Source organism: Pollachius pollachius, assembly GCF_949987615.1.
Source record: "Pollachius pollachius genome assembly, chromosome: 9".
NCBI classification, from domain to species: domain Eukaryota; kingdom Metazoa; phylum Chordata; class Actinopteri; order Gadiformes; family Gadidae; genus Pollachius; species Pollachius pollachius.
This window is the reverse complement of record NC_136942.1, coordinates 14,701,494-14,773,582: the sequence shown is the minus strand read 5'-3', so window position 1 is coordinate 14,773,582 and position 72,089 is coordinate 14,701,494. Positions and strand designations below refer to the sequence as shown.

At 45.6% G+C, this 72,089-nt stretch overlaps 2 protein-coding genes across 4 annotated transcripts; one reads left to right on the top strand and one right to left on the bottom strand.

Annotated features, from left to right (window-relative positions):
* The first annotated feature begins 27,801 nt into the window (after positions 1–27,801).
* Positions 27,802–58,671, top strand: ckap5 (cytoskeleton associated protein 5). Of its 3 annotated transcripts, XM_079743546.1 has the most exons (45): positions 27,802–27,878; positions 29,414–29,510; positions 30,106–30,299; positions 32,322–32,528; positions 32,705–32,876; positions 32,972–33,104; positions 33,391–33,491; positions 33,705–33,818; positions 34,229–34,333; positions 34,687–34,776; positions 35,491–35,655; positions 35,745–35,873; positions 36,082–36,237; positions 36,397–36,498; positions 36,610–36,720; positions 37,124–37,216; positions 37,518–37,703; positions 38,167–38,261; positions 38,579–38,762; positions 39,215–39,357; positions 39,540–39,714; positions 40,557–40,670; positions 40,888–41,016; positions 41,344–41,538; positions 41,614–41,740; positions 41,953–42,041; positions 42,375–42,470; positions 43,382–43,504; positions 43,635–43,784; positions 44,061–44,264; positions 44,453–44,588; positions 45,090–45,283; positions 45,747–45,913; positions 49,258–49,431; positions 49,869–49,989; positions 50,311–50,490; positions 50,851–51,038; positions 51,273–51,348; positions 51,708–51,896; positions 52,294–52,431; positions 52,668–52,751; positions 53,208–53,367; positions 53,733–53,860; positions 55,929–56,238; positions 57,801–58,671. In XM_079743546.1, the coding sequence occupies exons 2-44, from the start codon at positions 29,454–29,456 to the stop codon at positions 56,217–56,219; spliced, it is 6,165 nt and encodes a 2,054-aa protein (XP_079599672.1). In that variant the 5' UTR covers positions 27,802–27,878; positions 29,414–29,453; the 3' UTR covers positions 56,220–56,238; positions 57,801–58,671. The 3 variants fall into 3 exon arrangements, with proteins under 3 accessions (XP_079599672.1, XP_079599673.1, XP_079599671.1); XM_079743547.1 differs by lacking the exon at positions 57,801–58,671 and having other exon boundaries at positions 41,614–41,710; positions 55,929–57,006; XM_079743545.1 differs by lacking the exon at positions 57,801–58,671 and having other exon boundaries at positions 55,929–57,006.
* A 2,766-nt stretch (positions 58,672–61,437) lies between these two features.
* On the bottom strand, positions 61,438–65,328 carry LOC307080944 (homeobox protein DBX1-B-like; the record flags this gene model as incomplete). The annotated part of the gene is made up of 4 exons (XM_079743920.1): positions 61,438–61,800; positions 62,101–62,303; positions 64,403–64,507; positions 64,953–65,328. The coding sequence occupies 4 exons, from the start codon at positions 65,326–65,328 to the stop codon at positions 61,438–61,440; spliced, it is 1,047 nt and encodes a 348-aa protein (XP_079600046.1).
* Positions 65,329–72,089: the final 6,761 nt, after the last annotated feature.

Here is a 72,089-nt window from a genome sequence, read left to right as displayed (position 1 = left end):
ACCCACATGCACACACACACGCACACACACACACAGAGCACAAACAGAATTAAACCAACCATTACAACTTATCTCGCAAATGAATAACAACAGTAGCTGCAGCGGCAAATGTTAATGGAGGAGCCCCCCACCCCCCCGTTCCCATCGCATGCCTGTTTTAAAACCCACTGTTCAGTTCCAACTGTTCACTAATGTTCCACCCTACCCCACCCCCACCCCCAATTTACTAATGCTCTTTGGCCACAAAACCCCTGAGTCAGTAAACGCCTGACACACCAACCATCCACCCTCCCACACACACACGGACACACACACACACACACACACACACATCCACCTACCCCAACACACCCACACACACACACACACACACACTCACAAACGCACTCACGCACCACATGCCGCTGTGGCACATTAAGTGGCATTAAAGGCTTTTTGTGGCGGTGCAGCTCGGAGTTTTAAGGGGCCAAAGCAGCGCTGCTTGGACAGTCTGTAAGGCTCTCCGTCTCGCCAAGCCTTCTGCGTCCTCACCGCCGCTAATGCACTGGGCCCGCTATGACGACATGCTGGGAAGCCACACACACACACACACACACACACACACACACACAAACACACACACGCACACACACACACACACACACACACACAAGCTCTCCTCACGGAGAGCGGTCTCTCCTTCTTTGCCACTCACACTCGCTTTCTATCTGTCTTTTTCTCTCTCTATGTCATTCTGTCTCTCTGTTTTCCTGTCTCTGACTCTCTATTTCTCGCTCCCCCTCTCTATCAGTCTCTCTCTCTCTGTCTATCTCTCTGTCTCTCTCTCTCTCGCCCCTTCGTTCTGAATAAAGAAGCAGCATCAACACCTCTGTATCAGCCCCTCAGCTAACAATGTAACTTAAAGCCTGCTGCACGCTGGCCCAACCGTTGGCCATCTGAAACGTTTGGGGAGACTCGGACGAGTTCTGGAACAAATCTGTTCAGCCGTGTTGGAAGCTTTTGGAACCGATTAGATGGTGTCTGGTCCAATTCAACATGCAAAGTCTGAGAGCGTTGGCGGTCTGAGAATTTGAGCCATCAGATACACAACCAGCAAATCAGCACGGTGTGTGTGTGTGTGGGGGGGGGGGGGGGGGGGGGGGGCGGACAAGCTCCACCAAACTAGCGCCACCCGATGTTAAGGAGACTTATTGCATCTCGCGCAAGCGCAGAACGTACACGCTACTGTGTAGTTGGCATGGCAGTAGTTTTCGAGTGTGTTTCAGTGCAAACTTTTCTGGGTCAGACGAGAGGCAACGGAGTGGTTGGATAAAAACAGGTGGCCGTTGGTTTGAGTCTGGGCAGTGTGTTGGCCCATTTAAAGCCAACAATCGCAGTGCAAAGACCGCGGGAGCCTGGCTCACACTGCAGTGTTGTTTCTGAGCGGTCAGAGACTCTTCGGTCCGCATGCAGTCATGGCTGGCACCAGAAAACACTGTTCCCATTTGCATCAGCTAAGGAGGGAAAAAAAACCGACCCCCCTCGAACTGAATACTTTTCTCAGTATGCTCTCCCCTGTGCAGGCACACACGCGCACGCACACACACACACAGACATAGAAATGCAAAACAGGTGTGCTTCAAATAGCATTCTTTGACACAGTATTTAGCATGAGTCACGCCCCCTCACAAACCTCACATACGCCCACGTGTACCAGCGCGCCACACCAACATATGCTTGTCACAGTCAAGGCCAAAGGGACCGCTAATGCACATGCTTGCATAGTCATCAACCCAAAGTACAATCCCATTCAGGGGGTAATAACAGACGGCTGTGGCAGAGGTTTTATAAATGACTCCTATAGGAGAACTGTGAATGTGAATGTGCATGTTAACAATTGGTATTGCTCAGGAAGTATATGCACACGGGCAGGAGAATGAGTAATGTCCGCCGGGGCTGGTATACCGTGGACAGCAAACTCTGTCTCTGCAGCGACATTAAACAGGTCCGTTGCCTAGCAACTAATCGCTGTGTCAACGTCCGAGGGGTGAGCCAAGGCATAATTTCATTAGAAAGACTGGGACCTCGGAAGTCACATTGCGAGCCCCGATATAGGCTCTTGTGTGTAGCATTGAGTGTGGGTGTTCAGTGTAACTATGTGTATGTATATTTACAAACACACACACACACACACACACATGGACACAGTGGTAGATACATATTGTACACAAATACACATACATATTGATGCGGTTGATTATAATTGTCTATAATCAACCACTTTTCAGTTTGTGATTGACAATTGATTATAAAGCGTACAGTGTTCATGCATTATTCAGACTCAACTAAATTGAGCTGAGTCAAAGCAACCAAGCCAATGGGAATGAGCTGTCAACATTGTCAAGAGTTCCAGATGCTTTCCAAATGTGACATCTTTGAAGCAAGCGGTTGCTTTAGTATTGGAAAAAAGTATTAATAAAACATGAATTCGAAACAGAGTTTGACACCCCCTGGTGTTTGGAAGGTCATATTCGCGTGTCCCTGTGCTTTGGTTACAGTCACACCTCCTTATTTACCTACCGTAGTACATACCTATGGTATGTAAATAGGGAGGTAAATAGGGAGGTATGTGCAGAGAGTCACTCCTCCTAAATGGCATACCCGAGAGAGCTACGGCCTCCTTATTGACATACAATATCCTTTATTTGATTTTTCCTTCTAGTAATATAATCAACATTTTCTATTTAGAATTACATTAACATTTTTGTTGTCCATTTTTACTTTGCTTGGGGTTTGTCCATATTAACTTTTTGTATTTGAACATTCACTTTTCTATGTTTGATATCATGATATCAATTTAGCTGTGAAATTATTTAATTTTTTCTGTTTTCATTTCATTTTTGCTATGGTTAGTCTGAAAAGTTACCATATATATTTGGTATACCTCATATGAGGTTATTTGATAAATTAGTAAAAAAAAATAAACTAAAATGATTATGATGTGTAATTTAGGATAAAAATATCACCCTGACTTAAATTGAGAAATTGTGTTTATTCTCATCGTATTTGGTTCCTAGAAATGTTACGTGACTGCAGTAATCGTTGACTGCAGAAAAACACTAATTCAAGAATTCATTTTTTGTAATGCGTTTGGATTGTCAAACATCATCACATAATACTTTTTTTCATTTCAAATAATTTATTTAATTACTTATTTATGAAATAATGTATTAAGTTATTCATTCATTTAATGAAATGGATTAATGCATTTCTTTTTACAGGGTTAGGGTTACAGTTTGTGGAAACTATGGTAACGGTCGAATGCGTATATAACCAACATGCCCGGGAGTAATGGTGAGGAATCAATAAAAGGGGGGTGGCAGGTTGAATAAGCAGTCAGAGATACATAGCATGTAGGGGTGAGAGAAAACACAGGGAAGAAACAAGCAGAAGACAGAGTAGAGAGTGAGAGAGAGGGGGAGGGGGAGTCAATGGAGGGCACTGAGAAACAGACGATATGAGGAGGGAAAGAGGCACAGACCAAATCAAAGGGAATAGAAGCTCTGGCGAGGACAGGGGGAGACTGAAGGGCACGGGGGGGGGGGGGGGTACGGAGGAGAGCAGGAATAAGGAAGAAAGAGATTGGGCAGGTGAAATTGAGAGGGAGAAGGTGAAAGAGAGAGGGGGTAGGCCAAAAGAGGGATTTATTGTACTGTAAAATGCCACACACTCACGCTGTGCACACACGCGTGTTCCTCAGAGTGTTTGGAGCCTCTGTTTGTATGTTTGTGTGTGTGTGTGTGTGTGTGTGTGTGTGTGTGTGTGTGTGTGTGTGTGTGTGTTCATTCGTTTGTGTGTTGTGTGATAGTCCACGTAACTGCCTTCCTGGGAATTAGCTCTGTCTCACAAATCTGTCTCAAATGAATAACCGTTGATTACAGATTACGAAAATCAGCTCCAAAAATATTGTCATATGTCATCAACTGGTGCAAAATGTGCCATCTTACAGGAGCACACCAGTTCAATGCCCTGGTTCAATAGGATGATTAGATTCGCCAATTTCTTAATAAACACAACACACGGGACAATCAACCTCCATTATGAATTGCTTGTGCGTTCAAAGTGTTTGTGCATGGACTAGGGAGGGATGACACAAGTAAAACACAGCTTTCTCCTTGGCCCCCTTGAGCGAAGATGCCCTGGTTGGTGGCACCCAGCCAGTTTGACTTGGACGTCCCTGGGTCCATTGCCTTATTAAGGCCATTACCGGGACCGCTCCCGTGCTCCTCTCTCTCTCAAACACACACACACACACAAACACACACACACACACACACACACACACACACACATAAAACACACACACACACACACACACATTCACAAACACACACACACACACACACACACACACACACACACACACACACACACACATTCACAAACACACATATACACACACACACACATAAACACACACACACACACACACATAAACACATTCACAAACACACATACACACACACACACACACACACACACATTCACACATACATACAGTCACACACACGCACACACATACAGTTTCACACACGTGTGCACACACGTGTGTGAAACAGCCCATTCACCTCTCTGTTGGAATCCAAGCAGATGAATTGACACCAAACTGCAAAAAATAACACATAGCAATTTCTTTGAGAAAAATATCTCCAGCTGCATGTAGAGTTATTCAAACTATTTTGTTGGAGGAAACATTCATTCGTTGACGATTGGAAATTCCTAGGCAGCTTATATTAAGCAGTAGAGATTAAATTTGGTGGAAACACAACATGCTAGTATTTACTGCCAGTCAACTGGCTGAGGTACAGATATTTTTGCAGACACTTGAACTTTCCTTGAATCTTAAACAGTGTCCCTCCCCGTAAGGTCAATGTGCGAGCGCACAGCAGAGTAATTAGATTGTACTTGTTAATAAGTAAAAGGTTCAGTCTAAGCAGATGGGATTTTTGCTCACACTTTTACACACATTTAATTAACGTTGATATAACACTCTTACAAAGTCAGGCTTTATCTTTCATGCACTAGCCTGCAGTGATTGCTTTTGGCCTGCTTAGCAAACGTTTTTTTTATTTCAATCCAACCCCTAATTCAACCTCCATAATGTTTGCAGATTTGGCATACAATACATAACAATTGCAAACAAGCCACAGTGACAATATGACAATGGACTAGGAGCATTAGGAAATAAGAGGATTGTTTGGTTTTTCCTATTTACCAATGATTTACATTACTGTCTAGCCAGAGCGACCTGATTAGGTCCATTCTGTAAGACATTGTTGTTAACACGTTTGCTGGGGAATTGAATCATAATCAAATAGCTGAATAATGTAATGTTGGATGCAGCCAAGTCACATGATATACACATAATAGTTTCAATTATCAAAACCCCATTGAGATGTTTGGATGAGAGAGAGACAGAGAGAGAGAGATAGAGAGAGAGAGAGAGAGAGAGAGAGAGAGAGAGAGAGAGAGAGAGAGAGAGAGAGAGAGAGAGAGAGAGAGAGAATGAGGAGACATATCTGCCTATTTTATTGAGGAAAAAATAGAGGTTGATAAACTAGCAAATGTATAGGGTTTTACAGTTTCTAAACTTTTTCACTTCTTAATCTTTTACTAAAAGATGACATCCAATATCAGCATGAAATAAGATTAAAGTGTTGCAGATATATTATCATAATAGTGTGTGAATGTACCAGCCTCAAATTATAACACCTTAACAAATAGTTATCAAGGAAACACAAAACTGGAATCACATGCCTTCACAGAAAGCTCTCAAAATGTTGTTAATGTTGTCCTAGCAGATTTATTATATTATTATTATTATTATTATTATTATTATTATTATTATTATTATTATTATTATTATTATTATTATTATTATTATTATTGTTATTATATCACTACAATGTTATATTATTATCAGAAATTTGTTCTTAGACTCTCAACTCTTATATTCTAAGACTTTTTTCCTTCCGCAACTCCATCATCAACATTCTTAAATACCAACATTTATAGACACTATGCAGGCTTAGAACCATTTTCTGCGGCCATTTTTCCATCATTAATAATTAGGGATGTCCCGATGCCACTTTTTCATTTCCGATACGGATACCGATACTGCAGCTTTGGCTAGCTTCCAATACCGATATCAGTCCGATACTTTATTTTACTCTTGAACAAATAATAATAATAAAAATATATATGTGGAAGCACTTTGCTCATGATTGCCAATAAGCCAAAAAACATTAAAACATCTCACTAAAGAAAAGTTGAAAGGAAAAGATTTGAACAGAGTTCAAAAGTAAGCAAACAATGTAAACATGCACACATTTAAAAAAAATTTAATGGTTGGAAACAGAAGAGTTAAATAAATAGCTAAATGGTTAAAATTTGAATACATTTGAGATAATATATAGAATAGCTGAGCAGTTACAGCTGATTGCTTGAAATGGTTGAATCAGGAGTGTGCGCTTGTGCATGCGTGTGTGTCACTTGTAGTAACCAAGAACTGTTATTGACGTTATTCTTTCACATCTAGTTAATCGAGATAAGCTCATAAAATGATACGTACTGTACTTGTACGGTTGGACTCCTTGGAGTCTCTTTCATATGGCATATTGTTTGTGTAGATATCATGACGTGAAAAAGGTTGTTTGCGTTAGGCTTTAGCTTCTACCGTAAGTATACGTAAGAAGCAGCAAACCTCTAGCCATTTAAACGGGGGTCCCCACACCTAAACGCCCGATATAATCTTTAGTGCTGTAAAAAATGCTCCTTTTCTGGAGCATTTTTTTTTTTGGAGGCAAATGCAGGTGTCCGCACACACACACATACACATACACATACACAAACACACACACACACACACACACACATGCCCCCACACACAAACACACGCACACACATTCAGGTCGAGTTAGTCAAACACAGAGTTCTGCGTATTCACCTAAAAACGATTGTCGGCCATTCAGTTGAATTGGACAGGCTTCCCCAGATAAGCAACATTCACTCGTCAACAGCGAGATGGGAAAGGAGAACTCCAGCCGTATTGATGCAGGAGGCCCCAAAGTCAGGACTCAATCGTATTTGCACACAATGACTTGAATTGAAATGTAGTGCAATTGAAGGGCAAAGTGAGGTATGTGTTGTGATTTTTCCGGGAAGCTGCTTCATGCCAGATTGCTCTGTAAGATCTCTCCTTGTCATGCAGGCTAGGGGCCTTGAATAATTTCCCCTCAATCTGACACCAGCTGGCTGTATCCATACACAAACAGCTTGTGTTTTTGATCTGAAGACGCTCCTTCGCATCCGTTGGGTACCAATGTAAAGAATGCAGCGCTTGTTACCTGTTTCTTCATTCTAATCAGCTTGTATTGTTTTGAAATATGCACACTAGAATGCAAGCTCAATATCGCTTGTTATCATGTGTCCGTTTTAAAGGTGGGGTAGTCTATTTAAGTTTGAAGCATTTGTTGTCATATTTGTTGAAATTCTGTTTACATCCTGACAAATCGATAAATGACATTCCCTGACAAAAAAAGCACTAAAACATCTGGTGTCTATGGCTGTCATAGGCCTGTCATCAGACTTCTAATCAGTTAAGTCCGGCCAGATGAAATTACTGGATGGCTTACAAGACTCTCAACCTACTGACCAATGCACTCATTACACAGGACCGGGGACTTTCGCAAGGCTATTGCTAATGCTAGCGGGCTAGAAATGTGTTTAGCGGGAGTGACTTTGTATGGAGGCCTAAAAAGGAATCTAGCTTAAACTCGGTTCCAAAAATGTCCTACCCTTTCACCTTTAAAGTTGAAGCTGAAATGGCTAAATGACATTCTTTCTACACCTTGGACCTTTCCTTATACACTCTTAACCAAACCTGTTGCAATCACACAGAATCGATAGCAACATTTACAGAGCTGTTAAAAACTGCATCGACTTGTTATAATAACTCCCTATTAGTGGAAGCACACAAGGAGTTTATGTTTCACCACGTGGTCCATGCTCCTCCACTCAGGAGTGTGAAGGCGCCGCGACACTGATACATTTGGGCCATTACTTCAAGATGTTCGTCAAAGTTTCTCCTCATCTCGTTCTATGAAACAGATGTACCCCCTTCCACCCCCAGCTCCTCACGAGGGTCCTGGGAGGCAGCCTCCTCTCATGTTTTCAGATGGATCCGATGTCACCATCTGGACTGACAAACAATTTGGGCCATCTGCTACTAAAGGTTTGGGAGGGGGGGGTTGGAAGGAGATGAAGAAAGTGAGGAAAGAAAACAGATCCGCTCCTTATCCAGGTACACTGAGCGCTCACTCTCGGCCTGCCTTCTGACTTCTTTGGTTGGGGAGGGTAGGGGGAGGGCTGAGGACGGGGTTGTACTCACGCTCACACACCTATGGGTTGACCTGTATCCAAAAGGAACCTGACCTCACCATGGATGATTGTCTCACGTCATCCCACATAGAACATTAAACACGCCAAGGAACAGCTCTCAAGCATGACAAATCCCAAATGTCTGCAGTCTACCACGGGCAAGATGCCTAACCACTATGCCAATGACATGAATGACAAATATGAATGACTTATCACTCAATCCTCTGTGAATGGCTTTGTATGAAAGTGTCACAAAATATGAAAGAGAAAGAGAGAAAGAGGGAGAACGAGAAAGAGAGAGGCGAGAGAGAAAGTAAGGGATAAAAAGGGATAGAGGGAAAGATGCAATGCCCCATTAGCCAACAAAGCACTTATGATGGTAAAATAATCCTTGAGCAGATAGCTATCTGCTCGTCAGATATGAGGTTCAACAGCAGCTGGGGAGGGAAGGGCTCTGTGGTGGAGGTGGGCGGGGGGCTTTCGCCAAAGCAGATAACGGTGAAGTGGAGAGACCTCAAGACAGACCTCTGCCCTCGACATCTGTCAGCGGAACTGCTACTGCCTGTGCTAGAGAGAGAAGGGGGGATGGAGAGCGAGAGAGAGCCAAAGAGGGAGAGAGAGAGAGAGAGAGAGAGCGAGCTAGAGAATGAGAGCAAGAGAGAGTGACAAGGGTCTTTAATCCAGATTCCACTTGGGAACCTCTGGGCCTTGACCTTCCCCTCATCTGTCCAAGGCTGGTGGGACAGCAGGGGCGGTGGCAGTGATGTTGGGGTCGCGTTTCAACAAGTGCATCGCCTGCCTGCTGTCCTGCTGACAGCCGTCAACATCATGAGGCGAGTGGCCGGGTGAAGTCAGTGTCGGTAAAACATGTTTTTTTCATTCACTTATCATAAATCTATGGGTGAGGGAGGGCAGGAGAAGCTCCCTGGTTCCCGGTGCAAGCCGATCACTACACCGCTGACTCAGTCACCGGTGTCTCGTGTTTGATTCCCCATGGATTAATTGACGAGGTTGTGAGGATGGCTGCCAAAGATTTTAATTAATGTATTCATGTGTTTGTGTATTCATGTATTTCTTTTTAAATGTGTGTGCATGTTTTTGACACACATCCATTTATTTGGTATTAAAATGAATCCCTATAAAAAAAAAGGAATTGATGGGTTATCCACCATGTAATCTTCCACTCTATGCATCTCTCCCATTTCTCTATATATCCAATCCGTATATGGTGGAAGGGTGCAGTTTGTAACCGCCACAGTATAAATGGTTAAACTAGCTGTGAAATTAATGTTAAAGTTAGACAGTATTCGTGGTGTTCCATTTCAGAATGACGACCTGTGTCTGCTCGATCAGGGGAGGCTCTATCGATTCAATTCTAGTCCCATTTGTAAGCCAGGGAGCCCACTTAGTTATCTAGAAACTGCCATTTTATACTGTGGGTCGCAACCCCATGACTGCATGATATCTGACCGTCAAGAAATTAAACCTGAGCAAACGCGCGCACGTGTGTGTGTGTGTTCTGCATGTGTGTGTGTGTGTTCTGCATGTGTGTTCTGCATGTGTGTGTGTGTGTGTTCTGCAGGTGTGTGCGTGCGTGCGCGTGTGCGTGTGCGTGTGCGTGTGTGTGTGTGTGTGTGTGTGTTACTGTGCTCTTGTGGCCCTCTGTGTCTCCAGATGTGCTCTCTGAACCCCAACATGTATCAAGACCAAAAAAATGAACACACACCCCCAAACACACACCGGCAAAGAAACCCACACACCCATCCAGGCCATGGTGCTTCATCAGCAGATGTATTATTTTAACTTCATTATTGATTAGGTTAAGGTCACAGTCATTAGAGACAGACACTCTCTCTCTCTACCTCCCTCTACCTCTCTCTCCCTCTCGCCTGTCCTCAAAAGCAGACTGGAGCGGGGCTGCTGGCGGCTGTCTGTACGACTCATATGTCTTTTGTATGAATATTTCAGGAACAAGTGAAGAAGAAGAACCATCACTCCTCCGCCCCCTTAACCCCTGCACGAATGCATGTTCATGTGCAGACGCTCATGCGAGGTGGAGAGGTGGGGGGGGGGGGGGGGGGGGGGGGGGGGATCAGACTTGAGTGCACCCACTCGACTTCCCATCCGTCGGTGTGAGTCGACATAGCAAGGGGCTGGGAGGATGCAACGAGAGAGAGACACCGGCAGGAAGTCAAGGTTTTGAGCAAAAAGGGAAGCAGGAAGGGGAGGTAGAAAAAAAGGCTGCCATGGAAACAGCTTCTTCCTGAGGCTGCGGGGCGGGGTGACTTGTGACGAGACGCGGCCGTTCTCCGGTCTAGAACCACGATGCAGTGCTGGTGGTGCCCTTGAGCCCGCGGCTCCTCCTCATCTCTCAGAAGACATTTGAAACAGACGAGGATGCAGAATAGTTGTGGCCCCCTTTGTCTCCGCTCAATGTGTTGCTCCCATATTTGCCGCCTTTAAAATAGGCTGCCAAATCAATATTTGCCATGCACTATCCTGTTTGCCGGGATTCAGGCAGTGTCTTGTTGTATCTTCATACACCCTCATTTGCTTCCCCTGCCTGCCCCGTTGCTTCTAGCTCACACAGGGTTGCGTATTGATGAGATATTTACATAAACTACCTCGACAACTCCACTTGCCACTAAAATGCTAAATGGGACGATGTTTACCAACGGATCAGCATTGATACTTCACTTGAACCTCTGTAATGGAAGAGACGCTCACACCTTCCTGTGGGTTTGCTCTTTGGAGTGTGACGCGTGTGAGCATGTGTGTGTGCTTGTGTTTGTGAGAACGTGTTTGTGTGTGTGTGTTGGAAGCAAGGTGTGTTTGTCATGTGTTGTCTAGATGACTGATGGGTTTTCTGGAGAGGGAGACTGAGTTAAAAAAGCGTTTTGGTGTTTCCTTCACAGCTGTCAGAAGATGGAGTAATAACTGATTGCGGACGTCAATAGGGGGTCTGGCGGTTTCTTGTGCACGTCAAATAGTTGTCGGTTGTTTTGTTTTGCACGTCAATAGCGGCCTGTGATTTGTTGTGCTACAGAGGCCAGGATAAAACTGCTTTGTACTGCCTTTGTGTGTTTCTGTGTATTTGTGTGTGTGCATACATGTGTGTGTTTGTGTGTGTTTGTGTGTGTGTGGATGTGCACATAGTTTGTGTAAATGTGTGTGTGCTTTTATATGTGTGTGTGTTTGTGAACGTGTGCCCTTGTATGTGTATATGTGTGCGGTTGCTTACCTCTGTCTGTGTGTGTGCTTGCGTGCGTGCGTGTGTGTGTGCGTGCAAACGTGCGTGTGTCCGTTTTCTATGCCATTGTTCATGTGTGTTTAAGCTGTCAAAAGGTAGGCCAAACATCATGCTTCCTGGGCGCTGTAAAAATAAAATGATCGGACTGAAATCCGATCTGAAATCCCATACACACCAACACAGAAGCAGACCCCCCAACACACACAAAGGCTTGAGGTTTCCAGGGCCATTTTCAGTGCCTTAACACTAGTGGTAACCTTGTGTTTCTGTGTAGTATATTTCAACAAACACGTTTATCTATCAATAGGTACGGGCTCATTTGCATCCAATTAGGATGTTATAGTTTATATCAATTCTTGTTGTAACAGAATCTTTCCTTTGCTTCCTGGTCAGTCATCACTAGACAATCAAACTAGCATTCCGCCGCCCCATATCCCGGTAAGAACAAATCAACAGTTTCCCTGCCCCATATCGAACCTGCTAGTTATTGCTTTATATATATTTTAGTAGTAAGAAGAAGAGAAAAAAAGCACATAACAACATTAAGCTTTCACCAGCCTCCCCTTCTACAGAATGTTAGCGGGCGCTCCCCAGGACGCCGCCTGTGGAGCAACATACACAACCCCAGCATGTCCTACAGCGCTCACTGGCCTACATTCTGCTGCAGATTCCCCCCGTCAGCAGAAGCCGTCCTGGGCCTGGCCGCAGGTTATTTGTTTCTCCACACTTCATGTCCCAAATCTCCCTTAAAAAAATCAACAGTAGTGTACATGCACAAACACATAAAAGCACATGCACATATATACACACAAACACACACACACACACACACACACACACACACCTGCACATGCATAGACAGACATGCACACCTGTGTACTCACATGCACATACAAACACGCACACACAAACACACATGACACGCCTATTTCCTTTTACGTGTGCACCAAGCGTTGCCTAATGTATCTCTCTTGTTGGCCCAGGAGCATTGTTGCAGCTGAATTACTAATCAAACTGTCAGAATAAACGTGTACGTGTTTGTGTTTGCGTGTGAGGAGGGAGAGAGCGAGGGAGAGCGCGAGGGAGAGAGCGAGAGAGAGAGGGAGGGAGGAGAGGCTTTGGGGCTTGAGGAGGGGTCATTCAATTTTAATTTGAAATGGGAATTCTCTCTGTCTCTGTCTGCTCAGCAAAACAATAGCACCAGCAAGAAAAAAATCTTTCAACTCAATTAGGCTTCCATGGTCTTTGAAAGATGGTTTAAAGAAAGAGATGGACAAGGAAAAAAATGTATGCAGAAGAACAAGAACGAGAAAATTAGGAAACATGATCCAATATTTCTCTTTCAACACAAAATCGATTGCATATTAGCTCCCCGGAAGTGTGAGTAGTCGTCTGAGTTAAGTCGTCTATTCATCGCCTGCAGAAGGCAATAGCCAAGTCAATTATGACGTATTCAATCAGACATCAACCCTGATCCTGTTTACCTCTCTTCTTTCAAACTGGTGTATGGCAGCATATTGACACTGGGGATGTATGGAAAGCATCACCAGAGCCTATTGCTTGTTATAAGGAGTCTCAGGAGAGTAAGTCACTGGTAACCACGCTTTGAAAAAGTGTAGGAGGAGCGCATGGTTGAAGTCAGTGAATTAGTTCAAATAGAGGCAGATGTAACAGGCAGATTTACACTGGAAGAGATAAACCAGGGGAGATGTACTTACACAGAAAACGTCCCACTTACCCACTGCCAGAAGGCATTTTGATGCATCCTTGGACTGTGTAATTGCACATTGGAATTACATTTTCTACACCATAGAGTACAATAATTAGCTTCCTATTTGTTAATTCTAAAAGACAATGTTGAGGCTATGCTTTTCTATAATATTTAACATGTATTTGAAATACTATTTTGAACAGCCTATCCTATACTGAACGGTTGTCATTATTTTTGTTTGTCATGTGTTGGACGTTATGTTGGATGACTAATGAATTCCTCTCTTAGGATCAATAATGGACCCATCAAGTCTGTCGAACAACATAAACCATTGCATATATGTGCATGCATAAGCGTGGGTGTCTTAGTTCGAGCGAGAGCGAGAGAGAGAGTGTCCTTGAACCACACCCTTAAACCAAACCTTGAGTGCTTATGACAAGCTGGCCGGCGGTGATCAGGAGTGCTGTTCAGCATCACATTGGCGTGTGACGGTGAGTGAGTCGGGCTGAATGAGGGGCCGTCGCAGCCGGGAGACAGCTCTATATGAGTGCATGCTGTTTACACAAAGAGGCTTTCTCCAGGCTTGGATCTCATTCTGCCACGGGTTTGAAGCACCGCGTCCTCATAGCCTGCAGATATCTGGGGGGCTACAAATAGCCTCGCCAAAGTGCCAATCAGGGTCGATTTTTTTTTTGCGGTGTAAACACAGTTTAATCAACCCTTAGCATTTCATAACCTGCCGCTGACAGATGCCGTGCCTCACCGTGCGAGCCAGAGAGCGTAGCTAACATTCAGCCATTTGCTCCACTCAGGAGGGCCGGAATCACATGACAAGCGCTGCGGAGTGGGAGCGAGGAGAGGAAGTGACACGAGTGTGGAGAAACGGGGGGGGCCCGTGGCTCGACGGGGCACGGGTAGAAGGCATGGCGGACGCCATGTAGGCCACCGAAGACGAAAGGAGAAACGCCACCGGAAGGATCCGAGGCAACAGAGAGGTCCAATCATATCGGGAAGTCCGGTCCCGCGTGGGGGGAGAGGGGTGGGGGGGCGCTGCTCACAGAGTGCAGGCTGGTGTACATCGACAAGAAGTCAAAACAGATGAGAAAAAATATAAATGTATAACTGAGTGAGTGTGGGCACTTGGGCGTGTGTGTGTGTGTGTGTGTGTGTGTGTGTGTGTGTGTGTGTGTGTGTGTGTGTGTGTGTGTGTGTGTGTGTGTGTGTGTGTGTGTGTGCACATCGAAATGGAGATTCCAAATACTACACAGAGAGGATATCTTCTGGCGTGCACAAGAGTAGCTGCCAGATAAGTGGCCACTCCGGCTGTCACATCCCACACCAGCAGTGTGGGCCGTAGAGTACACAAACACACACACACACACACACAAAAGGCACGCAGATATATATATATGAACACATAGGCCTATCAAGCCACACACACACACTCATGCAAACTCACATCACCACAAATCACACACTGAAAAACCTATGTAATGACTCACGCAACCCATTTCTGGTTCAGAGAGAGGCTAGATTGAGTTCCCCATCCAAGTGTATCATTTAGAAATAAGGAAGACTGTGTAATTTTGTTTTTTTTGGCCAGGATTTGTGTGGTGTGCAAATAGCAGAGCGGCAGAGAAAAGGAAATAATTAAATGGGAGATGAATAGAAAAGAGAGGAGGAGAGTGGGGAGGCAGAGAGGAGGAGAGAGGGGAGGCAGAGAGGAGGGGAGAGGGGAGGCAGAGAGGAGGGGAGAGGAGAGGCAGAGATGAGGAGAGAGGGGAGGCAGAGAGGAGGAGAGAGGGGAGGCAGAGATGAGGAGAGAGGGGAGGCAGAGAGGAGGAGAGAGGGGAGGCAGAGAGGAGGAGAGAGGGGAGGCAGAGATGAGGAGAGAGGGGAGGCAGAGATGAGGAGAGGGGGGAGGCAGAGAGGAGGAGAGAGGGGAGGCAGAGAGGAGGGGAGAGGGGAGGCAGAGAGGAGGAGAGAGGGGAGGCAGAGATGAGGAGAGAGGGGAGGCAGAGATGAGGAGAGAGGGGAGGCAGAGATGAGGAGAGAGGGGAGGCAGAGAGGAGGCGATGTTCGCCCTAGCAGCCGTGGAGATGGTGGATCTCAACATAGCCTAGCATGGCGCTATGCTAGCGGCTCGGGGCTACTTGTGGAGGTGGTGTTGGCTGCAATCAATCCACAGCTATCTTTAGAGCGGCGCTATAAACATTCACAGCCCACTTTGTATAACAGCTGATCTTGGAAACTTCAGCAGCAAAAAGAGAAAAAGGTCAACGGCTATTGAATGTTGCTGACCCAGTTCTGAAGATACACCGGTACTTGCCCCTTAGATATGTCATATATAATAAATAAAGACTGGTATTAATATATTCATGAGTCATATTAATAACATGTATTAATTTGATCATTTACTTCCACAACATTTTTGTGCCGTAGGTCTTGCAGATCAGAAGGCTTATAAACATGTCTCTCCATCATGAAAAATCCAGATTAATTACAAAATTACCAAAAAAAAACAACCAATATAATAACTAACATTCAGATGCTCTTATGCCCATGTCGTTGTGATGTGATCTTGTGATGTTCGAGGCCTGTATTTACTTCACTGGGGATCCTAAATCTCAAAGGATTACAACGTCTGAGGAACAGATGACAGCTCCAGTCCAACTGGTGAACGTGGAATGGAGAATATAAATAGTTGTTTTTTAGATGCACTTCCTGCATGAGCTGTGTTGTTAATGAGGCTAGTTCAACGGTGTGTGGGTGTGTGTGTGTGTGTGTGTGTGTGTGTGTGTGTGTGTGTGTGTGTGTGTGAATAAATAGTGTAAATATACATTTAAATGTCATTATACAGAATTATAATGAGTGCATATAAAATGATGAAGAAGGTTGTTTGGGAACAATGTAGAAGCTCCACGCTCCATGAGTTGGTCTCTACAGTCACACTCAAAATGTGAGGCCAATACTGAGTGCCAGGAAGCTCAAGGCTGCTCCCATTATCCTTCCTCACTGAAAGCTGAAATGAGTCACACAAGAAAGCCGGCAAGCTGTAGAACACATGTATTTATGACAGGCGGATGGTCGCACAGACAGATAGACGGACTGATGGACGTGCACATAGACACGTATATGTACGTATGGGGGAACAGGCCGACAAACAGACAGATGCACGTTTGTTTGTTTGTTTGTTTGTTTGTTTGTTTGTTTATTATGTTATATCTTTATTTTGAAGGATTCACCACCAGAGGGGGACAAACCGTTTGAACGCATACGAATTCGTGCATTAATACGCTAGAGTACTTTCTCCTGCTTCGTCGTTGATATTTTTAATAACTAGGTCGAGATGTTTGGGAACTGGCCACTAAGGACTCTAGAGAAAGCCTTGGAGAAAATCAATATGAGAACAAAACAAACAAAAGCTGTCTAGACGATGGAGAGCTGGAGTTGGATTTAAAAAATATAAACAGAAAGATACAAATTACACATTTCAAAAAATGTATATTCCAATACTCTTCTAACAGTTAAAGATTATACAGAAGCAACATCTCAAATCTGTTTTTGCATGTTCAGTACTGTTCACATACAGCCATTAAAGTCAAATCAAATGCCCTCAATTACATCAGAAATGTAAATGAATTAAATAAACAATATAGTGTTGGTTATCAAACAGAAAACTAGACACAGCTGATGTCACAACCTGAACTGGAGTGAAACAGAAGATAGACTTTAATGGTTCTCTAGCTCCATCAAGTGGAGGATATTGATGATACAACCATTTCGTGTGTGACTCATGCATTATGCATTCGTTACACAATGTCAACTTCCAAGTAAACATTTTGCCTTGAATGCTTTAGGATGACTCAAATTCAGTCTGTGTAATTGTTGCCGCCCATAGGCTACTCTCATTACTTCTCATCTACGTCTTCAAATGTTGATATCCCGAACATGTGCATTTGTATGTATTTTGAAGTTTTGTTACACCAGAATTGATGTCATTTTAAACAAAGCTTTATAACAATAACGATAATAACAGTAATTATAATAACAATATTTCGACTTAAAATGCAATCTTCATTGGGTCTTATATACTGTGGATAGTCTTTCATAAACAGGAAAGTCTTCAAGCCATTTCAAAACAGTCCATGGCTGGGTTCTCTAAGGTGCTCAGGGAGTGAGTTCCATAAACAATGTGCGTCAGGCAGAAGCCCCATGTCTCCCATGCTAACCAGATTCAGGCCCGGGCCTTGGCATAGGTGGTAACTATGAATGCCAGGGGGCGCGGTCCATCCACAGAGGTGCCTTTGGATTTTATTATTTTACCTTTACTATTATTACTAATTCTAATAAAAGTTTTACTAACATGTAGCAGAAAGTAAGCAGAGAGGAGATGGGAGCGGGAGGACGTGATTATGTGAGGGTGCTTCAGGACTCCCACCAGGATCCCAACGGCACTGTTTGGAGGTACTGCAGCTTCTTAAGATTGCGGTCATGGCTCCCCATGAGTAGTGCGTTGCAGTTGTCCAGCCAAGAGGAGACAGCACAGAGGGTATTCTTGCATCTCACAAAAGTGTTGCAATGTTCCTGAGGTGCAGAAGGAGGTTTTACACGTGTATGATGTGGTTTTTGTAGGATGGGGGGGGTCCAGTTTTATGCCAAGGTTAGAGAACGAGGAGAACAGAGGAATATCTTGTCCGACGATAGGTGAGGTGGAGGGCTGGATCTGCTCGGGGGTTGCCATTGATGAGGGCTTCGGTTTTACCACTGTTGACTTGCAGCAGGTTGTTTTTCATCCGGGCCCTTATCTCCTCCAGGCACGAGGTGAGACAGGTGTAGGCAGCAGAGGGTGAAGCTGCAGTTTTAAAGCTGGGTGTTGATTTTATTGCCTGGAACATTGTGTAATCTATTTGATGTGTCTAGTCCATAAAAAGAGGTTGCACTGTGTTTACTTTAAAAGAAACATCCACCTTACCCATCTTATAATACAGAGGCAAGGCCTGGTTTGTGTAAATCAACTAATGATTAATATTGTATTTATCGATAATAATAATAACCCTAACAATATGATTTAAATTGCAGCAAATATTCACGCATCACAAATGTTGCCCCAAATTAACTAAGTAGGAAGGACCTCTCCCATGTTTAATAATGATAGGCATTAATCACAGAGGTGTAGGACTAGGGCGAATACAGGTGTATTTCATGAGGTTAATTATGGGCACTCGCATTCTGTCAGACCCATAATTAACTTAACGAGCTACACTGCGTTTTACCCCTGCTATTACACATTTGTGGTAGTAGAGGCTTCTATTGATTCCCAGTTCCTCAAACCTTTATAGGCCCAAAGCGATAAGGTCTTCAGACCACACCAACATAATATTGTAGGGCATGAGCATAACAATTATATTTTAAAATGTGCCAAATGTGCACCCTATCATATCATGTCATATGGGTTATTACATGATAAACATAAGATTAGAAAAATATTGTTGGAAATACAACATTCTTGCTATGTGCTACCTGCTCTACCCTACGCTTTGGGGGGTTAATAATTCAGTAATTGGCCCACAAATGACAAATCAGCATGTTCAATGTTCCAAACCCTACATTATCAGACCTAGAAAAGGGCAAATGCAGCAGCCATGTGTGATTAATACCCAAGTTCCTTTCCTTGCTAGTTCTCACTACTTAGACTTTTGAGAACCCCCTGAGGGATCTCTCAGTCCTGTCAGCCTATGTCCCTTCATATTCTCTGCCTCGTGTGAAACTGAAAGATCTAACGTCTTCTTTGTATGGTCTAAGTTCAGCAGATGAACATGAAGTCTTTAATCGATACATACGCTTGCATGTCTTTGCAGCTGTGACAGAAATGTAAAAGCAGTAAAGTCATGTTGTGAAAAACCTTCCCTCTTGTTAGGTAGCTCAAATCTAGTTACATCAGAACTACATGGTTCTCATGTCCCATTTGGACGGTTGTGGGTTCTATTCATCATGTTCGCTTTTGTCACTAAGTAACATATTTCTTAAATTATAAAGACGGTGCTGAATAAAGCACCATGAAAAATAAAAGAATCAAAGGACTCTACTCTACGAGTTAAGCGATGTCACATGAAATTCAAATCCTTGTGTAACGGTGTTAGTCGCTAAAGAGACCCAGAAGCTGAGAGAGTTCAAGACATGAGGTAAAGTTCAAAGCAAAATTCTTTACTGAGAAACTATGCAGATAACACAGGTAAGTTTAAAGAAAACTAAGTAGCACATCCACTCAATAATCCTTATCAGGATTTTTTCCAGTGGCGATAAATAGGTGAAATACGGGAGACGGGCAAGAATAAAACACAGACCAAGGAGACTAGAAAAGAGGATGTACATGCTGAAAAGGTGATGGTCAAACTGGGAACAAACAAAGACAATTTGGCAAGGGAACAAAGAAAACGGAGGTTATATGGAAGGTTGTGTGGAAAAAACGAGGCGAGCAAAACACAGAGGAGGACTTCTGGGAAAACAGAAAAGATAATGTTAGCATTCAGGGTAGTCAGTGTAGCTTTCCCACATCACATCTACCATCCTCCCTACCTCCACGAAGTCTGGCATGGCCTCTACTCAAGCTAAAGTGTCATTTTTCACCAAATGGGGATCCTTTAATAAACAGATGTGTCATACCTTGATGGCAGATTGTTATCAATGAAAATCCACACAGCTTAGCCACTGTAACTAAAAATAAGTTACTTATGTGAAACTGATGCAAAATGTGTGGCCTATACTCAATTTCAATTTGTGTGTTCATATTCATTTCATTGGAGAGAAGCATTTGCTTCATTTGGGGGAATGGGGTGGGGGGGGGGGGGGGGGGGGGGGGGGTAAAACCACATTTATAGACACATGGTTCATTATGCTTCAGATTGTTCCAGCAGGTCATATGAATGTGTGCAAATGTATCTTTTACTTTGCTGATTTAGCCCGAAACAGACATGTGGTAACTAGTATACACAATTATAATTAATTTAGCAGTGTTAAATATTTATATAATTAGGGTAATAATTATCAGCCATAACAATTAATCAAAATGAGCATGCAGGAAGAGGTTGTGTGGCTGGGGGCCTGGTACAAAGACAACACACCAGACAGAACTACTGAGCCGATCGGTGGCTTTAGGAGACATTACACTGCACACTCACTCACCTCGCATCAACAGCTCAACTGTGGACTGTTAGGAGCACCGAGTTTCTTGGAATGCACATTGCAGAAGACCTCACCTTGTCCCTTCTGCTCAGCCAAGGGAGCAAAGAAGCACCTCTACTTTTTTCAGCAACTATAGAGGGCATGCATGCCTCCACACTCCATCCTCACCCCCTTATAGATCAGTAGATCAATACCTGGTAGGGAAACAGCAAGATGTAATAGTGACAACAAACAACAAAAAGTTAACGTATTATGATCTCAAATATGTGTTTATATATTACCCCCTACCCCCTCCTATTCATCACACCCTACCGGCCAACCTATTCCTGCCTCTCCTTCTTTACTGTTGTCTGCAAAACTTGCCCTTTGTTGCTGCAGAGGACATTTTTGAACTCCACATCTTGTGTCTTGTACATCTCTTGACCCATGGACCTAAGGGATATACATGGTTTTCTGGCTAGCATTGAAAGTTGCAGTACTCCTCAAAGTGCTCTTGTTGTTTGTTGTGTTCCCCATGACCCTGAATGATAACGCCACCATGGGGCCCCCATACAGTGCCCCCCCGCACCCTATGGTTTGGGCCAGTGTCGGACATCTTTGCCCATTGCTTGACCATGTCTTTACCGTTATTGAAAAGGTGAGGAGCAGATTCCCCATCAAGTTCACCTCTTCCTGTGGCACGTCGCAATTGTGTGCCACAAGTGACCCAGCCTCTCTGCCAGCTGCTTCAGCAGTATGCCAGCCTCTAAAAGACCTCTGACTTACAAGAATGGTTTCATGTTTGATATTTTAGTTTTACCAAACGGACGATGGGGACTTTCAAGTTTGAGATTCTCAGCCACTAGATCTGAAATCAAGCTACCTCAGACACAGTATTTTGTCAACAAGGTTAATTAGTAAATTGAACTGATCATTCAAGTATAGGCCTATTTATATAGGCAAGAGTAGTGCGTAGTGCCAGTTTAGTTCTTGACATACAAGACATAATCAACCGCTCACAAAAACAAGTTTTTATCTTTTATGACAAACCTGCTGCCTCTCCTCCTGCTCCTTAAATCAATCACCCTCACAGAGCTTTTTATGTAATTTTCACCCAAATATTCCAGGCAGGCAGAAAAACAGAAGCGGGCAAAGCCACCAGGGTTACAAGCTTTGATGGAACCATTAGGTGTTTTTATTGGTTTAAAGTGTCCCTCAATCTGTTCTCTTCTGTGTAAGAGGTGGCTTGGTAACCCAAGCCACCTCTTACACAAGGCCGGATAACTCCGGCCTTCGGATGTCTCACTAGAGACAGTTCAGTGAACTGAACCTTCCACTGCGTATTTTAAGGCGCCCAACGGAGAGCCATTAAGGACCTGGTTCAGGCACCGGCTGTGCCCAAGGTGCTGCCCCCGTGCTCCACGCCAGGTTTGAAGATCGTGAGGAGGCACAGCATCAGTGGGAAAACGCAGAGGACCACCAGAGGAGCAACTTGTTTGAGGTTGTTGTCCTGTTGACTTCTGAGCGGACCCGCAGGTTTAACCAACCCACTCGGCATTGGCTGATCTAGGTGGACTGCAGTAGGTAAACAGTCTAGCTCTATCTGTGGCCCCCCCTCCCCCCGGAGTTGTGATTGACCTCGACACAGACGGAATTGACAATGAACGCCTGGGTCTGACAGATGGAATTTTTTATTCTGTTTTGCAGGGACGCAAGAGTTCTGCTGAATTACCCATCAGTTGGTTGACAAAGTTATCCACTATTGAGGACATACTGGCAGCACAGGGACGAGGCACTCAATCCCTCCTCAGTGAGATTGATAGTCATCTTTAGCTGTATTTGACAGTGCCCGTGTCAAGAGCAAGAGCTAAGCGGAGCTTTTCCAGTCTCTGTTGTATGAAAAAAGGGCTTCGCTGTACAATGTCAGAATGACACCTAAAACACCTCCTCTTCCTCCACATCCACATAGATTTGACTGATGGCCTAGAACTTGGAAAAGAGTCTTAGGTGAAGATAACGTTACTTTTAGCAGCCTTCTGTTGATAATATTAAAGTGTCAATGGTTGCCCAGTTGATATTTTTACTTGAATGTTGATGACTAAAATCATTGTTAACTTTTGTTATGTCCTATTTCAAGTGTGTAGGCATTCATTTGTTTATTTAGTTTGACTTGAAAGAAAGCTCTAATAGGGCTTCTTTTTTTTTCCACCAAAACAGAGAGCATCCATACATTTTGTTATTGACTTTATTTGTTTGATTCATTCATACAAATCATTTTCAGGGCCTTGAACCGTAGTTAATGAAAGAGTATGGGCCCTGAGGTAGTGCTGGGTTAGGGTTAGGGTTACGCACACTTGGATCCAGAGAGAATGGTGGACGGCGGCTCTAGAGGACCCTCTCTCTGACCCTGCTCTCAAAGGCCAGTAAGAGTGCAGCAACAACACAAAATGCACGAGCAGGCCACAGGCGCAGTGGGATCCATCCTCTAGCCAACTCGTTGACAAGTTGGCTACGCCACTGGTGCTATTGCGGAAAGATAAAGGGCCCTAGGTTAAAATGACTTCATCAAGGAGCATTAAGTGTGAGCAAGCTCTCCCCACGAATGTGACAATAGCAATTGCGCTTTCCTCTTTTGGAATCATTGTGGGTCGTCAGTACGTAGTTTGTTGTGAATCGCCATACAGGTACTTTACACAAGAATCTCTTATCCCGTAGACTAGGGGGGCCCAAATTCTTCCCAGTGGAGGGCCAAAAGGTAATCGTGGGGAGGCTCGTGGGCCAAAATTTTAAATTTTCAGTATATTTAGTCAAATATGTGGGAGGCGGCTAAACAGGATAGGAGCTCAACAGCGCCACCCTACCATCAATGTATCACAATGTTATTCTAGGGTCAGGAATGGAAGTGCACCAATAAATAATATTCAATGAGAGCGAGCGCAGATTCCGAGCGCTGATGGCGGAAAACAATAATATATACAGTGGGTAAGGCGCGGGCAAAATAAAATCGGTCCCAGGGCTGCCCCAAATTGGGCAGCCCTGCCGTAGACCAAAGAACTACTGCAATTGTTAATGTTCGTGGCTAGGCCCGCTCATGCTAAAAGCGGAATCGACACAATTAGGTTGCAAAAATGCACCTTGGTGAAGGCAGGTTATTTAATCACCCAGACTGGAATGGTTAGTTTTTAGCTTTGCCATCCAGCTGTGTGCTAGAAAACCCCTTTGAGCATTGCCTTGCGATCTCAAGTTTTTAATTTCTCACTCGCACAACTATTTTTTTCACAGTGCACTGAGACACAGAGTATAATGCTAATATCTACCAATTGATCAAACATGGTGAAACACCACTGATTCTGGCGCAGCTTTCATGAACTAACTGGCTTTTTATTTATGTCTGCTGTGTGGTGTGCTAGAACAGTTGGATGAGCGGACGTTTTCCATTGCCAGCTGTGCAAAGATGCAAAAAGATGTTAGTTGAATGAACCACTACTCAGAACTCAACGCTCAGGAAGGTAACCCATTCTCTTAAGGGCCAAGACATAGTCTCAGATGGAGACACCACAAAGAAATCTGTGTGAAGTTTCTCCAAGCCTGCGAGCATGCCCAGTGGCATGTAAACAGAATGGAAACTTATATATTGTTTTACTAATAGTTTGTTTATGCGCTCAATTGTGTTTGACAAATAGCTTCAAGCGGAATTATTTAATGTATCATAAATGTAAAAAAAATAGTAGGTCTTATTAAGAAGTCTTTTTGTTTCAACGTGGAGGCAACAACCGAATTATTGAGATACTGAATTCATGAAGGTTTGTTTTTTTATCTGTTAGAAGACCATTTAAAGATTTTAATCAAGATTAAGAAAAGCAACATCTCGATCCATGTTTGCGTAATCAGATTTGGCAATTGTGTCAAATAATCGTTCAATATGTACTGAGATTTGAAAATGTATAAAACATAAATGTGTAGACAGATCTGTAGATGCGTACGTTCTTTATAGGTCGATGAAGTTAAAGCACACGTCACTATAGCGCCAACATAGTACCGCCTCCTGTCACTCACAAGTACAGAGCCTCCGTGACCGATTTTGGAAGAAAACTAAAGCGGCAGGAGTGCCGTTCAGAAATAGGCCCCGAACGTTCTATAGAGGGGTCAAGTATCAAAATTGTACAATGGGTTCTCAAGATATCTACCTGTTTGTGTCTCATAGTACTATAGGGGTACCAACTGATAATGACTAACTGACAATTATTTCAGGTGACAATTTTATCTTCCAAATATGCTGTGTTCTAGCTTTATTCACTCTAAACAAGTAGTATTCACAATCTTTCTTATTGCACCAAGATGACATATTATAGCCCTTGCAGTTGTGGAGGTATACTCTATTTACTTTGGGTATGTTATTTTGGAAATATTGTTATTTCAGCTGAATGGATTATTTGCGTTCTGTATTTGTTGGTAGGCTAGTGTGTCAGTGATGCAAAACACTGTCCATGGTTCTAATAATGATTGTGTGTGCATCCTTTTCCCTCTGTGCTCTGATTTGAATGTGTTGTGTGATGTAGGGATGCAAAGTCACTGTCCATGGTTCTAATGATGATTGTGCCCCCCCCCCCAGAAAAATGTTCTAAATCCCTGTGTTTTGAAAGATCTTTGAATTATTTTACACATTTTAAACATCTGATCATATTTTAAACATCTCTGATCATATTTGACACATTTTAAACACCTCTGATCACATTTTTTTGAAACATTTTAAACATTTTTGAAACATTTTAAACATAGTTTTGAAACATTCTAAACATCTTTGTGCGTTTTTAAACACATTTCTTAACACATTTTAACATCTTTATCTGAGCATGTTTTTGCTTAACGTTTTTGAAATACATTTGAACACCTTAATCTGTAAACTGCCAGTTTAGCCTCCTTTTTAGCTCACCTCAACTTTAGTGGGAGCAATAAGTTTGCGTAGCTGTGTTCGAAATCGTTCCCTATCACGGATATAGTGCACTATATAGGGTGCTCGCCATTTTGTAGTGGTGTTCGAATTCTCAGTGGTAAATTTCACGCACTATAAAGTGGATTTAAACTACCCAAAATCTGAGTACACATACGATGTTCCCTACATTTTATTCCCGTATACCACAATGCAATGCGGTCGTGTTTTTCCAGAGAAGAAGAAGCTGAATAATAATGAAAACTAATACATTTAATGATGGAGTCTCCGGCTTTCGTTTAGCAATGTCAACAATTTATTTGGGATTTAACATAGAAAATGTAACATTCAAAATGAATAAGAAAAACCTTGATCAAGGAAATGTAACATTTAACATCAATACAACCTCCAGCTTTCCTCGTGGGTGCCCGGTTTGTTTACATGATGTGGGCGCATCTGTTTGCGTCACAGAAATACCTGGCGCATTTATTGACGCAAAAGACGTTTAGAAATGTTCAGCGTAGTGTCCGAATTCTCATTTGTTTGTTCCCTATATAGTGTTCTATATCATAAACACTATATAGGGAATAGTGAGTGAGTGAATAGGGAACGATTTCGAACACCTGTTTTTTCTGTTACTTTTTCTGGTGAATTTTTTTCTCACGTCGCATCCCCCCTGAAGAACTCTGGCGCCCCCCAGGGGAGGCGCGCCTCACAGTTTGAAAACCACTGCCCTATGGGGAGCGGGTGGCGGAGGACCCAGCGGAAGATTTGCACCAGGGCCTAGCGCTACTACGCTACGCCACTGTATCATGATCAATCATACATTTGACGTCACATGCATTATTTCTCTGCACAAGTGAACGATCCGTCTTCAAAAGATTTGTTCATTGGAATGAAAAAAAATCCCAAAATCCGAATTTCACATTACTACGTTTGATTTGCATAATCTGAATGCGCGATAGTTGAATAGGCGTAACACATAAAAGATCAATCACTCATTGTAAAATTCTTGTGTTTTGCATTCTGAACATCATTTTGCACGTTTTGTCCGATGTGTACCGCAGCTGATCTGTAAAATCTGGCTACGTGCATAGATTATACCTATAGGGCGATATGAGGGCGATATGCAAATTTGAGTGCTGCTCTCTCCCATCTTAGTAAGAAAGGAAGAGTTTAAATAATATGCTGCTCGATATTGCTATTTTAAATGCGTATATCATTGCTTAATTTAAGAAATTAAAGAAATGTAAAAAGGATATGGTGGCGACTCCTCCGGGGTCGCGCAGGGGATCCTGGGAATTGGGGTTGTCAGTTGACAAAAGGGGCTTTTGTCAACTTGTTTTGTTGTAAGGTTAAGTGGGGTTAACGGGTTTGGGGTCTTTATTGGTTGTGTGTTAATTGTGTGTTGTGCCATTGTTGTGTGACGTGTAGTGTGATCGGGACCATGAGTGAGAGAGTTGTGTGTGTTGGTCAGGTGTGCCGTGTTTCTGTTATGCTTTGTGTCGTAGAATCAAAACTAACTCTCGTAGTCGTGCGGTGTATGGGGCACGAGACTTGCGTAGCCGCTTAACCTGGGCTCCCGTCTCGTCCTTCCCGTGCTGCTCGCCACAATATTGTTATTTTATTTGTGTATATTATAGCTTAATTTAAGAAAGGAAACCCAGTTGTATGCCCAGTGTTTATCAATTAGTTTACAGAATGGTACATTTTTGTTGTGAAAGATTTAAACTAGCAATTCGAGCCCTAAATGTAGTAAAACGTGGCCTCGAAATAAATTGGTTTCTCTCTCTATGGCCACTCCGAGGCGCCGTACTTTTTCAAAAAGGGTTTATTATGGTACAAATCAACTTTTTGTACCTTTGTACATATCGGCTCTTTGTATGATGTACTTCTGATTTGATTTTTTTTTTTTTTTTTAAAAACATGAAGTCAGAAATGCATCAGTTGTTTTGTTTGTGTATTGTATTGAGTTGGCATGTTTCAGAAGTCCAAATTGCAAAAAGTTCTCACATTAACCGAGTCCAGCAGTTCAAAGGTGATAGATAGGATAGTTATTCCTGTTGTCCTCTCATTTGAATTATTTGATTAATAATAATTTTATTCAGAAGTTCTAGAGACTGTGGGACTTCTTGGAATTCAAAAATAAATGCAATACACCGTGGAGGCACATTCGAGTGCTGTCACTTGACAAGTGGCCATGTACAGCCTTTGGGTCTGACCTATTTGATTCAGTCTCCGCCGGTTCTGACAGCGTGACGTCGTTCAGGGTGGCGCCCCCTCCGCCTCTCCTCCCTCCATCTCTCCGCCCTTGGAGGCGTTTCAAAGCTCAGCTAGGCTGCTCTGGAAGTGGTTCAATATATCGCCACGGTATAACTAGTTATTTGACACAACGACACACACAGGTAAACTATTTTATACTAACAAGTATCTGTTTTCGTCTAGGTTATAGTTATCCGTGCTCTGCGTCACCTTATGTGTGTTGTGTGCTGCGTCGCCAGGCCTGCTTGTGTTGTTACGGCGCAATACTGGCTAACAGCATCTCAGTAGCCAGCGCCGTCTAGCCTTCGAAACGTACGGGTTGTTGTATGTTTCAGAATACGATCTAATTGTGAACAACCGTGGTCTCCCATGCTGACCCTGCTATATGCACATGACTCGATAGCGACCAGATACATCTTGAGGTGGACTTGTGTTTGTATTGAGGCCTCTGATCTGTCTTCCCTAGAATGGAGGACTATAGAGAGCAGCGACGGCTTGCTAATGTTAGCTAACGTACGGGTAACTAACCCGCTAACTTGTGTCGTGCCACTAGTGTTGCTTATCAACGATGGTCTTGCTCTTGCGGTGCAACCACATTGTTGATTCGTATGACAAGCTTGATCATGTTTATTTACCGTTTGAGTAGTACGGGTTGTTAGCCAGCAGTGGGGACAGGATTTGAGCATTGACAGGAAACGCTAATAATTTCTTCGTTTCCATTAAAATGATTGTCAAGGGCCTTTAACCAAGTATTGATGTTTAATGTGATTCTACTTTGAGTCTATGACGTTAAAGATTGTGCAAGGGTATAGTTTATTTTGTTTTGAAACCCAGAGCCACATATGATGCATTGGTTAGACATGGCAAGTGGGTATTAAAGACTAACGTTAGATTAAAGATTTAGGCCATTTATGTGTGATAGTGCATTGCACGTTGCATTCGTTCTAATACTGTACTTGGCTTGGGATAAGGATGTTGTCTTGTTTACCAGAACATGATGGATGATGAATAAGAGCCGAGTATGTGCCACTCCTCTGAAAATACATTTAGACTCCATCACATGCTTTTTCTTAAGTGGGAGGGAGAGAAACCGGAACTCTTGCCTCTGAGTGCAATATTGTCAAGACGCACGTTATGACCAGCCGTGCAACTTATTTATTTTATAAATTTGGCAATTATACCTGTTTGAATCCATCACTTCATCTTTTACTCTACCATCGCATACTGATGATTGTGAAACATGCTGGGAAAGTTCAGTTTGTATTCAAATGTGCGCCCAGGGCATGTGCAATCCAGTGTCTTATTTTTGCACCCAACACCAAAGCGTCATATGACACAACTAGTTGTTATGAAGGTATTCTGTCTGTTCTCATTTGTACATCACATCTTACATGGTGATTATCTTTTTAGCTATGGTACTGAAATATAAGGAAGTTATCATTTACATATTTGTGGCGGGTTTTGTTTTTGTTAATTGTACTCATTGGATATTGCAAACTATACTCAAATATACCCCTCAAAGTCCTTGTGGCGAGCCGCATGCATATTATATGGTTCATGCAGATTTTAATTGGTGAGACAAATATTGTGCTTATCATTTAAACTTTTGTAATCCTTTTGATGCAGATGACAGACAACACGTGTACATTATTGTTGACATCCTTTTTTATTTGTCCAGTTGAGTACCTTTTAAGGAGGCCCGCCCACTAGAGGCCACCATGGGGGACGATAGTGAGTGGATGAAGCTTCCCGTCGACCAGAAATGTGAACACAAGGTGAATGACTTGTCGCTATTGCGCTTCAATCACCTCACTTGTCCTGAGCAGATGTTCGTAGGCTTCAAAAGTGTGCTTGACGTTGGTAACTTATCTGTTGAGACTTAACATCTTTTCTTATATACACATCCCTGCAGTTTGAGATGTCCTGTTGTATAGCATTCGTTTTTTTAAATGTTAAAGGACCATACTAAAAAAGCTGTAGCCTTGTGCCCATTACTTGGGATTCTCCTGTGTCTTCAACAAGCGTCTACATGTAATCATTAGTCATAGTATAGAATATATAATATCTTCATGTCATTTGCTACTGTAGATATAGTAATGTCACAGCAGCTGTGTGCTCATATTGTTGGTCTTTATCATTCCAATCTCCTGAACAACCATCAAAACAAAATATGTACAGATAATTAGCTTGCTCCAATAACTCAATCTCGTCTTCTATTTGGGTCACTTTTCCAGTTAGACTTTGAACTCTGTCTGTCTTCCTCGATAAAAAGACAGCAAAATGGTTAGGCTTAAGGTTATCAAACTTGTCTGGTTCTTCCACCCAAACCCTCCCTTTCCGTAACTGATTTTCTCGCTCTCTGCTCAACAGGTCTGGAAAGCCCGTCTGAACGGCTATGAAGAAGCCCTGAAACTCTTTCAGAGGATAGAGGATGAAAAAAGTCCAGAATGGGGAAAATACCTGGGGCTGATCAAGAAGTTTGTCACCGACTCCAATGTTGTGGCTCAACTGAAGGGCCTGGAGACAGCCTTGGCTTTTGTGAGGAATGCCCACATAGCCGGAAAGTAAGTCATTGCTATTTAGACAAAGCAACCATACAGTTTGAGAGAATGTCAAAACTTGACCAATGTGGTCATCTGTGTTAAATGTTGAGGTTGTTTAGACCACATGCTCCAAAATGTTTTCATACTGGGGCCTACCTGTACAGGAACCTTTGGCCTAGGATCCACCAAATATCTCATTTTTATTACAATTTAAAAACAGTTTACATTTACGTTTCTATATGCATGTTGTAACTTGTTAATCATATTTTCCTCCATCGTTCCATATAGTCTCAAACCTACTTGTGGTCAAATGACAAGGTCATCTAAGCGTGCAATCCTATTTTTTAATGCATATTTTATCTTGACGATCCCATGATCCACTTGCTCCTGCTGCGACACATTTGCGTGTCATTATCCGTAGTTTGAAAACCACAGGGATAGACGACACTGCTGCCATTTGTTTCCATACGACAATAGGGAGACACCGAATGAAATGCAGGAATGACGTAAACGTTCAATGACTCATTTTGGGAAGCTCACTTCGGCCTCTGCTCCATTGCAGCGGAGTAACCCGATGCCCGGCTGCGTGTTACTCGTGCCGAGAGTTTGTGTGTATCACATTCTGCCGATAATGTACACGTGTAGTGTGCTGTTAATGGACTGCTAGTCAATGGGTGTATGGATTTGGTTTTTCTTAAGGATACATGACTTAAGATAGTCAGGTGTGTGTTGGGTTAATCAAAGTAAGGATTCAAATTTTAAGCAAATTAACTGGAATATGCTAAGCCTAGGGACACCCCAATGGTAAGCAGTAGAGGGAGGTATACATGGCAACCAATAGTCAGAGGATTCGGTTTTATTTTAACCAGTGGACATTATTATAACGAGGCAGTACGACTATTTCTCTCCTTTAGAGGTCAAGCACATTGCAACAGTTAATTCATACATCTATTGTTTACTTACATCAACTCTAAGCAGAAATGACAGTCAGCTGGAATTGTCAACTGTGCATATACTTTGTGACTTTAGGACTAATTCATTGAAAGACATTCAGATGACCTGAAATGGCTGAATGCCTTATTTTGTATTATAATTTTCTTAAATGCATTTTCAACTCAGCGAGACTTTGATGAGGATCATTATTTCACAATAAATCAAAAAAAAGCTACGCTTGTTTAACAAACTAAAGGTCCTTCCAACATGCAGCCCTCCCATGCAATATTCAGGAACATTTCCTGCGCCCTGTGCATTTGTAAATGGGAGCAGGGGTGGTTTTTATGTGAAATCTGCACCACCAATTTGCCTGCTCAGGACCTAGTAACTTTACTGGAGCACTGTGGGTATGGCTGTGTTGTTAAATAAGGCAGTAACTTTGCCAGGAGAGGCCAGTAAAGGTTACATCTGTGTGACGTAAGATGCTCTCCAGTGCTGCGAGGGAACCAATCAAAAACATATTTGCATTGGCGACTTGTTTATCTTAACGCGTCAATGCTTTTCCGGTGATTCAAAACTAATATAAATTCAGCTTGTCTTGTTTTAACTCCTATTTTAAGATATGACCGGGAACTGGACAGAGCATCTTACGTCACATCTGTGTGACGTAAGATGCTCTCCAGTGCTGCGAGGGAACCAATCAAAAACATATTTGCATTGGCGACTTGTTTATCTTAACGCGTCAATGCTTTTCCGGTGATTCAAAACTAATATAAATTCAGCTTGTCTTGTTTTAACTCCTATTTTAAGATATGACCGGGAACTGGACAGATGCCAAAAAAATTGAGCTCTTCTCAATCCGCAAGTTTAATGGTGGCATCCAAATGTTTGGCATTACCTCCATCTGCTGGACTGTCCCTTGGCCCGTCTAATCCAGCATTGCTATGCCAAGGGTGAAAGGGTGCAAGGCGGCGATGTTCCAGATCGTGGCTGAATGTGAAAACCACTAGCTGTGCCCAAAAGTTTATCCCAGTGATTTACCAGGGACTATGCGTGAGAGAGGCTCAGCCTACTAAGGAATGAACCGTCTTTTGTCCCCTCCTGCTGCAGGACAACGGGTGAGGTGACGTCTGGAGTGATCACCAAGGTGTTCAACCAACCCAAGGCGCGGGCAAAAGAGCTGGGCTTAGAGATCTGCCTGATGTACATAGAGATCGAGAAGGCTGAAGTGGTCCAGGACGAGCTGCTAAAAGGGCTGGAGAACAAGAACCCAAAGGTGGTCGTGGCCTGCCTTGAGGCCCTCCGGAAGGCCCTCAGGTCAGTGGGGGCTCTCAAGGGTCTCCATGGGACGGCAGGGGAACTTATAGGGATTCTTCACTCTTCGTTTAGTGTCCGGTTTGATTAACGATTAGGCAGGGCTGTTTATATTATATCATTTCATGGAAGGCAGGTTGCTCATTTGTCCTGACTTATCTTTTGCTTTCTTCCCACAGTGAGTTTGGATCAAAGATTGTGACCTTGAAGCCAGTGGTGAAAGTATTGCCGAAGCAGTTTGAATCCAGGGAGAAGGCGGTCAGAGACGAAGCAAAGCTCTTGGCAATAGAGATCTTCAGGTGGATCAGAGATGCTTTGAGACCACCGCTGCAGGGTATCAACTCTGTCCAGGTAAATGGCGCTCACATGGACAGGCCTTCGTCTTGGTATGGTATTTACCTCATGAAACTATAAATGTGTTTGCTCTTTGTCCTGTGTTCCGCTAGTTGAAGGATCTGGAGGAGGAGTGGGTGAAGGTGCCGACAGCGGCGCCCAAACAGACCAGGTTTCTCCGCTCACAGCAAGACCTGAAAGCCAAGTTTGAGCAGCACCAGGCCAATAAAGGAGATGAAGTTGACGGTAACACTCCAGAATCACAAAGCATGCTAGGCCAAGAACCAAACCTCTTCTCTTTGCTTTTGTGGAATGGGTGATCTTAAGCGATGTGAACATGCAATGCGTAATAATGCAGTTGTTTGCGTTTCGACCCAAATGAAATGCAGATGAAATGCATCTCCTTTTCCATTACGTCTGCATTTCTTCTTCTGTGGTTGAAACAAGCTGTTTCTACAGAGGCCTATGATGATTCATATGCCAGGATCAGTAGTTAATATTTGTGTTGACTCTTCCACTCCTCTGCCCTCAGGGGAGGAAGAGGAGGACACGGTGGTGGTGGTGGATCCCTATGAGCTGCTGGAGGCGGTGGATATCCTTGCCAAGCTCCCAAAGGACTTCTACGAAAAGATAGTAAGCATGCCCCACTGAGTCCAAACTATACCCAGTAATAGAGGAGCTAGCTGTGGTGGAAAGAGGCGGAGTTGAGTTAATGGAATATTGTTTTTCAGCAAGGTTTTGCATGATGTACGCCTAATGTTCTCGCCAGAATTCCGGATCACATTGTTTTCTATTTATGTGTTGTTTGTGGGGGCTAACAATGTGTGCATGTCTGACTTTCTACAGGAAGCCAAGAAGTGGCAGGAGAGGAAGGAAACCCTGGAGGCTGTGGAGACGCTGGCTAAAAACCCTAAACTAGAGGGTGGAGACTATGGCGACCTGGTCAGAGCGCTGAAGAAGGTTAGAGATTGTGACTTTCACCTTGTATCCTATTAGTCTGTGAGGCTAATGCTGCACTGCTGTGTGCTGCATTGATTTAACATGATTATATAAGCCTTATACATAGGATTTAATGTAGTCATTGATATATATGGGTGGTGCAATGGCTTGATTTATCTGTGGGGTCGATGGGATTGCCTGGGATCTAGGACCCAGGCAATTTGATGTATGTATATATATATGTTTGTAAGTATGTACGTAGGTCTTCCTTAATGTTTAATGTGTTAGTGTGACTATTTTACTGATAGTCACACTGGTGTCCGTCACGCATGTATTGATGAGGTATATTTGATATAAGTGATGGCTTATTTAAAATTCTGATAGCTTCTGTAGCACATCTGTAGTTTGAACTCGTAAGTCTTGTGTTCCAGGTTGTGGGGAAAGATGCCAACGTTATGCTAGTGACCCTGGCCGCTAAATGCCTGGCTGGTCTAGCCACTGGACTCAGGAAGAAGTTTGGAACTTATTCCACAATTGTAAGTTTGACCGACTGGATGTATTATTTCTATCCATGTTGTGGGTTATCGTTTGCTTTGTTACAAACCCTTTGAGGGTGAAATTGTTAAATTAATGAATGCATCTTTAATAGATCCAGTATTTGCTCAAGCTCAACAAGCCAATTGAAAGAAAACATGAGTTGGCTTGTCTGGAGTTAGCATTGACCTTGCATTGCATTGACCTTATACCATAATTTACCAATAACACCTAAAGCAGGCCCTTTTTATTTAATTGACCTCAGATAATCAATAACTCTTTTCTGTTGTCTAGTGTCGTCTACTCGTCGTTAACTGCTCTTCTCTTTTCTGCACTGCTTGGTGTGTGGTCCCAGGTGGTGTCGACTATTCTTGAGAAGTTCAAGGAGAAGAAACCTCAGGTTGTGCAGGCCTTGCAGGAGGCCATCGACGCCATCTTCCTCACTGTGAGTACAAAATGCCAAGAAATCATCTGATGCAAAGTTTCAGATGGAATTTATTAGATTTATGTTTGTAGAATATTGTTAAAACATTTCCATTAGGATGTTTGTCATTGAGAGATAAAGTATAGTAGCTAGTAGTTAAAGCACCAAATCCTTTCCAATAGTCAATTATGCTAGCCAATGTGACAGACGTGTGGTTCTGCAGTATTACCATGACTGCACAAAACGTTTCCCTGTATTTTAATATTTTCATGACCCTCGGGGCAGGATAGCATCTGGTTTTCAGGACACTGAACTCCCTGAAGAAATGCTCTGGTGTCCATATTCTAACTGTAGCCATCTTTGAGCAAGAGGTCAAAGCCCCCCTGCTCCTTAATGACATGAAACTGAATTCAGTGGAGGTCACTTTGGATAAACTAAGCATATAATTATGTAAGATCTATTTAAATTTGAATATCAAGTATTAAATACTGTCCCACAATGAAATACACATCAATTTGATGACAAATAATTAGATCATCCATTGCCTTGAGGGACTTTCTGAATACCTTTTTATAATAATAACTTGAATAACAAATGATTATTAATTATGTAGGGATGCAACCCTGTACTTTTTATCATTTTATCTCTGTTTTTTGTCTTGTTTCCATCTGTGTTCAATGACGATTTTTAAATAAAATACAACCAAAATTATAATGCAAACTTATCCCCTCCTAGACCACCCTGCAGAACCTGTCGGAGGACATCTTGGGCGTGATGGACAACAAGAATCCCTCCATCAAGCAGCAGGCCTCCCTCTTCCTGGCCCGCGCCTTCAGACACTGCACCCAGGCCACCCTGTCCAAAAGCGTCCTCAAGCCCTTCTGTGCGGCCCTCCTTAAGGTCAGTGCCTCCTGCCTTTTCCTCTGTGGTCTCTTCATGGCTGGAGGTGAAGGATTCACTGTGGCCTTGTCCTTTTAACCTTCTCACAGCAAGTAAACGACTCGGCCCTGGAGGTTCGAGACGCCGCTTTTGAGGCCTTGGGGACAGCCATGAAGGTGATCGGGGAGAAGGCCGTCAACCCCTTCCTGGCCGATCTGGATAAGCTCAAACTGGATAAGGTGAGAAGGGAGAGAGGGAGGGCGTTAGGAAGGAATCTAGTGATTTAACTACAGTTGGCTGAAACTGTAGAAAAAATCATAAATAGCATAGAAACAGGACAAGCCAATATATACACCGAAGGGATTTCAACAAGACTGGACCGCTTTTTTTATTTATTACTACTTTTGCCTGATGGCTAAGATCCTCCCCTTATTCCCACGGTTACAGATAAAGGAATGTGCAGATAAAGTGGAACTCCCCGGGGCTAAACGCGGGGCGAGCGGAGGAGACAAGAAGCCCGCCGCTAAAGCCCCTCCCCCAAGCGAAGCCCCATCCAAGTCCTCAGGCCCACCCAAGAAGACACCTGTAGCCGCGGCCAGCAAGGTAAACACTTCACCAATTAAATCAAACACATTTCCTTTAAGATTGTATGTATGTGTTCATCAATTCCTGCATGTTTGTATGTTGTGTTCAATTGGCACACTGCTGTAAAAAGATGGTGGCATGCCTGAAGATGAGTTTTCTGTGTTCTCTTGTCCGAAGCCTTCCGCAGGACCTTCTAAGAAGGGCAAGCCAGCCACCTCGTCCGGGGCTAAGGCTAAGAAAGGGGTTGAGACCAAAGAGATTATAGAAACCGAACTGGCGGTGAGTAACAAGGGCCGGTTCCGCGTCAGAGTTTCACCCTCCCTTTGTCATCGTCAAGTGTTTTTAATGTTGGTTGCCTGACTTGCTGTCTGGACGCTGTGGTCGTTTCAGATCGAGGTTTGTGAGCAGAGGGCAGCGCTAGTACTTCCTGCTTCCTGTCTGGAGCATCTAGATTCGGCCAACTGGAAGGAGAGGCTGGCCAGCATGGAGGAGTTCCAAAAGGTAACTTGTTCTGCCTGCTTATTGCACTTATTGTGTTGGATCCCATTCAAACTATTTTAATGTTCTAAATCTCTATTGCATACTCCACACTGGGTCTGTCTTAGCCTGGCACCCTAATGTTATTAGCTCTTAAGATAATTTAATTGGGCTGCTTCCAATTCACTTTGCATCTCAAATTGTTCATAAGTGGTTATCCCTTTGTGACAATTTCCATATCCGACAGCTCATCACGGAGCTAACCATCTGTGCTGCAGAACCTATTAGATTAGGTCTTCTCCTTTCTGCTTGGATATGCAGAGCATATTATTCAATACATTTGTTAGCTTACTGCCTTGAGTGGAATCACAACCCATTGATTGACTGAATCACTGAGCGTTGATGGATGCTCTGTCTTGCTGTGCAGGCTGTTGAGACCATGGATAAGATAGAAATGCCCTGCCAGGCCTTGGTGAGGATGCTTGCCAAGAAGCCTGGGTGGAAGGAGACCAACTTCCAGGTAACCGTTGCCATGGTGTTCAGTTTGAAACCAAACGCTTTTGTATGCTGCTTGTAAGTATATCCGACCTCACCGCCTGTCATTGTCCTTCAAATGAAAGCAATCTTGTATAGAAAGGGTACGGCAAGGGAACGGCTGTTGACGAGAGGGAAAAGGCTGCACGCTCACTTCCACCCCGATCATTGTAATCCTTCTTTCGTAGTCCAAACTCGTCGCTCAAAGATGTAATGAGTTATTTGATTGTGAGCCATCAAGGCTCCCAGTGTGACGGCCCTGCCCTACCCGTCCTCCACACATGTAGGTGATGCAGATGAAGCTCCGCGTGGTGACCATCATCGCCCAGAGAGGGCAGTTCTCCAAGACCTCCGCCTCCGTGGTCCTGGAGTGCCTGGTGGACAAGGTGGGAGACGTCAAGTGCGGCGGGAACGCAAAGGAGGGGCTGACGGCCATCGGAGAGTCCTGCTCACTGCCGTGGACTGCTGAACAGGTGAGGCTTACGATGTCTCTACGCTCTCTTTTTTTGGTTTATTTTTCATTCTTTTGCACTATGTTTTATTAGTACAATAAAACACAATAGGATGACCCGATTGTCTCATGGCTGTTCAGTGTAAATCCTGTTTTACTGTCTCAACGATGTGAACATGAAAAAACGACTTGTGTTAAATTGATTGAGGTTCTTGTCTACCGTTGCTAGAACATCTCTACATTGATTCACCACTTGCCCCCACACTCCAGTGCCCCTCTGCTCAGACTCTCCACTCCCAAGACCGAGTCTTTCCTAGTAGTTAAGGATGAATTCCATTGCGAATGTGAAAAAGACAACCAATCAATCAATTAATGTGTCAAAATGGAGCAAAAAATAAGCCATCCCTGTCCCACTCGGGGCTGTAGACTTAAAAATATTGAATATGTATGAGGTATGACATTTATTATTCTGTGTGTTTTTTCAGTTGGTATCATTGGCTTTTGCTCAGAAGAACCCCAAGAACCAGTCTGAGTCTCTTAATTGGCTGGCAAACGCCATGAAGGAGTTTGGCTTCGCTGGGTGAGTGGGACTTGCCTGACGGCTCATCCTGCCATGGGGAGGGTTAGCTCTTAGAATATTTGTAAGATGAATGGCTGAATTGGTTTCATAATTCTCAGAAGCATATACATGTATCTGTTATGTTAGTTTACGATTTATAATTTAGTTTATTCAGAGCAGAGTCACTCCTGCCCATGTCCATTTAAACTACTTGAAGGGGGTACATATCTACGTATAAACATGCGTGTGCATAAGCATACATAACAATAATGAATACTTTGTTCCTCGACCTGGCACATGATGTCATCTGCTCCAATGATAACGTCCCTCCTCTCTAGGATCAACGTGAAAGCCTTCATCAACAACGTGAAGATCGCACTGGGAGCCACCAACCCTGCCGTGCGGATCTCGGCCATCGCCCTGCTTGGGGTCATGTACCTCTACATGGGCGCCCCCCTGCGCATGTTCTTCGAGGACGAGAAGCCCGCCCTGCTCTCGCAGATAGACGCAGAGTTTGAGAAGGTTTGCCTTTTTTTTTCATGCCGTTAACGTCTTGGATTTGAGTATTTTGAGATTGTTTGAAAATGTCTGCCGTCCTTTCAATCCATGTTGCATTTCTTTTTTTTTTTAAAGAAACATTTGAAATAGCCTCATGAGGCCAGCCAGGAGAGAGAAGTGTTATTTGTGCAGATTATCTGGGCTTCCATCGCAATTTTTCAACAGTTTTTCTCAACTGAAAACATGCACATATCATTTTCTTTCTAAAATGAAACTAAATGAAAAAATAACTTGAAGCTGAATGTATCTCAACTGAAGTCACTTAAGAAGACTGAACACCTTTGCTGTACAACCTGTCACAGATTCACTTATTGTATTTCAGCTGTGCTTCCAATGTGATAATGCATATGTTTCAAAAGAGACTCTGAATCTCAATGAAGTGGATAAATAAATACTACATGTCCCCCTCCTAACAGATGCAGGGCCAGTCGCCCCCCGCAGCCATCCGGGGCACCAGGAAGTCTGGGCCCGAGGCCGATGGGGACGATGGGGACGAACCAGAGGACGATGCGGGGGGACCACCAGACATTATGGATCTCCTCCCCCGAACAGACATCAGGTCAGCCCCTCTCCTCTCCTATTAGACCCAGCTGGTCCACATCAGGCTCACTGAACAGAACTGATCTTTATCATTGTGTGTCAATTAAAATCTTCATGCATTTAATACTTTTTATTTCTTTCCTTAAGTGAAACAATGGCAATCGACCGTGTTTTACATTGAATGATGATTGATTCTTTCAGCGATAAGATCAACTGTGACCTGGTGTCTAAGATCGGGGATAAGAACTGGAAGATCAGGAAGGAGGGTCTGGACGAGGCGGCGGCCATCATTTCGGAAGCCAAGTTCATCACGGCCAACATCGGAGATCTGTCCCTGGCCCTCAAGGGCCGTCTCAATGACTCCAACAAGATACTGGTTAGTAGGGCCTCAGATGTGGATTATACATTTATGATACTCGGGTCACCACGAGCGGTTCTTTGATTCAGGATTCCTTCAGTGCAAGATATTGGCACTGGTTGATTCTCCAACTTGGGTACGTGTCTCCCTAGGGGAACTTTGAAGGATTGCAGGGGGTCCTTGGAACCATTTAAAATGTTGATAATGAACCAAAATAAAATTTGTAGAAGCTGAATACTGCCTTGAAGAAATTAAGTCTGAGAAATTTGAATATTATGAGTGAAGCAAAAGCCAATGTTTCTCACTAAACTAAAGTGTTTGCACCACAAATTTAAAGGATAATTAAAAGGATTGATTTTTCAACCTGGACCCTATTTTCCCGTGATTTTTACATAATTAGCCAGTATTGAGTGAGAGTGTTTCAGTCTTGCTCTTATATCTTGAGAGAGTTGAAGACTTGCAGGATGAGAACTTGGTGGATATTATGAGTAGGAGAGTTAGAGTAATCGCATTCGTCCCTTGAGGATGAGAAAATAAGGTCCCGGTTGAAATAATCTTCATGTTTACACCAAATAGCATCCTAACATTATTTATAATAGTTGTAACTTTTGTGAAAGGGGGGGGGGGGGGGGGGTCCTTGGCCGAAATAAATAACTTGGAATATATTTTTTGGATTGTTGCAAAAGTATGAACTTCCTAAACCCAATTTTAAAGATACTAACTAATACTAACATTAGCATGTGACCTTGTATCAACTATGGATACAAGGTGACGTGCACATTGCCCTGTGTCTACTGAAATCCCAAGGCTAGTGGTGCCGCTGACATCAATATAACTTGTGTTTTCGGCTTTTGTCTCAGGTGTTGCAGACCCTGACTATGCTGCAGCAGCTGGCCACTGCCATGGGCCCCGGCCTGAAACAACATATTAAACCCCTAGGGATCCCCATCATCACTGTGCTGGGAGACAGCAAGGTACATCTTGGATTCAGTTTCGTCGAACCAGCATTATTTTGTGACACTTTTCAACATGTGCATGAATAACATCATATGAAACAGTTGGAAAAATAGCCTTTTTCACAAGTTGCATTTAGACTTGAGGCAGAGGGTAACCCCTGCAGTGCTAGACCAGGTCTTTCTTCAATGCCCCCATCATGGCTTATTAACCCCTCCACCCCACATGTTGCTGTAGGCCAATGTGAGGGCTGCTGCCATGGCAACGCTGCAGGCGTGGGTGGAGCAGACTGGAATGAAGGATTGGCTTGAGGGAGACGACATGTCAGAGGAACTGAAGAGAGAAAACCCCTTTCTCCGCCAGGAGGTACACACACACACACGCACGCACGCACGCACGCACACACGTATGCACGCGTAAACACGCATAAACACGTACCCACACAAACACACGTACCCACAAAAACACACGTACCCACACAAACACACGTACGTACACACTCACACACTCCCACCCTCCACCAACGTGGTCTTTTCAGCAGGATAAATGATCTGTGTGTGTGTGTGTGTGTGTGTGTGTGTGTGTGTGTGTGTGTGTGTGTGTGTGTGTGTGTGTGTGTGTGTGTGTGTGTGTGTGTGTGTGTGTGTGTGTGTGTGTGTGTGTGTGTGTGCGTGCGTCTGTCTGTCTCGGCAGCTCCTGGGCTGGTTGGCCGAGAAGCTCCCCAACATGAGGACGGTACCTGGGGACCTGATGCAGTGTGTGCCCCACCTCTTCGCCTGCCTGGAGGACCGAAACGGTGACGTCCGCAAGAAGGCCCAGGACGCCCTGCCAGTGTTCATGATGCACCTGGGCTTCGACAAGATGGCCAAGGCAGCGGGGAAACTCAAGGTACCTCGCCCAACCATCAGTGTTGAAGTACTTTATCCGGTTTTAGCATGTGATTGACGATCTCGTTTGCTCCAGCCCGCATCCAAGGACCAGGTGTCGGGCATGTTGGAGAAGGCCAGGGCGGTGATGCCGGCAAAACCTGCTGCACCCTCCAAGGCAGGGGATGGGGCAGGTAAGGCTCCTGGAAGCAAGGCAGTGGCAGGTCAGTGGAAACCAGAGCGCAAATCCTCTCGATAACCCCCCCCGCCGGATCTGAACACTTTACACAAACAAACCGTCACTTCTCTTAGTCAAGGGTCACGGTTGAATTTTAGGGATTATGGAAGCATCAGAAACCTACCGTTGACTTTGGGGGACCTAGGTGTTATTTCCTTTTCAAGACGAGGTGGCCATGGTAATGTTTGTCCCTTCCAGGCTCCAGGCCTCAGGCCTCCGGGGACGACGCCACCGACTCCAAACCCGAAGGCAAGAAGATCAGAGGAGGAGGAGCGGCGGCGAAGAGGGTACCCTCCCTTTATCAGCAGATCATTGTGGTCCCTCACTATTATTCACTGGCTGTTATGTATTATTTACTGCTAATTATTTACTCAGGTACAGAGCATATATTATCAGCCCTCTTAAATCTGTATATTCATAATAATATGTAAACCGTTTGAATTGGAGCACGATAGTTGAATCACACAAATTTAAACTGCTGTCAAAGATCTGTACCTGGGTGAATTTCCATACATTTGTTGTTGTTTCATCATGTTTTTCTCTCTCCCACCCCCCCCCCCCATCCCTCCTTATTGTTGACGTGATGTTCACCTATGATGTGGTTGTCTGTACCCGCCCAGCCCCCCTCCCCTTCCGAGGAGCCCGCCCCAGAGGACAGTAGTGGTAGTAAAAAGGGCCCAACAGTCAGGGGCAAGGCTGCTGCTGGAGGTCAACAGGTAGCAGTATGGGGGGGGGGGGTACCGAGCTACGTGGGGCTAACAAATGTCCCTCTGATAGAATCAGGCTAGCCATGGAGCCATGACATCAAACACCATATTGGTGTTTGATTTTATTTGTGTCATTTTTCATGACACTATTTAGGCAGAAGTAAAGATAAGGAAAATCCATATTTTGAAGCTGCAAGATGAATAGGTTTATGTAATTGTAGAATACTTTTTTTTAGTAGTATTTTTTTTGTTCAAAGTTCTGCATTTAGATGTGGAATAACCTGGGCAAAGTTTTTCTACCACAATGGGACACTTGTTAGCCTCATCTCCTCCTAGAGATCTAGAGAACTGCTGTGTCTAACCTAACCTCTATCTGATCACTAACTAACTGGGATTATTACACCCCCTGGTCCAAAAGATTTCATTCGACCAAAGACAATGGAACTGGGTTGATGTGTGATTCAAGCTTTTAACATGGTACAGATCAATGTGGCAGTATGAAAGGTGGTGTAGGCTGCGTACCGAGGAAGTGTTAATCAGGAGGAGGGAAAGAGGTGGGCCCACATTGTGTGAGGTTCAAGTCGGGACACTGCATGAATGTGTTTTTCCATTTCTGTTGCATGTTAGCCTACGGTGCTTCATCAATCACTTCTGCACATCGTTTACCTTGCCGCCATCTCTCTGTGAATCATCCAGACCTCTTTGCTTTGTCTGATCGTCCTCCCAAATCGATGTACAACATGAAATTCAAACATAGACGAGCTATTGATAATTTTAGCATACATAAAAACCCCCCCACACACACACACACACACACACACACACACACACACACACACACACACACACACACACACACACACACACACACACACACAGTCAGATAACGCTAACCCTTGAGCCTTGCGCGCCATTCCCAGGGGACACCGGGTAAGAAGCCTGCCGCCAAAGGCATGAAGGAGGAAGAGGACCGGTCCGGACCCATCTTCACCCTGATCCCCAACGCCAAGGAGCAGCGGAGCAAAGAGGAGAAGCAGCTGAAGGTACAGACCAGCAGAACACCCATCCTCGATCCAGACGTTTGTCGTGCCGGCGCGACTGGGTCAAAGTCCTTGGGAAGATGTACGTAATGCAGTGTCTCACCGATCTGTGTCCACGCTCCCCTTCCCACAGATCCTGAAGTGGAACTTCACCACCCCGCGGGAAGAGTACCTGGACCAGCTCAAGGCCCAGATGTCCACCTGCTTCGCCAAGTGGCTGCAGGACGAGATCTTCCACTTTGACTTCCAGAGACACGTCAAGGCCATTGGCGTCATGATGGAGGTGGGGGAGACTTGCGTCTTTCTGTTGACGACCTTTGACCTATAGCTGAGGTCCAAGGGCGGGAAGTTATCGATGTCGTCGCAACAGTGTCTGTGTTTTTGTAAAACAATTGAATGTGTACTATTTAATCGTTTAGTAAATGCTTTTATCGAAGGAATGCTTTTGGGATTGGGGTCTACTGAATGAGCATTAAATAAGTCTACTGCGTACATCTGGGGTCAAACCCAGGACCCTTCGGCCGCGAGTCAAACACGCCACGTACGTCTGTGTCTCCAGCGGTTGGAGAGCGAGAGCGAGGCGACCATCGGCTGCCTGGACCTGATCCTCAAGTGGTTCACGCTGCGCTTCTTCGACACCAACACCACTGTGCTGATGAAGGTGCTGGAGTACCTGAAGCTGCTGTTCGCCATGCTCAGCGCGCAGGGCTTCCACCTCAGCGAGTACGAGGCCAGCGCCTTCATCCCCTACCTCATCCTCAAGGTCAGCCGTCCCACTGGTCACCGTCTGTTTCCAGCCGTCCCCCAGGGAGGGAAAGCTGCTGATTTGCTTTGTTGAACTCTCCTCCTCCTCCTCCTCCTCCTCCTCCTCCTCCTCCTCCTCCTCCTCCCCTCTTACCTTCTTTCTCTCTCTGTCTCCTTCTCGCTCCTGCTGACGGCACTCTGATGCAGATGGGGGAGTCCAAGGACGGGGTCCGTAAAGACGTGCGTACCATCCTGACCCTGCTGTGCAAGGTGTACCCCGCCGCCAAGGTCTTCCCCTTGCTCATGGACGGTACCAAGTCCAAGAACTCCAAGCAGAGATCCGGTGAGACCCACCTGCTTTGTTCTGGTTCTCTGCGGTAATTTGACCCAATGAAGCTGGCGGATAAAGCATAATACTACGCGTGTTACAAGTCAGCCTGTGTAGAAAGGCTCTCTTGCTCCCTTAGGGTTAACCTTCAGTAAAGCCCTACAAAGGCTGTCTCTTTGCTCATCCAACCAAAGTTAATGGCGGACCTCAAAGATACGCTCCTTTCCTTTAGCTTGCTTTCTACCAACTAGATCTGACACGTTTTCAAGCGTCGCTCCTCAAGGCTGCAAAATAACTCTATGTCCCTGCCAGAGATGCGGACTCTAGTTTGCGCCTTGGACTCAAGTCAAAACTTAAGTCGCACACGCAGTGACTTGACTCGAGCCCTCAGAAGACCTGAGACTTGTCTCGGTTTCGTGAACAGTCTTTTATTTTAATTGCGGCGCATTAACCTTAAGGAAGTGTCAGACCAGACGAACAGCCCCTGACTGTGCCCTCCCACCCCCCGGTCTCCAGAGTGTCTGGAGGAGCTGGGCCTGCTGATCGAGGGCAACGGTCTGACCGTGTGCCAGCCCACGCCGGCCAAGTGCCTGAAGGAGATCGCCGTGCACATCGGCGACCGGGACACCTCGGTGCGCAACGCCGCCCTCAACACCGTGGTCGCCGTCTACAACGTCTGCGGCGAGCAGGTCTACAAGCTCATCGGAAATGTGAGTCGTGGTCGACGTATAACATCAGTGGGGTTTTAAGGCAGTTCTGGGTCTCTTGATTCATTGTCAACATTACGCATGCAACAGTTTGCGTTTGACTCTTATCGTTGCAAACTGTAACTCTCGGAAGAACTCAATTGAACAGCCTTTGTACTAGCATGTCAGGTTAGCTTAACATGGTGTATGTGATGTACCCTGAATCAGATTTTAAGGTTACCTTAAAATCGGATTCAGGGTAAAGTCAGTGCTTGGTCACTCTGACTAAGCACGGTTTTAAGGTTAGAATTCGATTTTCTTAGTTTTGATTATTGATTTATCGCCCCATATCTTGGAACTGTGGTTTTATTTGCAAAAAAAGTAATCATCACAAACAAACAAGTGTATATGAATCCCTCATATCAGCACTAGGCGCATACTGGCGCAGACTAATAGTGAACCATGTACCCCCCCCACCCCACTGCAGCTATCGGAGAAGGAGATGAGCATGCTGGAGGAGCGGATCAAGCGCTCGGCGAAGAAGTCCCCCGCCGTCGCCCCGGCCAAGCAGAGCGCCCCGGAGCGCACCCAGCCCCCCAACTCCACCGCCACCTTCCTGCGCAAGCCCGCCCAGGAGGACCCCAACAAACTCAAGTACGCTCAGTGTGGGGGCTTCATGGTGGATTTCAGCTCTGGTCGTGGGTTAGAGTTAGCGGTCCATCAGAGTAGGGTTGGGCATTCATTATAGGGTGGCTCTCTGATCAGGGAAGAGTGAGTGTATGGGTTAGATGTCATCCTAAGAAAATCATTCTACCAACATTAAACACTATATTATAGCATTTCTTTCCGGCTGGTATAAAAACATTGGATGTGATCGGGTTTTCATTTTTGACTGCGAATAACAGAAACCTGTTTTTAGGGAAAACAATTCTGGGATGTTGCTGTTCTTGTCCTAAACTCTATGCCGTTTCCTCCCCCACCCCTGCCAGGCACGGTGCGAATAGTACTCTCTTTATCATACTAACCTCAACCTCCGCTAACCTTTTTTGCCAGGCTTATTCATATGTAGCACAGTAAGGCCATTTAGATAAGACAGTGACCAGCATGTATACCACTCTGCCCTCGGGCGTCTTCTTTATGACTCTGACAACCATAGCCGACCTCTCGACCCTCGAGGATAATTGTTGTGAGTCTGTGACAGCTCCCCTCATAAACCTTGTGACTGACGGGCTGTTTTTCCTCAGAAAATCAACGACTAATCGATCTATCCTTGCCTTTCTCTACTATTATTTTCAACGTATCGCATGTACGATTGCTCTCTCAGGCACAAGTACTATATAACAAGCATGTAATGGATCTGGGTGTGAGGGAGAAATGCTTCAATATGTATTTGCCCTCCTAGTATTGAAGTATTGACTCTGCTGCTGCACATCCACGCTCCCTTAGCCAGCAGTTTCAACATTGTGCCTGGGCAAGCAACACTCTGATTGATTATGATTCCTGGCCTACAGGCCTGCTGTTTGTCTCTCTGGTGGTCAAAACTTGTGGCGCGTTTCTCTCTGTTTGTCTTTGTTTCTCTATGTTTGTCTGTCCGCCTGCCTCTTAACTCTCTGTGTGTGTCTCCTCTTCACGTCTTCTGTGTGATCTGGGTTCCTTTTTCTCTGCCTGCCTTCCTTTTGCGGAGCAGAATAATGTATCGCACGTATAGGATGTGAGTACCAGTTCCCCCCCCCCCCTCCTCCCTCGCTGTTGTCTGGACTACTCCGCCTGGAATGTACATTTGCACACGGCTATATCCACCTCACTCAATTAATCTACATGGACAAACTGCTGGGACGCTTTTAATCATTGTCTGGCACTTTTGGACACAAACATGTACGAAACGAATCGCATTTGTTTGCAAGCATATAATCATCAAAATGTGAGCGCAGCCCGCCTTCCCCTGTGTCAGTCCTCTACCCCCTCCCGCCCCAAACAAAGCATTCACTGTTGCATAACTTCCCGTTCAGACAAAGGAACAGAGGTATAATGGAGATGTCCCCATCGTCCCTTTGGTTGAAGTTCAGTGTCTCTGTCTCCGCCACACAGCCTTCTGCCTTCCTGAATAGGAAATCTTGTGGATTCACAACTACTCCCCTGCTTGGCTTGAGGCCCCTTCCTTTCAATGGCCTGCGTTATCACCTGATATCTTTATTTGAAGACGTGTATGTTTTACAATGCACTCCCAGAGACTTGGCTAGTCGCACCCAAGATAAAGCCACTGAACAATTTTTTTTGTACAAACATGTACGTGCCAGTGTAATCCCTGCATCAAGCCATCTGGTTTTGCATCACTGGCTGGTTCAAGTACAGCAGATGTAGTCTACATAGTTTTAAGCAAGAAAGATGACCACGCCCTTACCCATCATAGCATTGCACTGCTAGTGCTAACAGAACTAGATGCCTTGGCCTGACGCTCCAACATGAAGTGAAACAACTTGCCAATGCGCCACAAATTCCCACAAAAGGTTTTTCCATGACAACAAAACACAAATCCAAATTTTTTTGTAAATGTAAATTGTTTTACGAATAATACTGCATGCGCCTTTCATCACTGCTTATTGTTTTTGACAGCATCATCCCAAAATTCATACCTAGTCCCAAAATATTCTCGTCTGTACTCCTCCCCACGGCTACAGACACCCAACCTCTCTCAGTCAGTCAGGTCAACCTTGTAGGCTCCTGCCGCGTGTTTCGGTGTGTCTGTGGTTCCGCCAGCTCTGTAGAAAGTTATGCAGTCCACCCTTATAGCAGCTGCAACACAGCACCCCAACCCCCACGCCCCCTGTCTGTGTTCCACTCACCTGCATCGGGTTCTGACAACATCACAGGACCACAGGGATCTGGAGGCCGCGAGGGACACGTTTGAAGACATACCTTGATATTTTGCACTTTCTGTGCTGTTTATCACAGGACTTTATGGCATAGCTTTTTATCGATAATCAATAACCAGCTATTTAATTTGTTCATTATAAGAGATCGCAACGCAAAACTAATCGTAACTCCGGTAAGATACAAAGTTCAGAGAAAATAAAGCTAACCTTGTTTATTTTCATCAGCACTGTCCAACTAATATGAAGTGGAAAAGAATGCTATGAAATTGTTTGGATATCAAGGCACCTCTTTAAAGCTCTAATGGTGGGCGGGAGTGGGGTGGTTTGATTGTTCTGTTGTTGGTTCAGATCAGTGCTAATTAGCTCCAGTCCCATTAGTCCAAATGCATTTGTAGGTACAATTTAGGTCTCGAGTGACTCCCTCTATGCCTACTACGCATTATCCTATTGTTTATGCATTATGCTGTGCACGTCCCAAGACTGTGTTTCAGGCAATTTAAATATCTGAACGCAGCCTTACTTATTCTGCTGTGATGCAGACTATAGTTGGGATTGGATTTATGCAACAAAGATTTTGTAAATTCTGAATGTGGAAAGCCTCCAGAGTGTTATATCACGGATATCGTTATGATAAATAGTTTCACGCTTCCTTGCTTTGCCCGCGGAAACATAAGCGTCTCCGGGCCAGAGCTGAGATGATTGTACTGGAAGGCAGTGAGCGGCACTGAGCCTGTGTTTGATTCAGTGAGGACTGGAGCTTAGAGGCACTGATCTCTCATGCAGCTGTCTAACTTTACTCTCCTCCTTCTCTCCCCGACCCAACCTCATTCACTCTAACCTCTCTCCCCTCATCACTTTTACCCCCCGCCTCCGCTGTCCCCTGTCGGATCCATCTAATGTCTTCTCTCGTTCCTTAACCTCTCCGACCTCTATTATTTTTTATTTCTTTCTCTCCTGTCATTTATCCTGCTTCACTCTTAAATCTTTGCTCACTTTCCTCCATCGCTGTACCTCATCTGTCTCTCTCTCGCGCACTTTCTCTCTCTCGCAATTTCTTTCTTTCTTTCTTTCTCCCCCCCCCCCCCCCCGGCCCTGCCCCACCTCGTTCTGCCGACCCCCGTCCAGCCAAGCGCGTCAGAACGCGCAGCACAACGAGCCCTCCCACCCCAGCATCCCCCGGGAGTTCCAGCTGGACCTGGACATGATCGAGACGGACCAGGGCCGCGTGGGCGACCTGCCCGACCTGGTGCAGCACAAGCTGGAGGAGCTGCTGGAGCCCATCGTGATGCCCGAGCCCAAGTGAGCGCACGCAGACACACATGCACACACGCACGCACACGCACGCACACGCACACGCACACGCACACACACACAAAAGCATGCGTACAGAAGCATGCATACGCAAGCATGCGTAAGCAAGCACCAACACTAGTGGTTCAGAGGGCGGGGTAGTGGTTCAGCGGTCAGCTGGGGGGGTTCTGGGTTCATACCCCAATGACTACAGGCTACCTGATGAAGTCCTTGAGCCGACAAGCAAATCTCCCTCCCCTTAAGAACATGTGGGATATTGTATGTATGTCAACATTCACTGTACTTTGCTTTGTTCAAAGTGTCTGCTAAATGAGTGGCCAAATGATTGGTTGTGTTTTAAAGGGCCTTTGCTATGATGTATTTGCTTTAAGTGTGTGTGTGTGTGTGTGTGTGTGTGTGTGTGTGTGTGTGTTTTGCCTCCCCAGGATGCGCTCGGTCTCCCCCCACTACGATGAGCTCCACAACAGCACGGCCTCCACCATAAACTTTGTCATCTCCCAAGTGGCCAGTGGTGACATCAACACCAGCATACAGGCCCTGGCTCAGGTAGGACACACACACGCACACGCACACACGTTGTTTGTTTGGAACACACACACACAACACCTATTCTTCAATTGAAACTGGTCTCACTACTCCATCTGAATAGTTATTTGCCAACTTATGAAGTATTAATATCTGCTGAACGTCTGTCAAGAATAAATATTCACATTTAACTAACTACAAATAAATACTAGGAGGAATCATAATACAATTGAACAAAGTATCCAAACAATCCATTGGAATGGGTCATCCTTGTCTCCGGCATTTCTATTCAGACCACTTCTCCTTTTTCTTTTAACCCTGACCTTTGACCCCCCCCTGTAGATAGACGAGGTGCTGCGGCAGGAGGACAAGGCGGAGGTGATGTCGGGCCACATCGATCAGTTCCTCATCGCCACCTTCATGCAGCTGCGGCTCACCTACAACACGCACATGGCGGACGAGCGGCTGGACAAGAAGGACATCTTCAAGCTCTACAGCTGCATCATCGGCAACATGCTGTCTGTGAGTGCACTGGCCATGTGGGACGGCCGTGGGACACCGCAAACGCGCTGAACAGGGATCGAAGTTCAATTTGATTTCATGTGTCGTAATTGTGGTCTTATTTTTGTTGCATAAAAATAATTATGTTTGGCATACATAAACATTGACAAGCGTCAAAACAGCATTTTGGCGTTTTGAACCAGACTCTCATAAAAACTCGTTGAGACAAATTCAAGAATGATGTAAGGCAACGTTAACTCTGTCCCCCTCATCCACCTGAAGATCTCTCTTTCTACCTCTCTCTCTCTACGTCTACCTCTACCTCTCCCCCCCCCCCCCCCCCCCCACCCACCTGCTGTGCATCGGTGCGGCCCCTGTCAGCTGTTCTTCATGGAGTCCCTGGCCCGGGAGGCGTCCATGGGCGTGCTGAAGGACCTGATGCACGGCCTGATCACGCTGATGCTGGACGGCCGCGTGGAGGACATCGAGGACGGCCAGCAGCTCATCCGCTCCGTCAACCTGCTGATGGTGCGCGTGTTGGAGCGCTCCGACCAGACCAACATACTCAGGTGAGGGGGGGGGGGGGTCTGGTCTGGACGGCTGGCCGTGTGGAGGTCTGTATGGGGGGTGGTGGTGGTGGTGGTGGTGGTGGTGTGGGTTCTTTGTTGTTGTCTGGATTTGGATGAGAGTAGATCTGTGTCCTTCTAGTTGAAGGATACGGAAATCCTTGATCATTAACTCAGTGTTGTTGCGTCTCTCTTCATATCTCTCCCTCTCCCACTCTGGTTGTCCCTCTTCCACAGTGCTCTCCTCGTCCTCCTCCAGGACAGTCTGATAACCACGGGTGGCTCTCCGATGTTCTCTGAGCTGGTCATGAAGGTAGGCAGCGGTCAGAAATCACTAACACGTGGATGCACCCTCCCCTCCCCCATACTGGACTCCATAAAATCAGTTCTAGGGTTTGTATATCAGAATGCATCATGGGATTTATGTTGGGGATATTTCCCCATATTGAGAGGGAGCGTTTTACAACTGTAGAATCCTAATTCAAGGTAGCTATACCGTGACCTAGGCTAATCTACATGTCTTTGTACCACTTCTCGCATGAGAAACCCTAATTTCTTGATGTTTTAATCAAACAATGGCCCAAAAACCATGACTGCCAACTGGAGCGCCGACGTGTGTGGCCGTTCTCCCAGTGTGTTTCTTATTCATTCATTCATTCACCCACCCACCAGTGTCTTTGGAGGATGATCCGCTACCTCCCGGAGAGCATCAACAGCATCAACCTGGACCGCATCCTATTGGACGTCCACAACTTCATGAAGGTGTTCCCCAAGGACAAGCTCAAGCAGCTGAAGAGCGACGTGCCTCACCGGACCCTCAAGACCCTGCTGCACACACTCTGCAAGCTCACGGGCGCTAAGGTACACACGCACACACACTCACGCTCAGGCACACGCACACGCACACACACACAGACACACTCACTCACTCACTCACTCACTCACTCACTCACTCACTCACTCACTCACTCACTCACTCACTCACTCACTCACTCACACACACACACACACACACACACACACACACTACAGCAAAAACTGGACATCTGCGTGTCTTTTTTAAATGATTATAGTAAGCTCTCCAGGCTGTCTTACTCAATACAACAGACACGTAAACACATTTCAAGTACTCTTGTACATTTTGTTTACCCTCATTGTTCTTTGCAAACACTTGCAATCCAGCTTTTACCAGTTGTGGGTATTTGTATATTATTGCCGATGTTGTCATCATCGTTTGTTTGTCCTGTTTGACCTTCAGATCCTAGACCACCTGTCCATGATCGAGAACCGCAACGAGTCTGAGCTGGAGGCCCACCTGAGGCGGGTGGTGAAGCATTCTGGGAACCTGTCGGGGGTCAAGAGCGACCGGGGCAACGAGAAGAGCGGCCCGCGTACGGTAGGTAGAGGGGAGCCCCCTCACCCAGACACACCGGTATGGGATCGTCCGGTGACTGATGGTCTGTCCTTACTTTGGAACCCCCATACCTGCCCATTTGTTTCCATGATATCTTGATCAATGATTATATCTGTTGTATTTATTTCTGTTTGTCTTCTGAATCATGATCTTATTCCTAGTTTATCACTGGGTGGAAAACTCTCTAAATTCTCTGCCCTTGATTTTCTTGTGCCCAGGAGGATCGGATGTCGAAGGCCAAAGTGAGCGATATCCTCTCGGAGATCTTCAAGAAGATCGGCTCCAAGGAGAACACCAAGGAGGTCAGATCTTCCCTCTTAGTTCCCGCTAGTTGTCAGCTCAGTGGGTTGATGGTGTCGCCTCTATTCTATTCTAGCTAATCTGTCAAATCACACTTTGGATTCATATCTAAATTAGATTCCTCCCCTCGCAAAGTGTACACTTGATAGAATAGTTCTCTAACAAAACAAGAGACAAGGCATAACTCCAACTCCTGCGGTCACTAGTTCCTAGCCCGGGCCCTGCTGTCTCCCCTGACGTTCTGCCCTAACAGAGTAGCACTGCTGGATCCAGGATTAATGTGGACCAATGGAACTGCCCTAATGGCTTGGGGGAACAATATCCTTAAGGGCCTGCGTTCACTTTGCCTTGTTCTGTGATGGATCCCTTGTTGACTAAATACTGACACCTCCAGGCTGTTACTCTACCAAACTGACTGTGTGTGTGTGTGTGTGTGTGTGTGTGTGTGTGTGTCCCAGGGTCTGACGGAGCTGTATGAGTACAAACAGCAATACTCGGACGCGGACCTGGAGCCCTTCCTGAGGAACACGTCTCAGTTCTTCCAGAGCTACGTGGAGCGGGGCCTGCGCATGATCGAGTCGGAGCGCGAGGGCAAGGGCCGCATCCAGACCACGGCAGGTAGCGCCCCCCTGGCTCCTGTCAGCCCCCATACGGCTGGGGCTCCCTGGTTCTGTTAGTGGGCTCTCCCACTGCGGCGGCGTCAGCTTACTCCCTCTGAGGATTAGTTAAGATCCCGCCACAGCATTTGGGTTTGAGGAACAAACCAGCCCTGTGGTGATGCGCTGCACCTGAAGAGATGTTCATTGGACCCTTGAGTTATTCTACTTATGAACAGTCATTGAATGACTCCGCATTGAAGCGGAGAAATGGACTTCAGCACCGCAGATGAACCCCATGTGGTTATATTTCTTTCAATTGCATTTCTATGTACCGTCAGTGTTTATTCACCCACCCCCTTGCGTGTGTCCGTGTGTCCGCCTCAGTGATCCCCCAGCACGGCGTGGACTCGGGGCCTCTAGGGGGCAACAACGGGGAGGACCTGAAGCCGGCCATGTACTACGAGAGGCTGAAGATCCTGCGGCAGAGGAAGGGCCTGGAGAACCACACCAAGGTCAGCACGCTCCCACTCACACACTGAGAGGAGCCCCCCGGCTCACCTGTGAGGACCCTATGACCGGGGTCCATTCCTCCAAGGGGAGGGTTGGTTAGTGTGTGGATGTAACGGGAATGTTTGGGAACACCCAATGGTACCTCGACAACGCTGTCGGTAAAGACCAACAGGGAATACATTTTATTTGGTAAGTCATTGTGTTTGCAATCCAACCGTGGTTTACATGTTCACGTCTTTCATACTGAGTCTTCGTTTCGATTTGTTTCGGGCATTTAGCAGACGCTTCTATCCAAAGCCACTTACAATCTCTACATTTGTTAAAAGCAATAGAAAAGACAATATATCACCGTTGGCGCAGTAATGGTGTTCATAGAAACAAGTGCCGAGCACTCACACTAACTTGGTTAACCCACTCCCCGTGTACATCCAAGAGGGTGAGGAAAAGACGCTACACAGTGCAAAGTACTATTTTTAAGTGCCAGGACGTACGGCATACAATAAGGGCTTCCATTATCGCCCTGGCGATAATGGAAGCCCTGTACGTCTGTACCTCTGGTACGTCTGTACGTCTGTACGTCTGTACCTCTGGTCTGTGTGACCACCCCCCTCAGGGCGTAACCCTCTGTACCTCTGGTCTGTGTGACCACCCCCCTCAGGGCGTAACCCTCTGTCCCTCTGGTCTGTGTCACCCCCCCTCAGGGCGTAACCCTCTGTACCTCTGGTCTGTGTCACCCCCCCCCTCAGGGCGTAACCCTCTGTACCTCTGGTCTGTGTCACCCCCCCCCTCAGGGCGTAACCCTCTGTACCTCTGGTCTGTGTCACCCCCCCCCTCAGGGCGTAACCCTCTGTACCTCTGGTCTGTGTCACCCTCCCTCAGGGCGTAACCCTCTGTACCTCTGGTCTGTGTGACCCACCCTCAGGGCGTAACCCTCTGTACCTCTGGTCTGTGTGACCCACCCTCAGGGCGTAACCCTCTGTACCTCTGGTCTGTGTGACCACCCCCCTCAGGGCGTAACCCTCTGTACCTCTGGTCTGTGTGACCCTCCCTCAGGGCGTAACCCTCTGTACCTCTGGTCTGTGTCACCCCCCCCCCTCAGGGCGTAACCCTCTGTACCTCTGGTCTGTGTCACCCCCCCCCCTCAGGGCGTAACCCTCTGTACCTCTGGTCTGTGTCACCCTCCCTCAGGGCGTAACCCTCTGTACCTCTGGTCTGTGTCACCCCCCCCCAGGGCATAACCCTCTGTACCTCTGGTCTGTGTGACCACCCCCCTCAGGGCGTAACCCTCTGTACCTCTGGTCTGTGTCACCCCCCCCCCTCAGGGCGTAACCCTCTGTACCTCTGGTCTGTGTCACCCCCCCCCAGGGCATAACCCTCTGTACCTCTGGTCTGTGTCACCCCCCCCCTCAGGGCGTAACCCTCTGTACCTCTGGTCTGTGTCACCCTCCCTCAGGGCGTAACCCTCTGTACCTCTGGTCTGTGTGACCCACCCTCAGGGCGTAACCCTCTGTACCTCTGGTCTGTGTGACCCACCCTCAGGGCGTAACCCTCTGTACCTCTGGTCTGTGTGACCCACCCTCAGGGCGTAACCCTCTGTACCTCTGGTCTGTGTGACCCTCCCTCAGGGCGTAACCCTCTGTACCTCTGGTCTGTGTCACCCACCCCCCTCAGGGCGTAACCCTCTGTACCTCTGGTCTGTGTCACCCCCCCCCTCAGGGCGTAACCCTCTGTACCTCTGGTCTGTGTGACCCACCCTCAGGGCGTAACCCTCTGTACCTCTGGTCTGTGTCACCCACCCCCCTCAGGGCGTAACCCTCTGTCCCTCTGGTCTGTGTCACCCACCCCCCTCAGGGCGTAACCCTCTGTACCTCTGGTCTGTGTCACCCCCCCCCTCAGGGCGTAACCCTCTGTACCTCTGGTCTGTGTCACCCCCCCCCTCAGGGCGTAACCCTCTGTACCTCTGGTCTGTGTCACCCACCCTCAGGGCGTAACCCTCTGTCCCTCTGGTCTGTGTCACCCTCCCTCAGGGCGTAACCCTCTGTACCTCTGGTCTGTGTCACCCCCCCCCAGGGCTTGGGTGGAGTCGGAGGAGTGGGAGGGCCGGAGGACGACCAGCAGCAGCAGCAGCAGCAGCAGCAGCGTCTGCCCATCTCCTCGCTGCTGTCCCCCAAGCCCCCCGTGGCGTCCTCCACCGACATGCTGCAGAGCAAGCTGTCCCAGCTCAAGGAGTCCCGGGAGCTGTACCAGCAGGAGCTCAGCCCGCACGGCCACTCGCCCCCCCGCGGACGCTCCGCCTCCCCCTCGGCCAACCTGGACGACCTGAAGAAGCGTCTGGAGAGGATCAAGAGCAACCGGCAGTGAGGCGGGCGCTTTTTAAAAGGTCTCCATCTCGCTCTCCCCTGCTCTGTGCACCCCAATGCAGCTGATGGTAGAGAAGTGTGTGGGTGTGGGTGGGTGTGTGTGTGTGTGTGTGTGTGTGTGTGTGTGTGTGTGTGTGTGTGTCTCTCTGGTTCCCTGAAGACCAGCTTCACCCCGGAACCAACAGGGTCTCTCACTCCCTCGCTCGCCCGTTTTCACAGTTTGTTTACAACTGACCAATAAAAAAATCCCCTAACAACTAACGCGCCCCTGTCAAGCCTGGATTCAGGATCATATTTTTGTACCTCAAGGCGTCTGATAGGTCGAGTCGCTCGCTGTCCAGTGGGCTTGAAGGATCCCCCCCCCCCCCCGAGTCGATGGCGAGTTTGAGCACGTGAGGTGTGACAACATCTGTTAAGGTAGCGTGTGATGCGTTCTAGTGTGTACACTTGTGCAGTCCGGTTTTTAACCATTATTTGTAATTGAACCCAGTCATAAGATTGGGTCTCTCATTTTTGGGAAAACATTGCTTTTCGTTTGTAAACCCTGAAGAAGCATAATTAAATTGGCGTGATCCACAGTGTAGGACACGCGGGTAGGACGGGTAGGTCTAGATGCGTTGCCTGATTTTCTTTTGTTGTACAGTTTTAGTAACCAACGGCTGAACCTGTGCTCCGCCCCGTTCCGTAGGCGGTCGTGTTGGGTCGGGTCCAGTGTTGTCTTGTCGGTCTCCCTAACCCTAACCTTTGGGCCCTCCGCTCTTCTGGGCTACTCTATCCACACATGCAGACCCCCCCCCCCCCCCCCCCCCCCCCCCCCCCCCCCCCCCCCCCCCCCCCCCCCCCCCCCCGTACATTAACACTCCCCACAGTTAAAGATGCCCAAGAACCTTGCCACATCGTATATATTAATAAGAACCATTAGTGGGTAACCCTTTTTCCTCCTGTTTCATATTGTGTCGCGTGGTTTTTGTATATACCTGGGACGGCTCACCACTGGATAGCATGGAAGCGCTTTTTGGCCGGCTACAAAGAGTTGTACACTTTGTTTGTAGTCCAGTGCCAGCCCTCATGGTCCCAACCAGGGCACGCGGGTGTAGATACTGGATGGCCCCCAGCTGGCCTAGGAATGTCGAAACATTGAAAGAATCTGATGTTTGGACCTGTTTGCGTCCCTTCACAACGCTAGGGTCACTAGCAGGCTTGGCTTCATGCTGGTGCCCCCTGGTGGCACCAGAATGTTATGACAGATGTCTGTCCCTTCCTCCCGCTCCCTCCTCCACCTTTTTGAATTCAAGTATCCGAGCTAATCTATTCTAGACTAGTATGACTATTCTCAGCGGCTTGTCAAAGACTGCTAACCGTTTAATAATCAACAGCCAACCATCCAATGAGTTGCTCTTTAGTTTTAGGTTGGCGCTCTTCTTCCTGAGCAAGGACGTAGTTGTTATGCATTCACGCTTAACAGTCAGCACTTTTAAATCACTTGTCGTTCCCGGGCCCCACGCATGGCCTCTTCGGGGGCCATGTTACCACAGACAGATTGCATGAGATATGCACCCTTTTTCTTTTCTAACCACTGCAGGTTCCAGTGTAAGAGCTGGGTTTGATTCACTGCAGATCCTGATGTGAGTGGAGTACGTTACCAACTATTGCAGAACAGACCAAACCGGTGTTAAACCAGTTCCACACTTGCTATACAATCCTAAGTGATACCAACATGCTATACCATACGTCTCCTCTTCAGGCCTTTTGAAATTATTTGTTTTGGGTAAATAAGTTAATATTGTTCAGCTCAGTTGAGTTCAGGAGTTGCGTTCTCCCGCTGTTTTGCGGTCAAGAATGATTTGATAGCAGTTCCTCAGTTGGTCTCTCACAGTCGAGTCGGTGAGTAGGGGTCAAAGGCAGAGCCATTTTTAACTTATCTTGGATTATGTTATGGAATGTACTATGGACTGTCTCCCTTGTAAAGAGGTCTTCACAGTGAATAGGTGCTCGCCACAACATAAGTTTAACAGAAAAACCCTGATTTAGCACCGGGCAGCCAAGACGGTCAGAGCTACCACTGAATAATAACTTAATGTAAGTTTATGTTATGGCTCTTCCAACTGAAGGAATTTCACCGCACATGGTTTTGGTTATCTTGTTCAAATTTTTTGTATGGTTAAAGAGCATGGCATGAAGTTATTTTTATTTATCTTGTAAATAAAGTTTGCATTGCTAAAAAAAATAACGGTAAGCTGCTTAGTTGATAATATTTTTTGTTTTCTGATGAAGTTCTTGATGGCAAAGGGTGCTGTCTGTAATCATTCTGTAGCTGAATGTTGAGTGGGGGGAAATAAATAATATTGTTTTTTATTTATTTAAACTGCTGGTAGTCTTACATTGTTGCTCCAATTTTCCATGTATAATCCATGATGGAAAATTTCAATAAAGTCCTGTTTTTTTTTTAACAATCTAAATTCATGGTCCTGTTTTTTGAAAATGCATTTTTCTGAAAATGAACAGTACTGTAGTTCGGTTGAGCCTGTGAAAACTTAAAGGAAACGGAATAACTCTCAATAAACCAAAGGTAGTACAGAATTTCACAAGTTCCTGGACAACTGCTTCAGCCTTGAGCTAAGCAGTGGTATTGCCTCAGGATAACGCGTGTTTGAACACATGGTCAAGAGATACTGATAGCCAGATTTTGATTTGGGGAGAGGGCCTACACAGTCCACAATGAGTCTCAAAAGGCTCCCCTATAACCGCAGTAGGCTGAAGGGGTGCCGGGGGAACCACCTGGTTGGGTTTTCCTGCTAACTGACATACATGACCGGTTTGACAATACTCAACCACAGAAGCTTTGAACCCAGGCCAAGAGTTCCTCAATTCCTCCCTTGGCCTAACAGCCACTTCTAGAGAAGGGTCAGCTCTCGCTGATTTCACTAGCTGGGGTCTAACCAGCTGTAGTGGACCCTCAGAAGTAACACCAGGATTGCACAACCTAAACATATGTCCTGGCTTTTTGCAATATTAACAAATCCTATCTGAGATGCTGCTCTTAGCACTAGAGGTTTTGCTACTAGATGTGTAAGGGGAAGAGTTGCCATTAAACATTTTCTTTGCAAAGCGAGGACGTTGAGGAGCATGTGACCTGGTTCCAGTATGGAATTGATCACTGAAAGAAACTTTGTGGGCCAGAACATACTCATCACCACATATAGCTGCATCCTTTCGATTTTGTGTCCTCCGCTCACTTAAATAGATTGCAACAGCCTTTCCAGCACAATTCTTCAGCTCCTCGAGAAGAATCAACTGTCGCAAGTCCGCTTTGGTCTCAACCTTTCCTGAAGTGCACCAACAACCAAACCAAATCTAAATCAAAATTCCACAAAACTTTGCTTTTCACCTTTGGAGTAGCCATGAAAACACTCTATAAGCCTCTGGTACAAGCTCATAGGCACGCAAGATGGCCACTTTAACAGTCATATTCTGAGCTCTGCTCTAAAGTTAGTGGGCAGTACACCTCTTGAGCTTTACCAGAAAGAACACACTGCAAGAGCAAAGTCCAATTGTGTTTAGGCCACTCCAAGGTGTTTGCCACCCTCTCAAAGTGTGAAACATACTTCTCAATATCTCTCACTGACAGGAGGGACCTACACATATATTTCTACCCACATCAAATTTTGAGAAACTGGAAGGGATCGATTTATCAGTGCCTGCCCTTAACTTTATCTCCTGATCTTCTTTCATGAGCAAGGCGCATTCTCTCTCGCTCCAGTTCATGCTCCCTTATGTGCTCTTTCCCTAGCCTCCATCACTAGTTCAAGACGCCTAAGCTGCAGCTTTAACTCAAGCTCCCTCAAACCTGAAGCTTTGGCTGGAGTAACTTCTGATTCAGCAGACAACCAATCACTTTGCTCTTCCTGATCTTCCTCAGAATGAGCATAAGTCTGCTCGAGGGGCAGTTTCATTTTGTCACACAGAATGCCCTTTTCAATTAAGCCATTTTTAAACTGAGTTCCTCTTTTTTAATTACCCAGAATAACCGAACCATAATACTCTGCAACTGAGCAAAGGTCTTTCTTTGTGCAACCCAAAAGTTGCCTTGCAACAGGCTCTTTCACAAACCTGTCTAACTCGAATTCCATGATAGCATCACTAAAGCACAAACAAAAGTCAAACATCTCAAAACCACAAAGGTCTTCTTAGAGATACAAATATGGGTCACAGAGCTGCAAAATAGTGTGACTTTAAGGCACAGACAAAACACAGCTCACACACAAATTGGCATTAAAGAGACAGCATCTAAACTGAGAACCTCAGTGCAAAAATAACACCAAAATAGGACTAGAACCTACCCTTCACACTACCAATGTAGCACAATATTACAACAACAAATACCCCCAATGGAACCCACTCGTAGTCAATATTGAGCTAAAGCAATCACCAACTCCGATAGACCTAGTCTACACACAAAATAAATAATAATAATAATAATTGAATGAGCTGAAGCATAATGAATTTTGTAAGATTTATTTGTGAAAATATATTCAAGAATAGCAATATATATCAAAAGCAAAACAATGGGGTTCAAGGAGGCATATTATACCACCAGGTGTGAGTGTAATAAGCCTTACAAGCCATTTCGAAAATCTGCCCCATATGATATCCAGCACAGATCTAGGTGGACACGCCCACTAGTGGTGGTAGCTGGTGGTATAATATGTCTCCTTTAAAACATTTCAATCTACAAAAACTTAAACCATAATGTACTTTTCACATCATGGAAGCTGTTCATACCATTCCAAAAAATATCCAACAATTTACAAAGAGAATATGCTGAGATAATACAGCTACAGTTGTAGAGATTTAAGCGTTGAATTGTCCGTCTTCGCCGAAAGGTCCATTTGACATGTAACAAGTGCAAGCGTCATTCTGTAAGTTCAACCCAAGGCTATCAACTAAGGCACACTCCTCTTTATTTCGAGGACAATTTTATATTTTGTTAATATATCGTTACATTTTATAAAAAAAAAAATAAAAAATGTAGCAAGTTCTCATGTAGAGCTGGTAATCACAAAAAACATCCTTATGTTACAGCTGGCTCCACTTCCTGTTCAAATCACCAATGTGTTGGTCGGATGTCCTGAACAGTACACCTCACACACACACACACACACACACACACACACACACAGGATACTATATATAGACCAGTGTCCCCATTGGCTAACACCCTAGGAAACAGTGATTTCCTCGTCTGATCCGGAGAGGTCTGATGGCTTGCTGCAGTCTGACGGCGATGAGAGCCTTGGGGGGCCGCCAGGGTGGAGCCCCTCGCCGCCCATCCCACCACGGCGATGGTTGTTGTGCTGGGTGAGCTGACGGAGGTGCTGCTGCCCCAGTCCCCCCTCCTCCTCCTCCTCCTCCAGACCCCGGCCCCGGCAGTAGTCGCCCCCACCCCCGCCAACGTCAGTGAGGTCGGGGTGAGGGTTGGTCTTGGCGGGCAGGGTCTGTTGGCGGCAGCCCCCCGTCGACAGGAGCTCCCTCTCCTTGGAGTTCCTCCATTTCATCCTCCGGTTCTGGAACCAGATCTTCACCTGCACACGGGGGTGGGGGGTGGGGGGGGGGGGGGGGGGGGGGGGGGGGTGAGTGTGGTTCCAGTAGGTCATAGAAGGGTTTATCTTGTATATATGTAACAATGTTACATATCACTATATCATTCCTATCATTCATATACACACTAAATACCACGTTCCCTGGTTGACCTATGAAAACGCCTAGATAAAGATACCTTGTGTTAACTGATCAATTCACTTTCAAATAATTTTGTTTTTGTTTAAACCACTTCCTCGCTTTTGTCGTTAGGCTAGGAGGACCCCTTGGCCCCTCCCCCTTACCTGAGAGTCCTTGAGTCCCAGCTTGCTGGCCAGCTTCTTCCGGTCTGGCTTGCTGATGTACTTCTGCTTCTGGAAGGTTCTCTCCAGAGCTTTACGCTGGAGGTCGGAGAACACGGCCCGCCGTAGCATTCCCCGTCTGGGCTTCCCTCTGGGGGCCAGGGGCCAGGAGAAGGTTCCCGGGACAGGCACCACGGAGGAGCTCGCTGTGACACAGAGGGAACGGGGCTGCGGTTTGAGTTTCAATGTTCACTCAATGAAGTTAAGCATTTGCTTTTGTAATAGAATAACTGAATTGGTATTCTAAAACAACAAATATTGTTACAAATGAAAAAGAAATGTAATTCTCGTGGAATTGTGCACAATTTCTACCCAGTGAAATAGCAATATGGTCAAATGTTTTCATTTGGTTGTCTTTGCTCTGCCTCCCTATTTGAGTTGCCAAAACCGCTGCTTGAGGAAGTTTTTATTTGAGCTTTCAGTTAGTTATGCATTTATTTGTTATAGTTCAACTTTTGAAGCATCCACACAGAGGAACCAAGGAGGGCCATGCAAGTCGGCTGGTTGGTGTGAAACGCTGGAGGAATCCCTTCGGGAGGATCGGACTGTTTATGGTGCACTCATTAGGCCCAACAGTGTAAGCAGTAACCCTGACCAGAAAACCGTTCGCTTCGGCTGAGACTCTGATGTGAAAGAATAAAGATACAAAAACCGCAAAGCAAAGAAAGAAAGAAAGAAAGAAAAGGTCCCATTTGTGTGTGTCGGTGGCAAGAGAGCCAAGGGCAAAGCGAAGGACCCTCCTCCTGGAAGCCCCCTCACACTACCTTTAATGAGGCATGAAAGAGAGTTGTATAGGGTGCAGTTGTATAGAAGGGAGCTAATTGTGTAGTAATGAAGTGAGTGTAAAAGAGACGCCGACAGCCCAGTATATTGTGGCCCCGTTAAAGACTTGTATATCATTTCGTCACGTCACTGGAGACATTGAACACTCAATACAGCGCTTGGGGGGATTTGGTGGAGGGGATTTATGGGGAATGCGGCTGAATGAAAGTGTTCAAAAGTTTACCTAAACGCTTGGATACAATGCAAGGGCCTTTTGGCTGCACAATGTTATGCATTCATGAGTTTATGAAGGTTCAGGCCTAGCATAATCTCAATGATAATGTGTAGCTGATGCTATGTTTTCCTCAGCAAAGCAAATCTTAAGCAAATCCGAAAAAATCATCAGGACCCATTTAAAGTCATCATTAGATGCTTCCTTTCACTGCAACTGTATAGCCTATGCTCTATATGTATGAGACATGTAGCTAAGCATCAGTCTGGTCCTGTATAATGTTAAGAGCCTGAGAGTATGTTGGCCCAATCCATAACCTTACACAGCCTCCTCATTTAAATGTACCGACCCCTCTTTGGTCTTGTGAGAACATTCAAACCGGTGAAAAGAGACTAATAGAGAATTAGTGCATGACTGGTAAAGGCCTGTGAGCAACATGGCTAAGCCATTGCTCAGCAGTGTTGCGGAATGCGTGCGTGTGTGTTTGTGCGTGCGTGCGTGCGCACGTCTGCGTGCACTGGGTATTCGGTGTCTGCGTCTGTGCGTGCGTGCGCGTGCGTGGGTGCGGGTTGAGGGTGGGAAAGGGTTAGTGTGTGTGTGGTTTTCGCCCCTATTGGTCACGGTGCTGAGGGCTTTGTCGGCGCGCGGAAGGCTCGGTGGGAAAAAGAGGGCGCGTGAAGAGGCGCTATAGGTCTCGAGCTGGGAAGAGACCCGCCTCGCATTTAAAGCATGACAAACGGGCCTGATATATCGCGAGCATGACAAACGGGGACTAATTTGTGGATTAGAACGACCAGTACTTATGTCAGCAGTCAGTATGGTTACTAAATGGGGAATCGAATCGGCGAGACTGATTCCGAGCATATCAGGGCGATCCCGCGTTAAAAGGCCTGTTTCCAAGAATAAAAGTTGACGCTAAATGCATCAAGTAGCTATCTATAGGCTATCTGTTATCTGTTATTGGGAAGGTACCCTGAGATTGTCACGTGATGGGTTCAACCCAGGTAGGACTAAATGTTGAGCGTACAGCACAAGCAAAGCCACAAGGCATGAACGCAACATAATAAACCATTTAATCAAATGTCGGCCTATTTCATCCTCTATAAATGTAGGGCCACACAAACACACACATACACACACCCATACACACACACACACACACACACACACACTCAGATGCAACCACAAACACCTTATTGGAACATATTATGTTTTAACGTCGGACTTTTAAAACCTTAAAAGTCATCTCACCTGTGAAGTAGGAAGCTCGAAGGAAAGGTGGCAGCGTCCCGTCAAAGAAAGGAAGCGGAAAGGACTTGGCCTGAAAGGTCTGGACTGGAAAGGAGGCTCTGGAGACTGTGATAGGATAACATGACAGGTGGTTGAGACACTAATGAATTGCGATGATTTGATCTTATTGTTAGAACTAGTACTTGTATTTTATCTCTGTAGGCCTTCTTAAAAGTTGTATTAAGCCTATGGTCTGAATCTGGGCGTGCCTGATTTCAGTCCATGTGACTGAAATTTAATAGCCTGTTAGTCAATGATATGAGCTGAGGTGACGTCGGTCAGTCGATTTGTCAGTCTGTCAAGTCTGGAAGCCTTTCAGCCTATATATGCAGCTGAATTATTTATGCTTCTATGTTGGTACTCTATTCTAATAATAAATGTAAACTTATACTAATCACACTACACCTCGTAATACACCCTTCATATTAAAAATAATCACATAATCATAAAAGTCATAATCATAAGTATGATCAACATGAATCATCAATAATCAAAAATCAATCAACCTTACCTTTCTGTGTTGACGGTGCCAGGATGGCACGGACCCCGAACTTGAGATAAGTGGACTCTGAGCAGTCCGTGTGTGGAGAGTCCGCCCGCTGGGGCTGCACGGAGTTCGCCTGCAGGGCAGAGCGGTGGTCTGCGGCCAGGGGGGGCACCGCTGGACCGAAGCCCCGCAGGGAGAAGGTGTCTCGAGAGCTCCTTGGCGCGTAATTCTGCGAAGAGAATGTCCGATGCACGCAGGTGACGGGCTGACTGAGGCGGATGAGGTCGTCCACCAGAAAGCTGGTCGGAAGGGACCGGGGCATGGGCAGGGAGAGCCCGGCCGGTGGACGCAGTAACCCCGGGTAGAGGGTAGGGGGCAAGGCGCTGCAGGGGAAATTCATAGTCAATCCGTACCGGACCGAAAGGGTTGAACTGAATAAAAATGCGTGAATGGGATGGCCCCTTTTTTCCGTTAAAATAACCTTGTCTAAGATTTTTTTTATAGTTCAGATATGAACACGGTCGATCTCTTTCGCTCCGTCTCTCAGTGCCTCTGTGTCTCCGGGTCCTGCTCCAGGGATATTTATCGAAGAGACGCTCGCGCCGCGCATCCCAGAATCATGAAGGCAGCCGCACAAGACAACACGCACTTGAGGGCGCGCGCGCGCGCACACACACACACACACACACACACACACACACACACACACACACACACACACACACACACACACACACACACTCATACAAATACACACAATCAAGTTCACCCTTCAACGGGGCAATTCCAATGGGGAGGATTCGAAGGCAGTTGATTGGCCGAGGCACATTCATTTATGATTGGATTAGAGTGAGAAAGCAGTGGACGCAGCAGGGACATTGCCTCCTCTATAATAAAGAACAAGACAGCCGAGATGTGGAAACCCTGACCGTTAAAATTACCTTTCTGTTGGCCTACGGTCGTATTACTATAGAACCAGTGTGTCCTATAAAGACCTGAGTGGTAACCACAAACACACAGCGGCATTCATTATGTAGTTATAGAATTAAGTCTAGACAACATTCAATTGATAATTATTTTCTGTTCTTTTCAGGCTTTTCTTCATTAATGCAATTGAATTACGGCAAATAGCTTTGATCAAGTTTAGGTATGAAACACTGTTCTGTTTCATGTTAATATGTATGTGAGTAATTCTTTTTTTTCAGTTTCAGAGCTAATTGAAACATTTTTTGTTTCGGCCGAATTAGTCTCCCTTTCCCGTAGGCTATTTATTTGGCGTGTCATACTTTGATACTTATTGTGATAAGGCCTAAATGGGCCTATATATATATATATTTTTTTTTTTTAGAATTGAGTATCAATAAAGCTAAATAATAGATCAGGGAAAAACACATGCTTGAATTTGTTATTTGTCTGTTAAGTTTGGGCCTATTTACTAAAGCAGCCTGTATGGAAAAGGAAACATATATGGAAAAATATATTCCCTATATGTTGTCATAGCTTAAATAAGTACATATATATATATATATATATATATATATATATATATATATATATATATATATATATATATATATATTCCATATATTTCTTATCGCAGAGGCTATAGACCAAATCAAATGTATGTTTTATCTGAAACAGCCATGTATGAATATATGAATATTATCAAAATGTTGTATGACGTATATATTCATTTTATTTTTCATTAACAACCCATTATGAGGCTATTAGGTGAGACGCTTTGAAGGATGCTGCTGTGATCGTGGCCTCGCGCTCCTGATCCCCTTAGAGCATGACGCGACTGTCATCCCCGGGCCCGCGCTGTCCCCGCTTCTTTCCTTTCTGCTCGTGACACAAATCGTTGTGGAAAAAAATCACACCATTGAGAGAGCTCTGAAAGGGTCTCTTAGAGTTGTGCTTTGTAATGAAAGTATTGGAGATGTTGGACAGCGTGATGGACGCGGTGATGAATTTAATGATGCGGTTTAGCAGAGGAGCTAACCAACGGAGTTGCAGGCGCACCCTGTCGGTTTGACATGAATTTAAAAGGCCTTCAAAGCGTAAACATTGCAGTTATAGCATAATTATAGTAATAATAACAATATTATTATTTATATTATTAATAATAATGATTATAATAATAGTTTACTAATAATATTCTGATTATAAGAACACTAAAAACAATATGACAACTCTGCGGCCTTCGAATGCGTTATTAGACTTTGCATTGCTCTTGTGAGAAACTGAAAGTTGCATTGACTAAATAAATACAGCAGGCTTTATTCTATAGAAAATGTGTGCTCGGCAGACAAAAAAGTGTTGCACCCCATCTCATATAGTCCAAGTGACCAACGTGAAAGTCATCGCATTGCTGATGTGGGTCAGCGTCCCGGCCCCCCACTGGTCTTCGCGTGGTGCTTGACTTTAACTGTGTCGTTTGAACGGCAGAAAGCCTACGGGACCCTGCAGGGGGACAGTGGTCTATGTCCATTGATTACTAAAAGGACGATAGAGAACCTCGAGAACAAAGGGGGTTTCTGAAAAAGAAGATTTTGTATCGGTCCTAAAGAGTGTTTTGTAAAGGGTGAAGAGGTGAGTCGATAAGCCCTGTGACTGATGGCGTTGGATTGGAGCGCATTCTCTGGCCCTCCGCATATCTCTCTCGCTCTCTAAGGTCCAACCCTTTACCGTTATCTCTGGGTGTTTATTTCGTTGGTCTCTCGTTGCCCCCATCCCTTTATGCAGAACATGATGGTGGGCTGTTGCTTCATACGCATGGGCCTTTACTTTTATTAAATGTATTAGTAACCTTTGCCACTACAACCAAAACTTTTGATCTGAATCAGGTTTTTAAAAAATAAATAATTGCACAAAAAAAAAAAACGGTCCTATAAGCCTCACCCACCCACTGCCCAGCGAAGACCATTTTTTCCCCCTCTGCAAATCAATTTTGTCATTTGAATAAAAAGAAGAGAAAATTTCAAGAAAAACTCTAAAACCAACCTCACTTAGTGACACTTTTTCCTATTTAGGTTTTCCCTTAAAAAGCCAAAGTGGTATTCACTAGGCCGGTTAGAACGTTAGGCCCCAACTTTATAGCCCCCTATAGAGATGTGCTCATTAAATCAATCAGGACAAATTAAAAAATATCAAATATTGACTAGGGGCCCACATATTTTAAGAGCCTCATTAATGTGCGCATTAAACGCGATGCGTTCGTTAACCACCCAACAGGGGGGCGTTAAACACCCAAAGGTTCCCCCCTAACAAAGCAACCTGTTTATTCAATCTGCAGCAGATCTTAGGCCCGCTGGGAATTTCGACACCTTAACCAAAATCTCTCAAAGAGAAAGGGGAGAGAGAGCGAGATTGTTACTTTCAAAGCATTTTATTCCCTCAGAAAATCCCTTCATTGTACTGAAGTGGAGCAGATGGTTCTCTGCGAGCGAATAACGGGCATTAGCAGAACTAATTTTGTCTCCCGGTCCGACAGACAGACAGAGGTCTTACTGCACTGGTTCTTAACCAACATAACAGCTGTTGGTGAATTACACACCAGTTAAGATTCAAATATAATAGTCCTCGACAAGTCTTACATGTCCATGAACAGTCTCTCGCCTAAATCGACCCAAAGCCATTAGCCTGTAGTCACCGGGGCCAACTGACCTTGGTGCCAAGCCGGGGCCTGCATTGACAAATAAGCTGGCAAGGAGCAGACGAAGGCTTAATTGCATAAAAATGAGGTGTGAGCCCTCAAAAGAGCTCTATTTATTTCTGAAAGCAGATCAGAAATCAGAATAATTTGCAAAAGGCTTAAACTACACAGGGATTTTCTTACTATCTGCATCTGTGCGGGCATGTGTGTGTGTTTCTGTGTCGGTCTGTCTTTCTATCTGTCTGTGTGTCTGTCTGTCTGTCTGTCTGTCTGTCGGTCTGTCGGTCGGTCTGTCCGTCCCATTCGCGATGTGAGAGCATCTGTTTTGTGGCGGTGTGGAACAGAGTGGATTAGCCAGGCCCTGCGTGCTGAAATGAGGCGACAAGGTTTAAAACCATATTAACTTTCCATTAAACATCACCTCGCCCTGTAAAGGGGGAAAAAGACGCGGGCGCAGGGATAAAGCGCCTTAGAGCAGATGGGCGGGGCCCAAGCGCGCTAGTGTTTTTCGCGTGCGCGCGACTGTCGCTCTCTCTGCACCTGTTCCCTCTGTGTAGACCTACTGTAGTTACTGCTAAGCCTGGAACATATCGGGGTTTTCTTCTATGTGTGTGCGTGTGTGTGTGTGTGTGTGTGTGTGTGTGTGTGTATGTGTATAAAATGAGTTTTAGAAATGGTTATTACCAAATTGTCTTTAATATCGAACACCAATAGAGCAGTTTAATTTGGATAATTAGCTTTTTTTATGTTTGCTAAATGCAAAACCTTTAGGACTATTTAACGTTGGAAAATCTTAAAATCTATAATATCTTAGAAAACAATGTCATTGTTTTGGCCCTAAAAGCTGTGTTGTTTTGCAGCCATAATCACTCCAATAAACAAGTAAACATATCAGCAAGTTGATCCTCGATATATTCACTAGGTGCCAGCATTAGAATTCATGTTGTGAAAAAAGGGGGTTAGGGCAATTAACTTGTGACGAGAAACAAACGTGTGAAATACTCACTAACACACACACACACACACAAGCACACACACACACACGCACACACGCACACACGCACACACACACACACTCACACACACGCACCCTTTTTCATTCAATCCTCGTGGCATAATTCCCGTAGAGCCCGCTAAATGACCGGTTCTAGCGGGCGGGGAACGCGGGCGACAGTGAGTCATTCAGGGCTGCCTGAGCCTCCTCATTAGTTGTACATTGGTCATGGGAGCTCAGGGGCAGCAGCACATAGATGCTCTCCCAGCGGATCCCGCATCAGAACCGCCGCTCCCACTCTTTGCCGTTCGCCCCTCGCTGTCTCCTCCCCGTCCCCTCGGGTCTCCCCCAGCGCCACTGCAGCCAGGGCCCTGCAAGACCCCTGGCAGGTTGTTTTGGACCAGAGCTTGTAAAAGCCCGTGGTTTAAAAAAAGGGGAGCTATGGGGGGGGTTTGTGTTTGGGGCTTCTTTTGGGGGCCCAAACACAAGCCAAGCGCCGCTGGGAGGGTGTGTGTGTGTGTGTGTGTGAGGGGATGGGGGGCGTAGTAGTGATACCGGCGATTTGGTTGTCAGCTCTGGTTTATATGATGGTTTGCAAAAAGGGGAGCATGCACTGGAGGAGGAAGGAGGGTGGAGGGGAGAGAGGGTGACCCAGCATTCACACCGACCTGGGGCTGCTCTTGACGTGTCCCATAGCTTCACAGGGGTTCCACGCAGGCGGGGGGGGGGGTGCCTCCGTCTTGAGGTGCTTCCCTTTCATGGGACGGGTCATGAATGTGGATGAGGGGGCAGCGAGAGGAGATGCGTGGGCGGTCCACTGAAAAAGGGTTCCCCAACCGGACATCAGAGACATATACTCAAACACGTTCGGGTTTCATTCATAAGTCTGTGATGTTGATGTTAAACAAAATAAAGCAAAATCTTCGGTTTAGCGTGTGGATCAAAACATCCACCCGTCAATCCATCCTTCCGCCCATCCATCGTTTTCTTTAACTTTGAATTCTTTCCCGGTGTTGTTTGTCAGTGTGAGAAGACTGAGCTCCCCGACACAACACTGGACCCTTACTTAGAGCCCCAGGGCAATGGTCCACCCCCACATACACACACACGCAAACACACAAACACACATGACACACACACACATGCACATACACACAAACACACACAGCACACCAACACACACATTTATCTCAGGTGCTGAGGTGCTGACCTGAGGAAATACTCATAGACAGCATCAACTGCATGTGCATGCGTATGTGTGTGTGTGTGTGCATGCGTATGTGTGTGTGTGTGTGTGTGTGTGTGTGTGTGTGTGCGTGTGTGTGTGCGTGTGTGTGTGTGCATGTGTTTGTTTGTGTGTGTGTGTGTGTGTTTAGGCCTCGTGGGGATCTGGCCCCACACTGCTGGCATTAAGCCGCGGCTGCAGGGTTGAGCGTGGGGTTAACGGCTGAGACAGAGAGCTGGCAGTGGCTTAGAGGGACCCAGGGCCAAGGCCAGGCGTGGTTCTCAGTGTGGCCGGGGTCTTACTCTAGGAATGGGGGCCGGGGGAGGGGGAGCGGGGGGGGGGGGGGGTTATGCGGGCTGAATGCGAGGACGCCAGCACAGCGCTCCTTGGCTTGCAGGTATTGAGGGAGGGCCACGCCGCGTAATTGGATTGCGCGCCGGCCACGGTATTTATGTCACTTCTCATCTTGTCAGCGTGCTAACAGGCATAGCGACGGCGTGGGGATCTCCCATGGCGACGGGGGCTTCGCCTCGTCCGGACGGACGAGAGAGAAAGGACCCAAGCCTCATTTAATTCACATTTAATTCTCACTCAAGCCGTTTTAAAAAACGATGTCATTTGCATAACAGGGGGAAAAAGGGGACTCTGCCTTTTCAGCATCATCCATGGCTCGGTGTGTGTGTGTGTGTGTGTGTGTGTGTGTGTGTGTGTGTGTGTGTGTGTGTGTGTGTGTGTGTGTGTGTGTGTGTGTGTGTGTGTGTGTGTGTGTGAGTGTGTGTGTGTGAGAGAGAGAGAGGGAGAGAGAGAGAGGGAGAGGGAGAGAGAGAGAGAGAGAGAGAGAGAGGGAGAGAGAGAGAGAGAGAGAGGGAGAGGGAGAGGGAGAGGGAGAGGGAGAGGGAGAGAGAAAAGGCAAACAGAGCCAGTGTTGTAATCAAAGGGTCGTGTATTTGTTTGGTGACAAGCATTCTCCCACAGATCAAGGGATAGAGGGATTCAACGACTTGAACGCTTGTGTAATCGTCATTAGAAACAGCTAAACAGACAAAACCTTTGTTGATTGACTGGAAGTTCAAACATAATATTATAGAGCGCCTTGGCCAGTGCTGTTTTTTTCTTTTTTAAATGCGCTCTCATAAATGCATGTGATTTGATTGTCGATTTAAACCATGTTAAATTATTAATCCAACATTTTGAATGTTAAATGCAAACATCTGATTGAGTGTTAAGTTATTCAGCACCGAGCATCAGGTAGAATAGAGGACCTTGCATAGAATACCTGCATCATGC

Excerpts from the sequence above, each read along its gene's own strand:
- ckap5 (XM_079743546.1), top strand. The coding sequence starts at position 29,454 with ATGGGGGACGATAGTGAGTGGATGAAGCTTCCCGTCGACCAGAAATGT. Across the intron at positions 34,777-35,490 it reads TCGACGCCATCTTCCTCACT|ACCACCCTGCAGAACCTGTC; the intron begins GTGAGTACAAAA and ends ATCCCCTCCTAG. Across the intron at positions 38,262-38,578 it reads AAGGAGTTTGGCTTCGCTGG|GATCAACGTGAAAGCCTTCA; the intron begins GTGAGTGGGACT and ends CCTCCTCTCTAG.